Raw genomic sequence first — 72,089 nt, forward strand, 5'->3', positions numbered from 1 at the left:
CATTAGCTGGTTTTAAAATGGCGAGAAGATGTATGAGAAATTTGCCAATTTAAAAAAAATGGCATCGCTTCAGCTGAGAGAGAAGCCCGGATGATTCTTTTGCAAGGTCATCTGATGCATTATCATCATTGGCAACCTTAAAAAGAAATATCCACCACACATTTTGTGACTTCATAATGACTTGTCCAGCGGATTTCCAACAATCTTTTGAGATAGGGGCAATTGTATCTCTGAGAGACTAAATGATGCCTGAAAAAAGAGTGCAGGGAGCCTGACAAGTCAAAGAATCTTTTAGCACAAGGTTCAGCTATGCAATCTTCCTCACTGTCACGTTTCACAATCCCCACGTAGTGGAAGCTCATTGACTGCTAAAAACTTCACAACACCTGCCATGCTTTTTATGTAATAGTGATCCTTTTCTATCTGTTGGGGGCCGAGCAAACATGCTACGGTCTCCCCTGACACCGATCGGCGGCAAAACTCTGTCCATGAGGTCAAGGCTTGTAAATGAGCTTGGCTGCACGCATGTTTTTGAAGACCACGGTCAAGTTCTAATGCTGCTTTCCAGTTTCGAAAACCTGTCGAAATGAAGGTGTCATTTTCAGAGAAAGCAAAACCGAACACTCAGCACGGAAAACAAAAGGATGCATCGCGATCTACAGAATATTCAAGCCACGGCCGTGACTGATACCAAGCGACCAAAAAAAATCTCTCTCTCCCTCCAAAAACAGTTCGGGGGTATGATTTCAGAACCGGCTGGTAAGGATTTGCCCTGTTTAAATCATTTGGGACAGAATTGCTGCATTTTTGAGTGGGTGTATTTGTGCTTTTGACACCATCGGAAGCTGCTGATGAACTCGACTCATCCATTTCTCCGACCTCATTGCCGCAAATGGATAAGGAGGGGGTAGCTGTGTCCTGGTGAGCTAAAATTGTTTTCTTTTGTTCTTTCGGAACAAGAAATCTGTACATGTTGTATCTTATTAGGCTACTATAGTGTGCTAATTGAGATCACTAACAGTTCTAATAAAATGAATTGGCTGTTACTGTCGTTTATTGCTTTATAATTCAGCACGTCCGTTTACCTCAAAGGTTGCGAAGTGAATGAGCTAAGTCTGTCTGTCTCGGAGGGAAAAAAAGAGGAGGTTGGGCAGAAATTAGAAAATAACGTATCTGGAGCTGAATTGAATATCGCACTAATTTTGTGTTATGTGGTGTGGGGCCAAGGTGGGCCAAGCCTCTGATTGGGTGGGCCAGGCCCACCTTGGCTCCCCCGTGGAGCCGGGCCTCACACACACACACACACACACACACACACACACACACACACACACACACACACACACACACACACACACACACATATATATATATATATATATGTCATTGATCGTGTTGCAGCTGTAGATGGCGCTGTGATCAGACGATATTCAGGCCGGGAGAAGATCTTCTATTTTTGTGTCCTAGACTCCTCTTCAGCATCCGTCAAATCTTATGGTCATCCTTCATCAGTATATTATCATCTGTGTCATGCATCGTGTGTCATAGCTGATTTGCTGTGTTGTGTGTGAGAGCAGCAGTGTTTGTCGCGTGAAGTGGGCGGGTCAGTGCTGCTGATGATGTCAGTGCTGAGGGTTCAGCTAGACTGACTAACTCACTGACCGCTGGATCTGATCTGCCGGATCACTGCCGGAGCCGCTCTTCCAGCGCGAGGTAAAACTCTTTCTCCTGTTTTCCAGCCTCACGGGTTGATGTTTGTGAAATGTGACTGTGTTTAGTTACAGTAACTCTTTCTCTTGCTTTCATCGTGACTTTCATGCGCTGTAACGCCGTTCTTACAACTTTTCAACAACTTTTAAGTGAACGAAAGTGAATCAATCCAAAACGAGTAGATCGTATGTTTGAGTGTGTCAATCTGATGTGTGATATTATACGGTTCAGTACAGTGATCATCTAAATATTATTATGAAAATCACAACCAAAAACTGCCTAAGTTCCTTTTGTACGATTCAGCTCCATTAAAGTTAAAAATGTATGTATAACGTAAATGCTATATTTGATATTTTACTATTTACTGTTCAGTACAGTGATCTTCTAAATATTATGAATATCACCACTATATATATATATATATATATATATATATATATATATATATATATATATATATATATCCAAAGCGACTTACAATGAGGACAATAGAAGCAATCAAAATCAACAAAAGAGCAATGATATGTGCTATAACAAGTCTCAGTTTGCTTGACCCAGTACATATAGCAAGGACTTTTTAAATAATATAATAAATAAAAATAAAAACAGAAATAATAGAGCAAGTTAATGGTCTTTTTTGCTATTGTTAACTGTATAATATATGAAATAAAATAGGTAGAATATAAAAAGATTAGAAAGGTAGTGTTTTTTGCTATATATATATATATATATATATATATATATATATATATATATATATATATATATATATATATATATATATATATATATGTATGTCACTGTTTTACAAACTGGTCCCTGCTTCAGTCAAACTAATGTTGATTTCTCTCTCAGGAAGTGTTGAGTGTGAAACATTCTGGTCACTCTGAAATATCAGCCACAACTGTTGAGTCCATTAGAAGAGTCACATCTAGAGAAAACCATACGCCTGAACATGAGGAGCGTTATATGTTTCATAGCTGTTTTTCTGTGTCTGAGAACCACAGCTTCAGGTAAGAGGACCACTAATACGCTTGGAGGCCAGCATACAATGTGCTGACCTTTCAGTTCATAGCAAATAAGCTGTACATTTACTAACACGCTAATTTAATTAATGACAATGTGTTCAAATGGAAACAGTTTAAAAACATCTTAAGTGATTATTCAGAAAGAATATGCTTTTTTTTACATTAAAGAGTTATTTCTTACTATAATAATGTGTATTGTTGGTACAAATGAATGTATTTAGGTGATGTTTAATACTATTTTTGCCTTAAAGCCAGTTAATTCAGGTGTTACAATTTCTTTAGTGTGTATGGATTATCTGACAGTGAAAGATATCTGAATTTAATTATGAAGATGATATGCTAGGTTGTCTTCTTCATATTAAGGAGTAATTTACAGTATTGGTGATTTAATGTAGGCCAAAATATGTAGTCAACTGTGTGACAGATTTTTGTTAAAACAAATAGCCATTAGTTCTACATTACCTTTTTATTCTGGCCTATAGTTTAAAGGTCAAATTTTTTAAATGAAATATAAGATGCTCATTGCTCATTTGTCAAATTGAGATTGAGTCAATCTGTTTGCTCTGTTGTTATTCAAGCGCCACATGTGTTTTTGTTTTGGTCACTGATGTCTTGATGTCTGGGAATAAACACGGGATCCTGTTTGCGAGAAGACATTAAGCTTTAGACACACAATCATCTGATTTCTCCTGCGTGTTTGAATGATAGCCGACGGCATTATTCGTACTTCTGCTTCCAGTGTTTACCTTATGCCAGTGGTTTGCTTTGCTTGTACTTTCACTTTGCATTATTCTGGAAATACCAACTCTGCTCTAGGGATGGGACGATAACCGGTTTTATTGATAACCGTGATAAAATGTGCTGAAGGTTAGTAATATCGTTTAAAAATGAATTATCATTAAAACCGTGTTTGATTATCGCGGTTTTAATAACTCGCTATTAAATCATGTCCAGCCAGCAACAGTCTGACGCAAGCGCAGCGCACAATGTTTTTTTTGTTTTTTTTCGAGAAGGAATGGCGAAAGTCAGTGACTTTTCTATGCTTTTCTATGCTTCTACACTTTTCATTGTAAGGAAGGAAATGCCACAGAATTTAATCTTTCTTTAAATTAAGTGCATAGAGTTGCTTGTTTTATTAGTTGTTTGTTGATTATTAAATATAAAACTTGCTGAAATGTTTTCAGTGTGAGCATCAACTATTTTTGAACACTTTCATCTCGTTTCAACAAAACCGTGATAATATTGATAATCGTGATAATTTTAGTCACTATAATCGTGATATTAAATTTTCATACCGTCCCATCCCTACTCTGCTCAGAAGTTTCTCATGCTTTTCTCACTCCTGAGAGGGTCAGTCGGTTTGTCTGTTTGTCAGAGAGGAAGACAGCAGCTCTTTAGTGTTTTTTAGGCGCAGGACAGAGCCTGCGATTGCATGTGCGGTGTTCAGCTGCTTTAATCCACAGAAAGCAGTGGATCTGACATCCTCAGGAAGAGGGACATGCAGGAGCCGTTATGTAACTACCTGATATTCCTAACGCAACACCTTCATTACTGTACCGCACAGACAGCATGAGAGAGAGAGAGAGAGACATACGGTTCCTCAGTGAATAAGCACAATGATGGTAACAGGAAAAAATCCCCATGTTAAATATGGCGTGTAGTGTTTAAATGAGGCACTTCCGCCCGCTGAAGGACCGCCGGCTGGTCTGGGTGGCAGTGAGACCCGTTGACGCGACCACATGGAGACCGATTTCTATCTCGCACTCCCAATAAACAATCTGTTTTTTTCCTCTTCTGACTGCGAGCTTTTTTTTTTTTTTCTCTCATTCTTGCTTTTTTGAGTTCTTGTTGTTCTATTTTGGCTGAGATTTGCTGGATAAATTGAATTTGCATCTCTATATATCGAATGATCAGATGACATCAATGGAAAAACGAAAGTCTGTGAAAGACAATGAAAACAAACATTGGATTTATAAAAATACACTACCGTTCAAAAGTTCAGATGTTTTTAAAAAAACTCTCTTCTGTTTACAGAGATCAGCTAAGTTACAGTAAAAATGTGAAATATTATTAGAATATAAAATAGCTGTTTTTTACTCTGAATACAGAGTAAAATGTAATTTTTTCCTGTGATCAAAGATGAATTTTCAGCATCATTACTCCAGATTTTAGTTTCAAATGATCCTTCAGAAATCATTCTAATGTGCTGATTTGTTTCCCTGGACCATAAGGGTAATTTTTTTGATAATTTATGTTTATACATCATCAGAAATCTGAATAAATAAGCTTTCCATTGATGTATGGTTTATTAGGATATGACAATATTTGGCCGAGATACAACTACTTGAGGATCTGACGGTGCTAACGCACACACACACACACACACACACACACACACACACACACACACACACACACACACACAGACACACACACACACACACACACACACACACACACACACACACACACACACAAATTTTAATTATTGAGAAAATCATTTGATATATTTACGGTAGGAAATTAAAAATATATATTTTCATGGAACATGGTCTTTACATAATATCGTAATGATTTTAGGCATAAAGGGAAAATCAAGAATTTTTAGCTATTTCTACAAATATGGCCGTGCGACTTGTGACTGGTTTTGTGGTCCAGGGTCACATTTCAGTATTATCAATGTTGAAAACAGTTGGTAAACGTTGTGCTGGTAAACGTTTTTGTGAAAATCATGATATATTTTATTTTTCAGGATTTACACATGAATAAAAAAACATCCATGATCAAATCTTTCGTAACATTATAAATGTCTTTCTTGTCACTTTTCATCAATTTAATGAATTTGTCCTGAATAAAAGCATGAATTTGGTCAGGAATGTGTGTTCAGTTAGCACGTTTTTACACCAACTGGAACGTGGAAGTGTGTGGAAGCCATTGGAAAGCTTCTGCTGTAGGGTGATTTCCCTTGATGTGAAGTGTGAACAAGAAGATCTTATTAAGACGAGACAAAACATCAAAGAAACACTCACACAATCCTCAAATTAAGCCTTACACACATTTCTTCAAGTATTCCCAATGAAACTGGATGAGCTCTGAACATCTGCTGTGCTCATGTTCTCCACATATCCGTCCTGATTTTTTTCTCTCAGACATTAAACTCTACAGATTGATCTGTTCTTGACTCCTCACATCTGAAGAGTGTAAGTTCTGTGCCATTAGCATTAATAAACAGAATCATTATATAATAAATGTTTCCTAGAACTCTCCCTGTTGTCCACTGGTTTGTCCTGGATGAGCTGCTCAAACAAACAAAGACACTTTTTGTGGAATTAGAGTCGACTGAATATTAAACTGTGATATGAGGAAGCCTTTTAACACTAGAAACCGTTTAGTGTCTTATTTTTATGTCTTAATATTTGTGAGGGACTTTAGAGCAGAAATTTCTCTTGATTCTCTTGATTGAGATGCAACAAATATCGCAAGTTATGGAAACCCTCAGAGACTGTTAATGTTTCCTAAACTCTAGGGGTTTGACACAATCCCTGACAAAATTCCCAGACTGCAGTTTGGACTGATTTTGTAGGAAAGTTTCAGATTAATATGTTATAAAAATGTGTTACTGAGAGACACTATTGGTAGGACACTACTTAAAAAAAATAAAAATAAAAATAAAATAAAAAACCTTTCAAAACAAAAAGTGATAAATGTTACTTTGGCAACTAACTGAAATATAAGCTCAAGTCGAAATACTAAAATTACTAGAACTAAAAGTGAATTAAATATAAATTAAAGCAAAATAGATATATTTAATGAAAATGATGAAAGCACATGATAATTAATTTTTTTATTGTTTTATTATTTTATTTTTTACAGAAGCATATAAAGTTCAACAGAACAGCATTTATTTGAAACAAATATCTTTTGTAAGTCTTTACTGACACTTTTGATCAATTCTGTCAGGACCTCTATAGTCAAAGAAGATTGACAGTTAGCATACAGTATGGATTGGCGGAATGGATTAGAGCAGGGAGCGCAGCGATAACCCCCTATAGGGTAAACAGAGCAGAACCAACATAAATATATTGCAGTTAGCATTAATGTTTAATAGAGCCCGACCGATATGGATTTTTGGGGGCCGATGCCGATGCCGATGCCGATGCCGATGCCGATATTTATTCGAAAAGAGCCGATTTATAAGCCGATATTTTGATTTTAAAAATAATCTGGATATTAGACCCATTTCCTATAAACTGCATTTACACAACATTCAATAGCAAAATATCTGCCTGTTCTATGTATGTGGGCTGTATAAACCATTTTCCAGAATGGACTATGTTAAAAAAAAGCCTTAGATTACAGTCTCAATGACTAAACAATTGCACATCAAAAGTATATATTTTTTAATGATCAAAAAACAGTCTGGTTTTAAACATTTAACACTTTTACTTTCTTCCAGTTGAAGCTGGTTTTAACAGTCTGTGTGTTTACTGTAAATAATTTATATTAATAAAGTTAAAGTATTTGCAGAAGTAGTCCCACACTTTGCTGCTACAGCATTCATCTTTTTCAGCCATCTGTAGGCAGAAAGAGATACGGAGAAAGAATAAGCATGTGTATTAATAATATCACCATGTATCATTACTCATGTCATCATTAGAATTATAATAATAATAAACTGGGATCTCCTACATAGGCAAAAATGAGAAATATATATATTTTTTTATTTGTCAAGCAATAGGTATTACCTACTTATATTTAACAATATTATTTCAACATTTTCCTGTTATGTCTGTAAAGCTGCTTTGAAACAATATGTAAAAAAAAAATGCACATTTGTTCAGCTCACATTTATTTACATGTCCCCTCTGGTTTAATCATTTCTGACGCACCTACTGTAGTTACTGTAACTACACTATATTTGCTCTCACAGACACATTCACAACAGACCCGTATATCTTCTCCTCTTCTCATTGTGCAGTCTGAATCAAAACATCGTCTTGTCTACTATTACCGGAATATTACGGAATCAATTTGAAGTTGAATGGTTAACGTTAGTGTCATGAACACACCGCTGTCAATTTTGAGAAGAACCACCTTCAAACAAGTTAATAGCAAGCATTGAAGGGGCCTGCTAAAAAGGAAGCTATTAGCGTTAGAGTAACGTAACCAGCCTGAATTCACCAAATTGTTCTCTGGACCTGAGGGTAGCCTCTTCTTCCTTGCTTCTCTCTTAATTCTCATCAGCAGGACTAGCGCTATCGCTCGCTTCTTACAACGAGACAGATACATGTTTGCTGCTGACCGAAAGGAGGAGGAACAGACTATGAAAGAGCTCCCGCTAAACGTTTTTAAAACTCCGCCTATGCCATAGCGCAGCGCAAATCGTGTTGTATCTGAAGGGCAACGCTGAGCCCAGCGGCAAGCGCCGTGCATACCGCGTACTGTGTGAAAGGCCCAATTACGCGGTCATTATGTGGGAAACACACCGCAATAGAATAAGAATAAGTTAAACGCTAACGTTATAGTTTGACCTCCTATTAACGTTCGTGCTCTTCCACTGATAAACATGGTATTAGCTTTGTGGCTAATCTAATATAACAAAGCAATGCATTAGCGGCTGTAAGTGATGTTACAGAATATTTAGAAGTAATAATGATAGGACCGTTAGCTAGAACTACCACACAGTTTTTATATACAGGGTATGAACTAAATCTACAATCATTTCACATGACGAACGACAGACTCACCGTCAAAACAGTTGATCGCTTTCTTCTGTAGTGGACTTCTGGCGCTGTTGTTAACTCTGGAGCTGCAGAGCTCCCTCTGGTGGGCACACTATGCAACACTCATAACATGAGTGAAGCATGAGACTCTGTTTCTCATGTTTCATTGGCCGTTATAAATGCCGATGCCGATTTAAATGCAATTAGCTTATATCGGCCGATAATATCGGCCGGCCGATATATCGGTCGGGCTCTAATGTTTAATAAGTTAATGTACACATTTAAAAAAATAGTCTGATTCAAAAAAGAATCAGAATGCCAGGAGGAGCTGGGGATGGAGGAGGGTAATTAGCTATTGAGCAACGCAGAATACTGAAGGGACTTTCTATATGAATGCTGAGATGGGCATAATATTCCTATAGGTAGATGTAGATCAGCTGAGAGTCAGCTGATGCAAGCTTGTAATGTGACCTTCCAGAACTAACACTACGCTTGATTTTATCGAGTCCTTGATGAATTCAATTTCTTAAAAAAAAAAAATCTTACTACCTCCAAACATTTGAACTGAACATTTTAAGAAAATAAATGATATCAGTTTTGATATTGATGTTGATTTTATGTTCCTTCTAACATTGTAATCTGTGACTCCATCTCTTATCAGGGCTGTAAGCTTTGAAGTGCTACAAATAAACTGGTCTAGAACACAGAAGACACTTTGTGGAAGGCTGTTGCTCCCCTCCCAGTGTCTCTGTGATTGTCTGTGTCTCTGTCTGTCCCGAGTCCCTTAGGATGCGTCCTGTCTCTGGAGCGTCAGGTTTCTCGAGCCAGCCGGCCATAGACGGACTCATGAATGGCTCATTAGCATCAGACAGAGATAAACTACAACTCGCTGAAACCCATAACTGCCAATCTGCCAGCGGCCGCCGCGCCGTCACTGATAAGAGCTGCGTTATGAACGCTTATCACAGCCGTCTGACCACCAAACTGATCTAGAATCAGCTGCTAAACTTAGCCACAGTAAACTAGCCACGAACCTCTGGCCTTAAAGGCAGCATTCAATCAAATGTGAAGATTCAATCATTCTCTATTCCTCCTAAAGAGAAACAAAAAAGTAGAAATTCTGAAGAATTTTTGGTAGCACTTTACTAAAGGGTTCCAAACATTAACTATATTTAATACATTAACTCAAATGAATTAACAATGTATTATACATTGTTACTGTGGTTATTAATCTTTGTTAACATTAGTTAATAAAACTACAGCTGTTGTTAGTCCATGTTAGCTCAGGTCCATTAAAAAGCATTAATAGATACAACTTTTGATTTTAATAATCTATTAGTAAATGTTGGAATCACTATTAACTAAGACTGATGAATCCTTTAGAAGTATTTTTCATTGTTAGTTTATGTTTACTAAGGTAAACCTTATTGCAAAAGATTACCAACAAGTTGTAATCTAAACATGAGCTTTTATCTGATATCGTCGTGCTGTGCTTATTAAACTTTTTCTTACAGAAGGACCAAAACAAACACTCAAACATCAGTTATCGTACCTCGCATTTTTCACATTCCCTGCTAATTATCTTATCATTTACTGCCAAGATAGCTGGCAGTGATGCTAACGGTGCAGTGACGCGACCAGTAAGCCGGTCCATGAATCTGATTCAGGTCAGAGTCATTAGCACTTCTGCAGGAGTGCTGGAGGGAGATGTCTGCTCTCTGCCGATGCTTCGGGAAGCATATGTTGTGTGAAGCTACATCAGATTTGAGTGATTAGAAGCCCCTCCTGTGCACTGAGACCCAGTCGCTTCCATCTGCTTAGAGGAACCAGCTAACTGCCTCCACTAAATGAGTCCTTCCTCCCCGAGTCACCACACTAATTATGGCAGAGGAGATAGATTGGCTCTCTGTGAGGTGCATCAGAAATATCTCATTATTTGCTTATTGATGTGTGTGTCATTTGCATGATGTTAGCATGGAAAACAGCCGCTAGAAACATTGTGATAAATGTGTTTTGCGTTGTGCTAGTGCATCGCTGGATCATATAATATCTTTTTGCTGCGAACCTGAATAAGAGAAAGCATGAAACTTGCTTTCAAAAAGAAAATTGCTAGCAAATTCAGCAAAATCTGCAAGCAATTACAAGTATTTAAATAGCATTTAGAGAGGGCTGAGACAACTTTTATTTTTCAAGAGAGAAAGAAATCACATGTGATTTTGCTATTGTGCTGCATGCCACACTGAGAATATATGACTACCGGTAACTAGAAAAGAAAAGGTTCACTTGTCTGTGTCAAGAAACAACTTTCTTGACACAGATTTGCCTGGAAGTTTAAAATACTTTGAAGGTTCGTTTGAAGGTCTGTCGTTTGAATACTTGAGCGGGCTGAAAAGAGACTTGAAATCTGAAGGTTGTTTAGGCCCTTGGATAGTTTGAAGACAGATTTCAGGTTTGATGTGGCAATCTGAAGAAAAAATCCTCTAAAGCAACAGAAAGCAGTGAAGTGAAGCAGTTTGGCAAAAAACAAAACAAAAAACACAACAGACCATGTTGTCAAACTTCAATGTAGTTCTGTATTTATGTAAAAACATGGATCACTTGGGATCCCTCTGGAAGCATATAGAAACCTATATTCAGGAAAACAGAAACAGAAAAACATTTGTGTTTTTGATGTATTTTTTTTTATTTAAACACACACACACACACACACACACACACACACACACACACACACACACACACACACACACACACACACATTTTTACAGATATCTATTAATTTAATTTAATTTAATTTAATTTAATTTAATTTAATTTAATTTAATTTAATTTAATTTAATTTAATTTAATTTAATTTAATTTAATTTAATTTAATTTAATTTAATTTAATTTAGTCCCCTTGGATGCATGTACTGTATTCTTTGAAATGTTTAGATACTTTCTTTTTGAAATGCATATATTTACGTATGATTTATAAGTTCAACATCCTTCCAGACTTCCAGAAGTTACTTACAGTTGTTACAATGTCTGAAGTTGACTAGCAAAATAAAATTGTGTTTTACTTTGTGTAACTTAACACACTGTGAAGCCGCTTTAAATGGGATTGATGAGTTGTTTCCATTAGTACAGTATTTAATTCATTACCACATGATTATTTATGATGTAAAATAGCTATATAAGTGTGTATATATAATTATATATTAATATACACACTTATATATAAATATATATAAATATATATGACAGGCTAAAATGACTCTGGCACTGTCGTCCTCCTCTAGTTTGAGTTTAGCTTGTTCACAGTCTTCCTCACACTCAGTTTGTTGTCCTGTTTATTTCTGACGCGATGAGACGGCCAACAGTCGGCTCCTGGAGGCTTAAACAGACCTATACAAAGACAGTCCGTCTCCACAGGTCCCAGCTATGGCGTCTGTGTGAAGCGGCTCCTTGGCGGGCTTCTGACCGCCACGGCAACCCGTACATGATGACCCGTGCTGCAGATGATGCGCATGTGAATCTGGGGGGATTGGTGATGTGGCACGGGGGTGCAAGGGTTAGAGGCCAGGGGACACCACAGGGCTCTGTGCGCCACTGATAAGAGTTTGTTTGTCTTCCTGTGGATGGTTAGACCTCAGTCTGCAGCCGAGGAAACGCTGGGACAATAGGTGTGCAGAGCAGCCTGTGACCTCCCTCTCTCTCGCTCTTCCTCTCCTTGTCTCTCCCCCCGTCTCCACTTCACCGCTTCTCTTCCGTCCTCGCCTACAAAACACTAGTCTTAAGTAGACTGACGGCTGAAGATCTGGAATCCATGGCAGCTTTCATTGGCCAAGGCCCGCCCATGAGGCCATTTGACTGACATGTCAAACAACCAATCACAGTTCGTTTCATTCAGCGACACGATTCGGGGTGTGGAAATTTTGCCACAATAACAGACTGGTGTGTAAAACTCTCGGACATATTTTAAGAAATATATGTTTTCTATAATCTAAATCTATAAATCTATCTACTAATAATTCATTAGACCAATATATTTTTTTTCTTGAATTGTTGTGCCTTTTGGAAAGTATGTTAATTTATTCTACATGTACTTAATACTTGGTAGGGGCTCCTTTTGCTTTAATTACTGCCTCAATTCAGCGTGGCATGGAGGTGATCAGTTTGTGGCACTGCTGAGGTAGTATGGAAGCCCAGTCTTCTTTGACAGTGGCCTTCAGCTCATCTGCATATTTTGGTCTCTTGTTTCTCATTTTCCTCTTGACAATAGCCCATAGATTCTCTATAGGGTTCGGGTCTGGTGAGTTTGCTGGCCAGTCAAGCACACCATGCTCATTGAACCAACTTTTGGTGCTTTTGGCAGTTAGGGCAGGTGCCAAATCCTACTGGAAAATGAAATCATCATCTTCAAAAAGCTGGTCAGCAGAAAAAAACATGAAGTGCCCCAAAATGTCTTGGTAAATGGGTGCAGTGACTTTGGTTTTCAAAGAACACATCCCAATACCAGCAGATGACATTGCTCCCCAAATCATCACAGACTGTGGAAACATAACACTGGACTTCAATCAACTCGGGCTATGTGCTTCTCCACCCTTCCTCCAGACTCTAGTACCTTGGTTTCCAAAGGAAATACAAAACTTGCTCTCATCTGAAACCTTTGGACCACTTTGGACCACTGGAAAACAGTCTAGTTCTTCTTCTTTTTAGCCCAGGTATGACGCTTCTGACATTGTCTGTAGTTCAGTAAATTCTTTGACACGTCTGTGTGTGGTGGCTCTTGATGCCTTGACCCCAGCCTCAGTCCATTCCTTGTAAAGTTCACTCAAATTCTTGAATTGATTTTGCTTGACAATCCTCATAAGGCTGCGGTTCTCTCGGTTGGTTGTGCACCTTTTTCTTCCAAACTTTTTTCTTCCACTCAACTTTCTGTTAACATGCTTGGATACAGCACTCTGTGAACAGCCAGCTTCTTTGGCAATGAATGTTTGTGGTTTACCCTCCTTGTAAACAGTGTCAATGATTGTCTTCTGGACAACTGTCAGATCAGCAGTCTTCCCCATGATTGTGTAGTCTAGTGAACCAAACTGAGAGTCCATTTTGAAGGCTCAGGAAACCTTTGCAGGTGTTTTGAGTTGATTAGCTGATTGGCATATCACCATATTCTAATTTGTTGAGATAGTGAATTGGTGGGTTTTTGTTAAATGTGAGACAAAATCATCACAATTAAAAGAACCAAAGACTTTAACTACTTCAGTCTTTGTGCACTGAATTTATTCAATACACATGTTGCACAATTTGATTTGAATTACTGAAACAAATTATTTTTTTCCACAACATTTTAATTTATTGAGATGCACCTGTATACATAAAAAAGAAGACAGAAACACACAACAAATTTAATTTATTTCATCTAGTTGGCATAGGAAATAACTAGACCTAAATAAAGTAAAATGTAATTTAAAAATAAATAAATAATAAATAAATTAAAATGACAAACAAAAGTATTTTATTTCAGGTAATTGGAAAGGCAATATTTCTCATCTTATTTACATTTAAGTACTAAAATAAATAAAACTAAATAAATTAGTTTATTATATAGACATACTTAAAATTACAAAAATCAACAACATTTTATTTAAGTGAGTTGCCAAGGCAACATGTTTCATTTTCATTTAGATTAAATATTAAAAGTAATAAAACTAAAACTTCATAAATGAATGAATGAATGGAAATAATTTTTGTTAAGTTGAAGTACATAAATAAAATAATAAAAAATGAATCAAATATAAACATATAAATATAAATATAGCATAATTACTAAAACTTAACATATAATTTTAATATAAAATATTTAATAAAATATAAAAATACAAATATAAATATAGCACAATTACTAAAACTTAACATATAATTTTAATATAAAATATTTAACAAAAATATACAAGTTTTGAAATTATAAAATGATAAAATTTTAAAGCATATTGATAATAAATTATAATAAAATAACACTGTTCAACTTAACTACTTCCTGTTAATTGGCCTGGATGCAGTGATTCAGAGTCAATAGTGTCGACTGACTTTCTGTTTCTGAATGAACTGTTTGACTGACAAACGAACAAGAGATCGCCTCTCATTCACACATGCGGTATGTTTAGCTCCAGATCTGCCTAAAATTTGTTCATTTTTAGAAAAACTATGAGCTCTATTTGTTGTCTGAGTATATAAACTGCAAACTGCTTGAGTCTGCTGAGGAAACCAATCAAGAGTGGAACACACTTCCTGTAGATCTATTTTTGTACTGGAAATGCCAGATAAGGTGTTTCCACAAAATCCTTAGCATATTTTCTGTTTCACCGTAACCTTAACCGAACTCAAGCCGCTATCACACATAACAGTGCGTCTTTGTTCGCATCACTGCAGCTTCTCAGACAGACCTCCCAGACAGTCCTTCCAGTTTTTTATGTTCTTTAAAAAAAAAAAAACAGAAAAAAAAACAGACAGGCTTATTGTAAAAAGAGTTTTTCAGAAGACGGAAACTGGCTGCAAGTTAAAGAGGATTCTGGCGCCTTTGACCTGTCAAAGGACACTGAGCCGGACATGGGCGTTTCGAGGATGCCAGTTCATAACTCTTTCTTAAAAACATCAGCTTTTCTGAGATGCTCTTGCAGTGACTCAGTGCTTTAGTACAATGTCTGCTGTTCTTATGACCTTTAAAAACAAGAAATTGTTATGTGAGTAATAGTTGACGCACAGACTTGGGCAAGATCAGCTTTAAAATTCCCTGTTAGTCATCGATTTTGTTGCTCTTTGATTTGGAGGTGAAGCGTGTCATTTATTTGCCATGAGCAGCAGTAAATGGAATTGTAAAGTAGTGTTCTCAAATCTCCCCCAAATTTTCCCAACTTCTCAAATGAGAGGTCTACTGTATATGACTAGACGAAATCAATCCCACCGAAGTACATTTGAAATCTGCCATCATCAAGTTACTAATAGCAAGTCTTCTAATTTATTTTATTGTTTTTTATTTTATTAATTTTTTTTTATTCCATAAAACTCTTTTCATGACCCAAGAGGTTTGAGACCCGCCAGTCAGAGAAGTTGGTATTACCGTATGGGAATTTCCCAGATTTCTCTTTACATTATCATATGTTTTACTAATAGGGTGGTAAATAAATAGTGATAAAAAATAAGTCCACAATATTGATGATAAACCTTTGAGTATTTTTTGATAGGGATGCACCGATACCACTTTTTCCTGAACTAATCCGATACCGATACTTTTATTTTTGGTACTTGCTAATAGCGATACCTGTACTTGCATTGCATTTGTAATTTTAAAATATTGGGTACAAAAACCAGTTTGGTGCAGAAAAAAAGAAAGAAAAAATTAATCATGTTACCTAGCTTCATTTATCAAACAGATATTTCCTTCTGTTATTTTCACATTTATGCCCATCAATATGTACTGTACAAGCTTTTGTTACTTTCATTGTTTATTTTATTTCTCTACTCTCTAATCTTTAATTGTCCGTAATAATGCAGGTAAAGGGAACGACTCATAATAAATAAATGTTTACAATCTATAAATATACACACATCTTTTTCCTGAACTAGTCCGATACGATACTTTTATTTTTGTTACTTGCCGATACTGACACCTGTACTTTTACTGCATTTGTAATTGACTGAAACAAACAAACAAAAAAACAAACAAACAAGCAAAATAACAAAAAACAAAACAAAACAAAATTATGAATCATATTAGCTGGCTTCATTTATCAAACAGATATTTCTTTCCGTTATTTTCACACTTACCGTATTTTTCGGACTATAAGTCGCACCTGAGTATAAGTCGCATCAGTCCAAAAATACGTCATGATGAGGAAAAAACATATATAAGTCGCACTGGACTATAAGTCGCATTTATTTAGAACCAAGAGAAAACATACAGTCACGAGAGGGCGCTCTATGTCTTGAGTGTAGACTACAGGAAAATGAGCAGCATAGAGCGCCCTCTCGCGGCTGTAAACGGAAATGTTTTCTCTTGGTTCATGTCAAATTAATTTTGATAAATAAGTCGCACCTGACTATAAGTCGCAGGAACAGCCAAACTATGAAAAAAAGTGCGACTTATAGTCTGGAAAATACGGTAATTATGCTCATTAAAATGTACTATACAAGTTTTAGTTATGTTCACAGTTGATTTTAATACTCTATAGTATTTATTTTTTTATTTTCTTATAATGCAGGGAAAGGGAACCACTCGTAATAAACAAAGAGATCCTTTATCTTTAATACTTTTATTTTGCTCTTTTTTTTATTTTTGTCCATATGGCCCAGTACCTGCATTGTATCCTGTGGCCAGCAATTTCCCATCTTCACCTGATTTGAGGAAATAAATTATTGTGGTTTCTCAGTATGATGGTGCTCTTCACTGATGTCTGGACAAGCATCCTGACAGATACTTTGATTGATTTGAAGCATTTCCCAAAAATGGAAAATGTGAAGCCTTCATTGGAAACTAATGAGCATGTTTGAGCGCTGCGTGACCGTATAATACTAGAAATGGAACTCATCTGTTGGTGCCTTACTGCTGCGTATGTTTCTCAGTCTGAAGCAATTCCTCTGTGAGTCGCTCTGATTTTCACCCAGTCGGCTGAGACACGCTTGTGTTTTTAAGGCCCAGGGGTCAAAATATTAAATGAAGACTCTCTCGCACATACAACGGCAGGGAAAATAACAAACGAGCTGCCTTGAAAGCACTGTGATGGATGGCAGGGCATTATTTGAGTCTTGACTCAGAGTAATTGGCCCGATTGGATGTCCGCAGACTTAAACATTTGGTTGCATGGGAAAGAGCCATAGATGAAACGAGATAAATCTGCGGCTTATAGCTCATTTAACACAGAAACGCTTAGTGAAACCTTTGGCATTTCCGGGTCATCTCTGCGGCTCAGAATTTCCGTCCCATGAGTCTGATGTAAGGCTGCCGGGAGAAATTATTCATCTGCTGCTCATCATAATGAATGTCAGCGCTGGCGTCTCTCTGACATCCCATCAGAACAATATAATGAAGATGTATGAAGAGAAATGTGTGTGTTTCGTTAACAGATTTTAGTGCTAAAAGCTAGTATTCTTTGATAAGCATTTGGTTTATATGGCATAGATTAAAGGGATAGTTCACCCAAAAATGTAGTGCTGTCAACATTTACTCACCCACATGCGTTCCAAACTTGTATGAGTTTTTTTCTTGTGTTGAGCACAAAAGAAAATATTTTGATGAAGAATGATGAGCAATCAGTAGAGGGCAGCCATTGACTTCCATATTATGAGATAAAAGTGCTATCAATGTGTCAAATCAACTGTATGCAGTTAGCAGGTTCATGTGTTTGTTTCAAATATGTTTAGATATTTTTACTGGAAATCAAGACAAAGATGCTCATTAAGAATATGCAGTGTGTTTACAGCGTTTCTCTATTCAGACAGTGCTTACATGCTTGATAAGCCTCGACTTGCTAAGACAAAGCCTGGACTGCCGTCACCCTCAGCTTGACGTCTAAACATGGCATTTCCTGTTGTCCTTACAGCTGTCGTAGCTTCCTGTATTTCCTCCCACTCTGTCTGTCCTTTGTGAACGAGCTGAAAGTGTCTGCAGTGTTTTGTTTACCTGGAGCACTAGATACAGATTAGGGTTGTGCGATATGGACAACAAAAACCTATCACAATTTTTTGATAAATTTTGTGATTTCGATTTTAATCACAATTTTGACACACACAGGCATACTTTACAGTCATAAATGCATTCAGTATAAATTTTAAACATATTTCCAAAAGAAAACCAATGAGAGCTTTATCAAAAAGTTGTAAGATGTCTCTAGAACAGACTTAAGTCAAAATAATCACTAAGTAAAGATGTCAAACAAAATCTAGACATATGGCAAAAAATTATAATAAAAAAATAAAATAAAACCTGTGTTCAGGGATGTTTTTTTTTTTTTTTTGACATGCATTGGTCATAAAGCTCACTGTAGCGGTGCCTCAGGCGTTATATGTTTTGCTCAATATATTTTATTGCGCAAGGTTCACACGTACTCCATCTCCATCAGTGCGTATACAGTAAGTTACGTGTACGCGGTTAAGAAGCAGCAACGAGAGTGCATTATTGTAATGCGAAAGCACATTAAAATAATGCACGAGCGCGAATCTCTCCGCTTGCACGCAGATTTCCTTTGCTCTGTTAACAAAACCAGATGCGCGTGCTCAGATCATAGACTATAAGGCTCAGATATATGCTGCCTTACAACGTGTCTCCTCTCGCTAAACCTGTGTCCTCTCTCTCTGTGCTCATGCGCAAGATATTAAATCTTTTCGCACCTTTCTATTTATAACCTTTTCTGTTCTCATCTTTTACTGCGTGAAGTGTGAACATTCTGATCCATTTACATGGGCTCGAAAAAAAAGGTTACACATCACAGACAGAGTGTGTGAACCTGGAGTTAGGCATATGCCCAGTCTGCTCTGAATCGCACAGTCCTAATACAGATATATACTACTGTTCAAATGTTTGGGATGTTTTAAATTGTTTAAAATGTAAGTGGTGCACTTATTTGACCAAAAATACATAAAAAATTGTGAAATATTATTATAATTTAAAAATAGTTTTCAATGTGGATATATTTTAAAATGTAATTTATTGCTGTGATCAAAGCTGCATTTTCAGCATCATCACTCCAGTGTCACATGGTCCTTCAGAAATCATTCTAATGCGCTGATTTGCTGCTGAAGAAACATTTATAATTATTACCTTAAATCTATGTGAACTTTTACGTCAATATTTTATGCATTAGAGTACAAAAGTAATCATTTACTGGAGTCATTAGGTGGAATCTGAATCAAAATCTTCAGATTCACCTCATTTGTCATCCTTCCATCAAATGGTGAAAGCCATGACTTCAATAGAGCAAGACGATAGCCAAGTTTCAGCATCCTACTGTGTGTATGTGTAACAGCCGATGATATTAGTGCTGATTTGAGATCAGGAGATGGCTCTGATGCTTCAGTACTCTCTGCTTCTAACATTCTGCTGCTCAGGAAGTGACACCTGACCTGTGGCTTCCAGAGGAAGGAGGTGCTTTATTCTGGACATGATTTATGAGCTGCTGGCAAGATATTATTATTCTCCAGGGCTGCAGATGAAGAACATAAATGATTTCAATAAATCACTGGCTTTATTCTTTACTCTCTAGATTCCAGTGCGATCTGTGAGCTGGAGAATGTTCCCGGAAACCGCAATGATTGGATCGTCCTGCAGGAAATGTCTCTGGGATGCTGGACGGATTTCACCAGCCAGGACGGGAAAGAAGTCCACATCCTCAAGCTGCTATCCTCACCTGTAAGTCAGCTTGAGCAGTATTGTGCAGCTTCATCAATTTTTTGCTTTGGTTCTATGAATCTATGAAATGTTTAGTTTTTATTATAATTTTTTTCTGTATATATATATATATATATATATATTTATATATAGAATAGGAATAAGAATTTTTTTTAATTTTAACTACATTTTAATTACATTTTAAGACCTCCTTATTAAAACCATAAAAAAAAGAAAAAAAAAAAAGAAAAAAAAAACCCCAAAACAACAACAACAACAAAAACGAAATAGTTTTTTCCAGTTTAATTTTTTCTGGATTGTTTAAGAGTGTGGTTTCTACTTCAAAAGTTAATTTAAATTGTAGCAAGACGCATGTCTAAAAAGTGAAATTTAGTTTATATTTATTATTTATTAGACTATAAGATAGTCTTGTTGGCGATAGAGAAGCTTTGTTGAAACTGTAATATACTGTCAAGTCATTTAATCTTAGCTTGCGTTAGTCTACCAGCACAATGAGTAGCAGATGACTTTCACTCCGGGATTTTTCCATGTTACAATCATTCCATCTGATTTGATCAGAAACACGTCAGTTGGCTGGAGGTCAGTTTGGTTTCTCCACATCTTGTTGAGAAAGACCAACACAGACCATTAGTGATGACGCAACACTGTCCCGTCCCAGCCAAAGCAGAGCGGGTTTGTGCATCAACGTCAGGTTTTTTGTGCTTGTTTACTCTCTAAAGGCACTCGTGTCGATTAGATGATTAATTATCAGCATCTGGCAGCTTGAGAGCTTCACAGCGTAAGGATGCTGAGAGTGATTTTAGGGGGATTACACTGGAGATGTGGATGTTTCTTCATCTGTGCTGGATAAGTGAATGAATCACAGGCCGTGAAAGCTGTGAAAATGTCCTGTCCTTTCACTTCAGCGGGGAATTCAACATGTTGTGTTTTCACATGGTTTGCAGGAGAAAGACAAACATCTCTTCTGTTCGGCAGTGCTGACTGGAGATGCAGCTATAGACTCATTTGGGTCCATTATTTTTCCTCTAGAGGATTTTAGCAGAAAGCTGGTTCAGGTCACAGGTAAATTGTTTGACGCTTTGGTGTTTTCATTGATGAAGGCAGCCAATTTTATAAAATAAATTGCTTGGTTCAAACATGCTGCATTACAAACCAGCTGATAATGGATCTGCAAACCAGCAAAAGCTAAAACTGACTGAAACAGTTTTATGAGTTAAAGTAGCCAAAACCGTGTGAAAAAGAAGTATGCTTAGTGTACTTCAGAATCTAAAGGTGTGTATATATATATAAATATATTAAAACTGTGCTCCAACAGTATTGGTCAAAAGGTTGGATTTCTGAAGCATCATGTGACAGACACTGAAGACTGAAGTAATGATGCTGATAAAATAAATACAAAAATAAATAATAAATTACATTTAACATGTAGTCACATAGAGAACAGCTATTTTAAAATTGTAATAATATTTCACTTTTTTTTTTTTTACTGTATTTATGATAAAAAATGTAACCTTGGTAAACAGAATAGACTTCTTTCAGAAACATTTAAAAATCGGAATGTTTCCAAACTATTTACAAGTAGGTTGGTATAGAAACCGTTTTCACTCAGAAAAAAAAGACAAAGAAACGAAGTAACACTGAAAAACTGTGAAACTTAAAGTTTTTATTGTAATTTTATTGTAAAACACACTCCAATATTCTTTAAATAAATAAATTCCTTCCTTTAAAAAAGTGCACTTTATAACTTTGTCAATTTAAGTTTTAAAGTACATTTAAGTAAATGTTTTATTAATATTTTGTCCTGCTTCAAAGAAGTACGCTTATTGCATAACCAGATTTCAAGATAATAGAAGTTTTTATTAAATTAAAGATTTACTTAAGTCATGTTTGGTTCAGCTAATTGCATTTAGTAAATTAACTATAATACATTTTTATTTAATTCCAATACATTTTTATTTAATTGTCTGAAAAGATTTAACTCAGTTCACACTTAAGTATATTCTTTTCAAGTTTATTATTTCCAGCTTTTTTACAAGCACATATCAGCTTCTCTTTCCGCCCGGCTCCTCTCTGGTTCTCTTCTTACAGGCAGATGTGTTCCATCAAAATAAACACAGTTTAATGTCCAAAATGTGTCACTACTGACATCATAGTCCTCAGTTTATAGGCCAACAATCATTTACTCTCTCCATAATGTTCTTAGTAAATTGAGTTACTTGAAAACCCAAATGAGTTAGTAAATTGTGACAGAATTGTCATTTTTGTATCCCATTAACTACTAACCTTTTAAAGCACAAACACACACACACACACACACACACACACGCACACACACACACACACACACACACACACACACACACACACACACACACACACACAGACACTGAAACAGGGGGTGGAGCTTCAGGCTTCCTTGATGTCACTGTCTGGCAGCGCTCCAGTCACGCTGGCCGAGAGCCGAGTCTGGGATCCTGGAGCCGACCCGGGTCGAGAGCAGAGCCGAAGAATAACGGGAAGCTGTTATGCATCAGCAAAGCCCTGAAAAAAGTGCTCTTGAGAAAAAAAATGAGCAAAAGGAAAACAATTGTATCTTGAAAGCACAGGAACAAAAATAGCAGGGGCGAATGATCAGGCACCACGGTGGACATTGTTTGACCCAAACGGAGTGAGGTGGACAGCGATGGATTATGGGAGGTCTGCGTTTCTGTAAACACCATTGAGGATTGCTGCAAATTATTAACATGACTGGATTGTTTCCTTTAGCACACAGTTTCCATATTAAATATAGAAGGTGCGTCAGCAGATCCCAACACGAGACACGGAAATCAAAATAAAGCCGTTTGCACAGATTCACAATCATGATTTATATGCGAGTTTTTACTATATTGAGCATGCAAATGCAGCCTTGGTGAAAGAAGACTAGTTTATGCATTTGTATTTAATATACATTTATACTGAGAAAACTTTTAATTTAATTGAACTTTTTCACGGACCACCTATCGTCTAGTGAAATCTGTCTAGGAGCTATTAAGAGTGATGGAGATCATAATTGGTTATCATACGGGCATTTACCCAAACAAAGTGTGATTCTCACTCCTCTTCTGAAAGCCTACAGACGCTCACACACACTGGTCTCTGATCAGCAGAGGAAATGAAAGACGCCTCTAACAGCCATTCTTTTGTATTTGCTTCTTTGTGCTCGTGGATGTCTGACAACTCTCTTCCAGGGAGACTAATTAATGTTTGTCCATCTCACACTCACTGATGATGTTTCGCAGACTCACTCCACATACAGCAGATAAAACCTGGCTAGGAAAAACCGGGATCTTCTGGGAGCATTTGGACAGAAATCTTGTGTTAAACTGAAGCGATCACTGCATGCTTTATTCTGAAGAGACTTTGAAGCATTATACACATTTGTAATATTTAACATATTCCACAAAAGTGTCAATTCCCAAACAATTTGTTGAGTTTTTGTATTAATATGCTGTAAAATTCTGGTTTAAAAAAGGCCAGCTGTTCTTGCCAGAATAGAACGATACGGCAGCAATATTTTAAGTTTTACAGATCAAACTTAAATTGAAATTAAAACCTTTTTTTTTTAAAGTGAAATTGACGTGACATTCAGCCAAGTATGGTGACCCATACTCAGAATTCGTGCTCTGCATTTAACCCATCCAAAGTGCACACACACACGGATCAGTGGGCAGCCATTAAATGCTGCGGCGCCCGGGGGGAGCAGTTGGGGGTTCAATGCCTTGCTCAAGGACACCTAAGTCGTGGTATTGAGAGTGGAGAGAGCACTGTACATGCACTCCCCCCACCCACAATTCCTGCCGGCCCAAGACTCGAACTCACAACCCTTCGATTGCGAGTCCAACTCTCTAACCATTAGGCCACGACTTCCCCCTAATTAACTGATATAATACACCAACCTACTGAATTAATAAAATATGTTTTGTACCTTTATAATATAATAACAATAATAAAAAAAGATTATAGTTAGAAAAACATATGATGAACATTACTAATGGATTTCTTTACAAAATATTTGCGCTCTCTTACAAAACAATTCCATGTTTTTTTACTTTTAAGTTTCTTTAAAAAAATAAACTTGTAAACAAAACATTTGCTTCGTTCACAGAAATATTGCATAAGTTCACACAATATATATATAACATAAGGTTCACATCTGTGAAATATATTCCGAACGTTGTTTAAATGAAATTTTTAATGACATGTTTGCCAAATAAGGCAGGCTTATTTCAGTCAGTCAGACTTAATTTGAACCAAATCAACTGAAAATGAGTCAGACTAACTGAAATAAACATGTCTTGTATGGTAAACTTTTTTTTTTTTTATGAAACAGGCCCCAGGACGAAACCATGGAAACCAACACAACATAAGAGACCACAAACAGAACATAACCAATAACAGTTAATTCTAAAAGTAATGCATGAAAAATATTGTGTTGTGGCATAAAAAGTAACTTATTGCATTACTTGGTTACTTTTTATAGAAAGTATTCCATTTGTTACTTTTACATTTCGTTTTGTCGTCTGCACTGGGTTGTTTATTGCTGCTTATTTAAATAACAAAAAACAAAACAAACAAAAAAACGACAGTTATATTTACGGCAGTGGTGGACGAAGTACACAAATCAAGTACTTGAGTAAAAGTACAGATACGTATAATAAAATATTACTCCAGTAAAAGTAAAAGTACTGCTTTTTCAATTTTACTCAAGTGAAAGTACAAAAGTACTCAATTTTTTATGTACTTAAGTAAAAAAGTACTGAAAGATAGATGTTTGCAATTTTATATAGGCTACTTAATTTAATTTTATATTAGCACATATTTTTTTTATAATCCTACTGCTCAAAATACTTGGGATTTTTTCCAAAATAACCACTATATGGAGTCAAGATATATTTTTGTTGTTGATATGGACTACGTTGACGAGAGTAATGTTCACTGTGAAGCTTACACTGTGATGTACCTGAGAGAAAGCAGAGTTGACCATCTGATTTTCACCAGTAAGAAAAAGGTATTTTAAAGTTTGTTGTTTTACAGAACATCAGAGTTATATATGACAAGATACTAAGGCCTGAAGTTAGGAAGAACATTTTAAGGAAAATATAATTATATTTTCATAATGATTTTTTCCTTCTCAAACCTTGTCTGTTGTGTAAAAACACCCCTGGCCAAATGGGGTGCATCTCTTCCCACTTAGATAATTACTGTAGTTACCATGTTCTGAACATCATATCCTTTCTTTTCTACCCAGATATAATCTATATATATAGGTGGTTGAATAAAAATATTTGGACATTATTTATAAAAATTACCTCAAGTTAGCACCAGCAAGCTTGTTAGCTAGACAGTTAGCATCAGCTAACAATATTTACTTATTTTCAGTACGGTTATGAATAACCATTCATGTCTGTCTACTCGTCTAGTTAATCCAAACAATATAACGTTACTGTTGATAAACAATATAAAAACAGATGTCACATCGGACATGGTAGCATTTTAATAAAACTGTTAATATTACGGCAGCGGGGAATTTGAACATGCATTAGTTATTATATTTAATCTGTGTTAGTTTAATGGTTATTTTTTTCACGCTTCTGTGTGGTGGAGCACGTGATATATTATAGGGAGTAACGATATGTTGTATGAAATGTAGTGAAGTTAAAAGTACGATCTTATGCTTTGGAATGTAGTGAAGTAAAAGTAAAAGTTACTCAAAATAAAACTACTCCAGTAAAGTACAGATACTTGAAAAATTTACTTAAGTACAGTAACGAAGTAAATCTACTCCGTTACTGTCCACCACTGATTTTCGGCAACTGTTAAGGCCCTTTCACACAAAAGTGAAAGTAATAAGCTTACATGTGATTTTTTCCCCCCTAGCATTACTTATTTGAAAAAGCAACTCAGATATTTTGTTGTAAATTTAAAAGTAACACATTCATTTAGTAGTTACGTCGAAAGGTTATCATGTTTATGTAACTTGCACTACTTGTAATGTGTTACCCCCAACACTGGCCATTACACATGTATCTCTTATATCAGTTTGGTACCAGCATGGCATTTCACCCACACAGAATTTGTCCTTCATTACCCACCTGCTGTCGCCTCCCTAACGGTGGCCACCGTATTTAACAGCGTGTGTCGAGTCGAGCACAGCGGAGTGTGTGTGTTGAACATAAAACACCACTGGACTGACTGCCGAGAGCCTTGATTAGCTCAGCGGTCGGGCGGTGTGGTGCTGAGCTCTTTCTGAACCTCTATGACCAGCAGGGGGTAAATCCTTGTGGAAACCCTGCAGGCAAACATGGCACGCCAGTGACTGATCGATTGAATAAAAGCCATGAAGAAACAATGTGTGTCTGTGCTTCGCTCTTGGTGGCTGCTTCAAGCAGAGCACTGAGATGCTGAAAGTCCAGATGACAGGCAGGTCAACATATTATGATCTGAAAGCTTGACTTTTAATTGCCCATCCGTCTTCATTATGCTTTGAGACAAGTGGGGTCTCTCTGAAGTATTAGACGATCAATAGAATCCAGCATGAGCCTCCTATAAACAATTGCGGTTGTCACAGGAATACACACTTCTTTTTCTTTTATGATTAGTTTTGTTGGTCTCTTTTCTTACTTGAGGTACTACAGAGCTCCTAAAAGAGACCTTGTGATGGAGAGAAAAAATTAGATGGGAGGATAATAGTAAAAATTATAGCTTTCCACCAAGCGTTCTCTCACAGAAGTGTTTAAATTTCTAGCAAAACATTTGTATTCTCCTGCAAAACTATTACGTTTGTTCACAAAACATTTGCGTTTTTTTTGCAGTATTGCAAAAGTATTGTGTTCGCTCACAAAACATTTACATTCTCTCACAAAAGTGTATTATTAGTATTATTAGTATATTATTAGTATATTATTAGTATATATATATATATATATATATATATATATATATATATATATATATATATATATATATATATATATTATTTTTTATTTATTTATTTATTTATTTTTGCAAAACATCTGAATTCTCTTGCAACAAATATGTTCCTTCACAAAACATTTCTGTTCTCTCAGAGAAGTATTGTTTTTTTTTTGTGCAAATTGTGTTCTCTTGCCAAACTATTGCATTCATTCACAAAATATTTGTGCTCCCTCACAGAAGTATTTTTTTTTTTTTACAAAACATTTGTTCTCTTGCATAAGGATTGCATTTGCAAAACATTTGCATTCGTTCAAGAAATGTTTTATTTTTTAATGCATATTTTAATGCATTTGCATTGCATTACTTTATATTTAATGCATACAGATAGTATTCAGGCACTTAATGCAACATCTTAATGCATTAATTCAACCCATCAAATACTTGACAAATACACATAAAACTTCAAAAAACTTTACTCAGTAAAGTAAGGAAATAAAAAAGAATTGCTATACTAACAATAGTGTAATAATTGCCCATGCACCATTAAATTGGATGTGGACCACTGAACAGTCATTTTCAAATCAATATCCAGGATGTTCATTGATTATGGTCTCTGTTTCTGTTCTGAATGAAATACTAGCATACTGCTTACTGCATGCAAACATACCTTTCAATGGTAGTATGTTGCATCAGTGTAACATGAGCTCATTATGTTGCATTGTTTATTCAGACAGTGACGTCTGGTTATCATCTCACAAATAAGCAAGTTCTTTGGCATTTTATTTTTGTAAAAATGTCAGTATGACTCGTATGCTGTTCTGAGCCAGCTTAGGTTTGATTGCAGGTCATTTTTGTTGACCAGTCTCTTGTGTTTCAGGTCAGTGGCCTGTTGGAAGTGATTTTGTGCATTGCATCATATTTTGCTGCAGGGTTTAGCTGTAGTTAGCCCATCTATTCCTGTGCTCTTGAATCTCCAGAGCTTGATTCTCTCATCATGCTCCACTGGACTAAGTCCACTAAGGATGGTCCTCAGCACTCAGAGTGTTTGATCTGCAACACAAACCTGACATGCTGTACTTGGGGTTTAGTGGGGGTCTTATCAATCCTCTTCTGTTGGGTCTCATGTGGTCACTGTGTCCAGCTTGCTGTTGGGAAACTCCAGCTGAAATATGTGTCAGATTTATGAAGTGTGAGTGTGTGTGTGCTGCTGATGTCTCACACAGCTTCTCAATCTCTGTCACTGAGGACTGCAGGTCTTGCTGAGGTCTTGTACTGTGGATCTTGTTGAATGGAGCTGAAGTTCTGGGCATAATTTTCTACGTTTCAGATTGTCCCTTGTGAAAAGTAAGTGCACTTAATTGTAATCAGTGTGCACTTGTAGTGTACTTGGAAAAAAAAGTATATATATTTAAAAATGGTTCTTTTATGTAATGTTCAATTACTGAAATAAAAGGCAACTAAAGAGAAAACCACTTAAGTACACATTTAAAAAGTGCACTGTGAAAATATCAAAATATGTTTTTTTTTTACTTAAAAGATTACTCAAACATAATTAATTAAAATCTACTTAAATACACTTATTTTGAGGTGTTGACTAACATACTAAAAACACATGCAAAGTATTTGATTATTATTTAAACTATATGTGTTGCTCGATATTAAAATTGTGATACTAAGTCATTACAAATGTCTATTTTCAAATATATTTAAATAATACATGATATACAGATTTTTGTAGAAATTACATTAAAGTAGTTTATCATAAAGGCTTGTCAGTACATTCATCAGTACACTTTAATGCATAATGCATAGATTTATTTTCTTAAATGGGTCAAACAAATTACTCCAAGATTCCGCTAATTGCATTTAATACAAATTAAAACTATTATAAACTTTCAGGTAACACTTTATTTTAAGGTATAATCACAATCAATTATGCTTAATTACGTCTAAATAGCTCTAACCTAACCTAACCTAACCTAACCCTAATCCCACCCTAATCATATAATAAGTACATGTTGTTAATTAATATTACTCAGTTCTTAAATGTATAATTACACTGTATCAAGGACATAAAATAAAGTATAACTCACTTTCATTTAATTGCAATTAACATGCAATTAAATGTCCAAAAGTATTGCATTCAGTATGCACTTAAAATAGTCTTAAAAAGTGTATGATGTCTGTGATAATCACTCCTTTAAAAAGTATACTAAAGTGTACTTATTTTTATGGCTGATTCAGCTGGAGTGTTTTTTTTCCCCAACAGAGGCTTTTCTTGTGCTGCCCTTTCAAACAGGTCAGATTTATGAAGCGTATATATTATTGATACACAGTTTCTCCATCTCTGTCAGGAGACTGGAGCTCTTTAACACTGCCGTAGGTTTCATGGTGAGGACTCTCAGTTGCTCTTAGTTTTGGAGCAGTTCTGGGCAAATTCACAGTATTTCTCAAACTCTGCACTTGGAGGAAGACTTGGACAGTTTCCTTTATGTTTGAAATGCTTCTTGGTGTTATGCACAGATGGTGTTTATTATTGCATGTTCTCTGAACACATGTTGATGCTAATCTACTAATGATGGTAAAGAAGGTGGTCCAAAGCAGCAAGGTCATTACGAGCATTGCTGTTCTTCTTTGTAAACGACTTTTAGAAATGTCTGGCTTGTTTTAACTTTGACGTTTTAGATTAACTTGCCTGCTCTGGGGAGCAGTTACTGTAGTAGTTCTCATTTACTCAGACTTTGATCCAGCTCTGCTCTGGTCTAATGATGGATACTGAAGGATACAGGTGGGAATGTAGACGTTGTGTGAGATTACGAGTGGATTTGCTCCCAGTACGAGCTTGTCTGGGTTTGGCTCGTCCCTCTGATTTACTCCAGATGCAAGCTATTTCTCTAGATTCACACAGTAGTTGCTCTGAAAACCCCAGGACACAGATTTCAACATCTAAGTATTGCTCAATTCAAAGTATATTGTTTCGAGGATGCATTAATATAATCTGATTGATCAAAGGTTTGCTGTAATTCTTGCTGGACAGCATGTCTATGTAGCGTGTACATACATTAAAGGAATATTTCACCCTCGGGCCATCCAAGATTAATTTTTTTCTTCATCAGATTTGGAGAAATTTAGCATTCCATCATTTACTTGCCAATGGACCCTCTGCAGTGAATGGGTGCTGTCAGAATGAGAGTGCAAACAGCTGATAAAGAAATCACAATAACCACATTTCTCCAAATCAGAAACAAACTCATCTACATCTTGGATGACCTGAGGGTTAGCAGATTTTCATTTTTCTGAAGATTTTTTTGCCTCACACCTTCACTGAATTGGAAAATTGCCACGGCACTGAAAAAAAATGATATGATATTGATTAAAACTACATTACATTGGTTATGTGTTCCAAATCATTACCTTTTAATTCTAATTAATTTAATTCTTATTATAACATACATTTTCCATCCTGTTTGCCAATTTAAAGAGTATTCTCAATCCAGTCCTGAATGACGCACCAGATACAGGGTACAAAATAATAAAAACGTGTCCAACACATAAAGAAAGTATTGCTGCATTTTTCTTCTTCTAGAAACATTGTTTATGTGTCATTAATACCATGCAATATATATTTTTATCATGATTTTGTTAGTAGTGTGCATTATTATTTTTTAGATTTCTACATCATCTGAAAGCTGAATGAGTAATCTTTCCATTGATGTATGGTTTATTAGGATTGGACAATATTTGAAAATCTAGTATCTTAGGGTGGAAAATTGCTTTTGAAATTGTTCGAATGAATTAGCAATGCATATTACTAATCAACAATTAAGTTTTGATATATTTACGGTAGGAAATCTACCAAATATGTTCATAGAACGTAATCCTAATATCCTAAGGATTTTTGGCATAAAAAAAAGCTATAATTTTGACCCATACAATGTTTTTTTTGGTTATTGCTAAAAATATACCCAAGCAACTTAAGACTGGTTTGGTGCTCCAGGGTCACATTTATCAAATATAATACAGTAGCTAGGGTTAATTGACAGGTCTAAGTCTTAATGTGCATTTCAACTTGCAGCTTTACTGTTAAACTTTATTTTAAGGTACAGTTCTCACCATTAACATACCATTAACTACAACTTTTGTCTCAATTAACTCCTAATTTGCTTCTTATAAGAGGTTAGTGAGGTTAAGCTTAGGCATTGGGTAGGATTAGGGATGTGTGTGATTTGTGCACAATTTTAGTTGAGTTGTAAACTGTGTTAGGGCAGTAAAGCAGGAAGCATGAGGTAAACCACAGGCATGACCAGCCGCTGGACTTCAACACCACGCTCCAGCGCGTCTGTATGTCTGCAAAACAACAGTGGCACTGCCAGAACAGCACAAATGTTTAGGGTGCGTGATTTCTGCGCTTCCTAATCACAGGAAAAGTGCCTGTGGGAATTTCTGCCTTTTGGATCAGATTGTCTCATTTACTCCAGCTATATACTGCTTTACTCCAGCAGATCTCAAACCCACCGCTCTGCGCATTCTCTATGTCTTCATTATTTACCTGGTTGCTACACACCCAATCCTGATCATCTGCTTGTTTAGAAAGAGCTGCATGAACTGAAACGGATAAAAAAACGTATGAAATGTGCATGGACTGAATTGCTGAACTGTGCTTTTCTCTGTGGCTGTAGTCTGGGTGATGCTCTTTCCTATTCACAATCACCCAGCACACTCAAGATTAGTGTAGTATACTAGCATTTTCTGAAGTGTGTTGTTTGTCCATCCAGAAGTCATCCTTACAGTGATATAGTGTTGTGAGTTTGTTGCTAGGGCATTAATAGTGGGTTGCTAATGTGTATGAAAATTGATGCATAATGTATACATTTATTGTTTATGATTATATACAATATTTTAACACATAAGCAAGCTTATAAATCATAGAGAATATTTAATGAATACAAAAGTTTTTTGAAATTCGAAAAATGCAGAAAGATTACTTGAAGAGTTAGGGTTAGGTGTAGGGTGATAATGCCTGTGGAATGTCCCCACAAGGAAAGCAAACCAGCACGTGTGTTTGTGTGTTTAGAAACCACATTTCAGCAAGAAAAAAAAAATGTTTTTTTAGTCAATATATTGTTTGTCTGTGCATCAGCAATACATTTTCATTTATTTATTTTAAATATGAAGAGTTAATTTGCAAAAAACAGATAACTCAGTTTTTAACAATATTCAAAAATCATGTTTTTTCATTGTGCATTCCAGTTAATCTCAATCAAACTGGAGTTGGGTTATCTTGATTAGGTTAAAAAGTAACTAAATAATACAGCTAACTAACACAATAAAACTATAAAACGTGACAACATAATAAAAAACATGATAAAAAAAAGTTATCTGTTTTTGCAAGCTCTCCATGTCACGATCATTAGATGGAGTGCCCATGAACTTCAGTAGAGGGCACTCCACTCAGGACCATTCCACCCATCAACCACCAGATGTCACTTGGACACTAGCACCTCTCATACTGTTGCACCACACCCGAACTACATTCCCCATGAGTCACTGCATCACAATCACCTTACCACACCGGCACCTCATTCATCTGCCAATTTCCTTGCCACACCTGCACCTCATTTACACACACATAAAAGCTGCACAATCACTCTCACTCACTGCGAAGTCTTGTTTAGCCTGTCTAGCATTTCCGAGTGTATTCCCTTGTGTTTGTTCTTCTCGTGTATTATCTTTGTTTAAACTGACTCTGATTCTCTGCTGCCTGTCCTGATCTCTGCTTGTTACCATTAATGATTATGGATATCCCTAACACACCTGACGCCATTCCTGATTTCTGCCTGTATGACCATTCTCTTAATATAATTCTGCACATGGATCCGAACGCCTCTGACTCCTTGTTACACTCCATATATTAATTGTTACTTGTTTCTATGAATGTAATTTTTTTTTACCATTTTGTGGAATACACACACACAAAGTCAAACACTACATAAACACTCACTACTTTTCAGCAAGAACAAAAATTGTTATATAATGACAACTCTCAGAAGATTTTAGCAATATGTAATGGATATGACAGTGTTAATAAATTTTATTCTTGGCGGAATAGATCTGCTGCACTGCTGCTGCTGCTGCTGCAAGCAAGTAAGGAAATTGTTACTGCCAATACATATGCTGATACAGTGCTTTGAGTATTTAAGACATACTGCTGCACAAATACCATATAAAATAACCTGTAGCAGATCTATAAAGGTGGAGCTGGGGAAGGTGGCTAAAGTGCTAAAGTGTGGATGCTAACCAGCCATTTAAATCTAAAGCAGCAAGCTCATTGGCTGCATATGCAACATGAACCAATCAGCTTGTGCCAAGTCGCTTAACGCTGTGAATATCATCAGTTACGTTAAGAACCCATCAGTCATTTAGAGTTTAATTTTTATTTTTCCACTGACATACATTTTATGTTTATTTATTATATATTTAAAACTATAAACATATATATGATATTTTATTTAGTTATATTGTGAAGATATACTGTGCTGATTACAACAGAAAGACTATTGGCAATTGATAATAAAATGTTTTGTCAGAAAGAAAAAAATTTTGTAGCAAATGGGCTCAAACATTAAATTAAAAACTTTCATTCATGTATTTTCACAGGGAACATTTTTACAACTCTTCTTAACTGCAGCAAACCCATCGGTGGTTATCATCACCTCCAGAAGCAAACTAACCATCGTGCTTAATGACAATCCCGAAGTGAACATCTACGTAAGTACCAGTGCATTTAGTGTTTTCATTTGTAAATCCCACCAGAGTTTGGTAAAAATAACACATGTTGCACATGCAAAGGATTCATCCAGATCTACATTTGTTGATGAGCTGCCAGCAAAATGCCTCTTGCATCCACATCTTTATATTTAACAGTGGAACAAATAGTGTGTCGCATGGGAGCCGTTGGCAGGTGTCTGACAATAAAAGCAGCTACAGCTGCACACTTTCAGCTCTGTTTTGAGAGGCAATTAACCTTGTTTGTTTAGCCCATGTCCCCATGAGAATTTGCAAACAGACTTAACTAGTGTCGAATATGGATGTGCCAGAGCTCTTGAAACAAAACAGCCCAGTTTGACACAAGCAGCGCTGCTCCACGATTTGTTTTCTTCAATTTGTTCTTTCCACCGCTGAACCTGGTTAACCTTTATTAGATTGCTGTGGAACAATGCGCAATGGAATTGCAGTGCAAACTGAAAGGGAGCTTTCTATTTCCTTGCAAGGAGGGGAAATTCAGCTCCGCCCCAATCCAGGACATAATATAAAAAATGCAGTGTGTTATGATGGGAGAATCTGATGGCCTGGAGAAGACATGCAATGTCTTGAGTTTGGAGAAACAGCACGTGTTGTTCTTATTCTTATCAATAGATGTGGGCAGGCCAGGCAGAAAAACACTCCCGACCATTTCCAACACCAGCCTGAATCCATCACAACCTGTTGGCTCGGCATCTGAAACAACTCGACTGGCAGAGAACAAAGTCTGCCTTTTGGAGTAGATTGTACTATTTACATTCATAGAATATCAACACTGCTTTTAAATGTTTAATTAAAGGGATACTTCACCCAAAAAAGAAAATTCTGTCATTTATTACTCACTCTCATGTCCAGGGCCTAAAATTAGAACTCGCCAAGTGCCAAATGCGAGTAAAAATCATCGTTGGCGAGTATATGTAACAGTGTCAGTTGCCAGTTGGCGGGTAAAACTTTTACAAATTATAACATTGCAATGTTTTAAGAACAACAGCCAGTTTTAAAGAGATTCACTGTTGCTGATATAATAGAATAAAATAATCTTTTCCCGAATACAAGATCAACATGACTGGTCAGCTGTTCGACTAGAGCGAATCAAATAATAGCATACAAATTTCCTGATAAGTTAAGAGCAGTGTGATGGCTAGCTTGTCCCTCAACATGGTTCTAATAACTTTTACCTCAGAAGATATTGCTGCTTTATTAACTTTTCCATTCTTTATTCTTCATAACCTGGCACTGTGTCTACACCGTCCGCGACCGGCTGCGACGCGACAAAGAAATAGCACCCACTAAAATCAGTGATACTGCCTACACTGGATGCAGCACTGCATGACATAACATGACAAATCCCTGACAGTACACTGCTGCTGTTATATTTATGATATACTGACCCATAATTCACAAATGATTTTTAACGGTTTTTTTTGTCGCGTTCGGTGTAAGAATGTGGTGACACATACCTAAGGTTACGCCGGAACGGAAACATAATGAGCAAACATCAGAACGTCATGACAGTTTTCTGTGTTTTAGTGAGAGATTATGGTGTTTCACAATAGTAACTGGCTTGTATTTGATACTCATTCTTTTTCTATTGATTTGTGGGTAAAGTGTGACCTTATGGTCTATTCTGGAGATCCATCATCACATCACACATTTCTGATTGTTTCATTGGAGTCATTTCTTCATTTTGGTTGCTCGCGGTCAAGCTGCTTCCTGAAGTTTTGATGCCTCACATCACTCATCCAATCCAAGACAAATGACCAAAAATCTACAGACCATCCTTATTGTACTTTAGATGAACTCATGTCTACATGCCTTCCTGTCTCTTGGGCTGCACATAGTCAAATGATATTCATGTATACTGTATACTGATGTATACTGAAACTTTCATTTCTGACATAAATTGACCAGTTAGCTTGTCTATTTTTACCTGTCTACAATAATAACTGCAGTTTTTACTGAGGCTGTTTTCCCACTGATTCAAGACTTGTCATCAAAAAGACCCATTACCACATTTAAGTTGCTATATAAAGCTTGAATTTCCATTAAAATAACTGATGATATAAAATCACTCATTGCCTGGTATGATATTTTGATCAGTGCTCAGCATTTCTGCACACTTTGAAGGTGACCTTTTTCTTGCACGGAAGGTGCATTATAATTACGATTTGAAAAGCTGTGATCAATGGTAAAGGTACAGCTGTCCTAGAATTTGTATCTGTATAATATAGAGCTCTGGTTATAAATCATTCTTCATAAATATAGCAAGGTTGTTGCCTTTGCGTCATATATGTGTGTTTGTTTATATTCTGATTTCCATATCAGCTATTCTTATTCCATTGTTTTACTGTACTGTGCACATATTATGCTACACACACACACACACACACACACACACACACACACACACACACACACACACACACACACACACACACACACACACACACAAAGAAAGACGTCTCTTCTGCCCACTAGGACTGTATTTATTTGATAAAAAATTAAACAATTTAAATTATTTGTTTTCTGTGTAAATATATGTAATTTATTGTTGTGTTTAAAACTGACTTCAACATTACAGTCTTCAGTGTCACATGATCCTTCAGGAATCATTCTAAATTATGCTGATTTGCTGCTTACGGATCATTTCTAAATGCTATTTATGTTAAAAGCTGTTGTGCTTACAAATATTTTAGTTGAAACGGTGATCCATTTTATTTTTCAGGATTCTTTGATGAATAGAACAGCATTTATTTGAAATATAAATCTTTTTAACATTATACATTTCTTTACTGTCCCTTTTGATTAATTTGATGAAACCTGTATGAATAAAAGTATTACATTCTTTAATAAAAATAAATAAATAAATAAATAAATAGACCCCAAATATTGGAACGGTATATAGTCACAATAGATATTTTGAAATCTTTTTACCAGCAATTTTTCTTTCGTCAAAAGTCAGACACTGCCATCTAGGATCTCTGCAAGAAATTGCCTGATTGTAAATAACAGGCTTTAAACACTAGTGCAGATATTGCTTTTCTGTGCTGTCTGCAAACAGAATTGTCCTTCTAGTTCCAGGCCTGCATGTGAAGACTGAAGTTGATTCTCCTGATGTGCTTTTATAATGTCTCTTATTCTAAAATCAAACTAATTTCCATCCATCTTACAGGTAACAAACGACACTTCAATACGTTATTTACGTTCAGTTGGAGGACCTCCACAAACACACATTGCCTCGTTCCCAGACAGCGATTCTGAAGTTCTGAAATGGGCAGTAGAGACTTTTGGTGGAGTGACGTCCTTCACCACAGCACGAGATCCCGAGAGCATCACTTTCACCGGGATAAGAGGTAAGATCACACTCCGTATCATTCTAGTTGCCCCTTAAGATGAGTACATTATCAGTGATCTGGTCATTTGTGAAACACTCTTTCAGCTGCACAGCGACCATCAACGTGTGCCCTGCAGCTGGAAACACCAGCAGATAAACAGTTCATTGATCTGAAGCTGACCTCTCAATCTGATGAGCTCAAATCATGTTACAAAAAGCCTTCTGAGGAACCACTGCACGTGATCAATATTCCTGATGACGTCAAAATACGGTAAATGGAACCTTGCAACTGTACAATAGAAATGGGATACAGAAACCATTTATTTCTGTATCACCCATGATTGGTCCAAAATGCAGCTTGTACTCTGACTGGGACAGTGTTTCACTTCTTCTGGCATCTTACTCATTATCTGTACAGTACAGAATTGAAGTTGAGGTTTTTATTTGTTTGTTTTTAAAGATGTTTTATTTTTTTTAATCTCTCCTCTGTTGTCATTGCTTCCCTCACATCTTCTAATTATATTCTCTTCTGTCTGAAGTTTAAGATTGAAATGTGATCACCCCATTTTTTTTTTAAACTATGGTCATGAATTAACATTGCATTAATGTGCCTTTTTTTCTTTTCAGGAATGTTTCTTTGCATATATCATCCAAGTCCAAATTGTTCCTGAGAGGTCCAACAGGCACTGAGTGGATCATCAACGACGCTAAAGTGATCAAACTTCTGGTGAGATGACATGCCTATTTCCACCCCAGAATACAAATATAAAAAGGGACTTTTTATCTGACTTTAAAAAAAAACAATCTTGCTATTGCAATCCATAGAGTATTCTGACACAAGTCATAAGTGGGAAACTCAATAGTGCAAGTTAACTCGGAACAATAACTTTACATAACTCGCATTTATAAGTTACATAATGAAATTCTGACTTTTACATCTCACAATTCTGAAAACGTTCTCATCCCAATTCTGAGTTCACATCATGCAGTTAATACTTAGCTTTTTTTTTTTTTTTTACAAATCCTGAATAAATATCCAAACTGAGAATTTATAACTTGCAATTACACGTTTACATCTAGCAATTAATACTTTGCAGTTGCGAAACATAAACTTACAATTCTGAGAAAATAAAGACCCAAATTGTCAGTTTATAGCCCACAATTATGATTTTATATCTTGGAACTCTGGCTTTTTTTGGCATCTGGTTTTTTACATCTCACAATTCTGACTTTTTTTTCTCATAAGTCTGAGTTGTGTATGTAAACTTACAATTTCTAGAAAAAAGTAAGAATTGAGAGATAATGACTTTATATTTTTATTCCATTGCGTAAATAAGCTTCCACATTTTCACGACCTTAAATCATCATCAAAATAAGTGCTTTTTACTAACAAATTAAATAACAAGGATTCTGTATAACTAGGTTTTTTTTGTCTCTCTCTTACAGACGAACAATCATATAATCTTATATGGGATGAGTGTGCCTGTGATGTTGACGATCTCTGATGACCCTAGAGAAATCAGGAAGGAGGTGTTGTTACGCTACAACAGCACCATTACCAGCTACTCTGAGATCCGTCTGAATGTGACACACATCCAGCTGTGGATCATGGACAGCACTAGCTCCTCAGGTAATATGTTGCAGACCTTCTTTCTCTCTCATTAGCCTGGAAATTAGGTTTGGTCAGGAATCAGATATACGTGTGTTTCATGTTATTATCAACTTTTTTTTTTTTTTTTTTTTGAAGAAATCAAAACAGACACAAGTTGATTGTTTTCCTGCAGTATAGAGCTATGAAATTAATGTGGAGGGCAACTCAGTTCATGTGATCTGGGAATGTCTCAGTTCATGTGATCTGGGAATGTTCATTTTGAGTCTTTTTCTCTGGAGAACATCAAAGGCAAAGCAACTAAAGCAAAAGACTCCATTTTGCTCTCTGCTTAATCTAATTTCTATCTAAAAGAGAAACAGCTGAGATATTACATATTTAATCTCATTTGAGGTTCTTCTTTCAAAAGGATTCTCTACTCTTCCAGTAAAACCAGTGCCTGAGTTTCCTCATGGGATGCTCAAAAGCATTTACAGTCAATCTGTTGAATTCTTATTAACATGCATGAAAACATATGCTTGTTGATTTGTTCCGGTCGTCTATAAGACCTGGCAGACAAAACACGTGCCGCTCAAGTGTTCCTGATGTGCACTGATTCCATAAAAATTAGTTTACACCGTTCGTAGCCTCAAGTTGTGTTGTGAACATTTATTAAATGTATTATTGTTTGTCTGTTGTCCAGTTGTTGCACCTGTAGTATCAGCAGAAGTGGAGCACACCACACCAGCACCCAGTCCTTTTTCGGTTCCTCTTCAGATGCAGCTGTTCTCATCTCCAGACTACAGGTTGCCTCTGGATCCCAGCAGCAGAGATCAGAGTGACAAGGGGTTCTATGCAGAGGTATATGATTCTCAGGGCCCATATAGTCTACATTTATTGTAATTATTCTGTGGAGATTTCTGGACCCATATTTGCAGCTTTCAGTAACAGGCATGTAATCAGCTACGAACAAAATAATATTTTATAATAGTTTTCAAATTGACATTATAAACAACCCAAACTCGCGTTTGCAGAGATGATATCATTAATGAAATCATACTTTTGTTTAACTGATGAGTCACTTTTATATTGAAATCCTATTTTTTTTTACTTCTTCATCTGCGTAGTAGGATTTGCTGAATCAAGAAGTGCTTTCAAAAGTATAAATCTGTTTATTGCCTATCAAGATCATTTTTATATTATTTATTTCTAATTTAATAATAAAAATTACAAAAATCATATTACTTACTGTCTTTATACCAAATACAGTGAAATAATGTATATCAGCTTTATATCAACAACTGCAACCAAAAAACACATATCAGTCAATGATTAACTGGCCACATAATGGCATTAAATGAGCTGTCCACAGAATTTCCGAAACATATTAATTATTAGGAAATCTATTTCTTATCATATTCACTCAAAATAGTCTAAAACAGCTATCAACCAATCACAATAATATCAAATGGGCAAATATTGTCCAGATAACCTTATATTTATACAAATTCATGTGGCTCACACATACTTCAGAAGTACTGAATTACAGAAAAATCCTGCATATCCAATTTATTGTGCTGAGTGGTATCATTGCAAACACCATACAAAATGATTGAGGTTCTGATATGCCACAATACAAATGCAAACACCTGCAAAAACCTAAAACATTCATTTTTTCTCTATACCAGATCTCAATTGAGAGCCTCGGAGAGATTTTCCCCATCATTAAGGTCAGTAGCTGTTGGGTTCGCTCCATGCCAGTGGTGAGGAAAATATCGTTCGAAGAGGAGGCATGCAACATCAAGAACTGTCCTAAGAGACTCTCCTTCAAGATGCTTCAGGACCTGCCATCCAGTTCGTGGGACCTCGAATGTGCAGTAAAACTTTGTACAGAAAGTAAAAATGTTAGTGGAGTTCTGTTTTTCAGACACTTTAAAACACTCATTGCAAAGCCCATATTACACAATCATCTCGTGTTTTTTTTTCTTTTGTGATTTTAGTTCTGTACACCCGAAACTCAAGTCAAGAGGAGCTTGCAGGTCAAGCCATATATCCCATACCAAAGTGAGTACAAGCTAATTTCAAGCTCCCTATCAACAAATTATTTTTAATTTAGTAAAAATAAAAAATAAATCATTGCAGTATGGTACTTACTATCTTTTAATCAAATACAATGATATCATACATACAGTATCAGCTTTATATTAACATCTGCTAAAAAAAAAACATATCAGTCAACCACTAAATGGTCACACAATGGCAGAAAATTAGCTGTCTACAGAATTTCTGAAAGGTATTAACTGATATGAAATTTGTAAGTAATCATTACTCAAAATAGTCTGAAAGCAGCTATCAACCAATGACAATGTAATGTAATGACAATAACAATAATGAAAAAAATACAATTCTCAAGTATTGTCCAGATAATCATTGCTTATTGTGCTAATTACAGCAATAAACCATTAAAAAGGTTCAACATCCTTAACACACTTTCATAAAGCTGTTATGAGTTTTCCCCTGTGTGCTCCCACAATGTGTGCAAAATGCCAATGATAAATTTACAAACGTGGATGAGATGGCCAGAAACATTTATCTCGTTGGGTCATCTTTGTGCGTCAGCTGCCACAAATTGATATATCAGATATTCAGGAAACTTGTGATACCCTTTAACCTTGAACCCTGTAATGCTGGATAACATTTTAGTCCTAGTTTGGAAACACACAGGAAATAAATCCTCCCATTCGAAACACCATTCAGCAGTGTTCATTTCAGAGCACAACAATGGGATGACACGCCATTGTCCCAGATTCCAAGTACTCCCATTTTGCCTCAGCATATTTGTGCTATTCTGGTGATGCTGGAGCCTGTGTCACCCGCCCCCACCTCCGGCTGATGTCATCAGTCACCATGTAGATGAGGTCAGGATATGAGGACGAGGACGACGGGAAAGGGGTGTTTATAGGAAGGACTGCTTGTTGACCTTGTGGCCGCAATCAGAAATAATGAGCCAGTGGGGGATTTATTGTGTCCGAGGTCTGGTATGCTCAGCCTTTCTGAACATGGGGCCTGGGTCTCCATTGTCAGCCGCACACAAAGAATGGAAGATGTTGTTCTTTAAGGAAAGAGGGTCCCTGGGAAGATGATTCAAGAACAAAGTCTTGCATTCCTCACTCCCAGCCCCAGTGAAGGCCTACTGCACTCTGCACAAACACTGACACGGGGTCATGTTTCTGCAGGATGCTACGTGCTTCGATCAGTCTCCATCCATGTTGTTTTTTTCCTCCACTGTTGTCCCTTTGGGACAATAGACAAGGGCTTCTGCAGTTTGGTGTGATTCTTGATGTTGACTTTTCTTTGGATGTGTTTTTCCTGCAAGGCATATCTGAAAGTCCAGAGATCAGCACTGAGACATGGTCAGTTTGAAAACTCTAAGTAGAAAACAGGTCATAGGATCTGTTAACATACGCTTGTGTTGTAAAGTATGCAGGCCCTTGGGCTGTCCTTCCTTTTTGAGGGGATGAAGTTCATCCCCTCCTGACCACCTTCTTGGCTGTTTCCTGCCTCTGTTTGCTCAGCTTAGATTTTCTGATCAAACATACATATAAAAGCCGATATTTTGTGGAAACTCTGCTGTTGACTTGGAGAATGGACATAAAACAGACCCTTCCCTCAAGCCTCTTGGGAACCATTATTTGTGCAGCCAAGGTGTTTTTGGTAAACACGCATGTCTTTGCAAAGCTGCTCTGCCTTTAGCAAACACTTCGCTATCAAAGCGTGCGATTACACAGACATGCACAACTTGAGGAAAAACAAGCAGCTGCCATTGACCTTTCTGCTTCCCGTCATTGTCATGGAGAGGAAGATGAGTGTGTGTGTGTAGAGCGGCATATATGAATACCAGGACATGGAGGTCATATGGTGGATATGTAAACAGAGAGGATGCAGAATGGACGCGTCAGGAGACAAATGATTAGCCTTTGACCCACTCGCAGACACTCTTGTCTCACCGATGCTCTTGAGGACTGCTATTGTGTCTGTGTTTGCTCCAATTTTGACATGAGCATCCTGAGCTTTATGTTAAATAACCCTTAAAGTTATGCCCTTGATTTCATCCAGTGTTGACGAGTAACTAAGTAGTGATGCTACTAGCTCAGCTACATCTGTTAGTAGTGTGAAGAATTAGTGCTGAAAAGGTGTGGACAGTTTTGCACCTGACCTTAATGAATATGCATTTGAAGGAATTTCACTTTCAGATGCAAAATGAATGGGGGTAGAGTATTAAAAATAGGGCTTTGAATCTTTGAGTAACAAATGTCAAATACAATAATTTTATGTATGTATTATTATTATTATTATTATTTTCTTATCTTTTACTTTGAATTTGCTATAAGTTATTAAATACACAGCTGGACCATAGCTGCAGATATAGCCTGGCATGTTTTAAGTTCTTTGAGCATGAGATCAGTTCTCTTTCATTGCTAAAACTTCTTTACCTCATTTTCATAAAATAAAATGCTACAGTATTTCACTTTTCCTCCCATCGGCGAATGATGATTCTGAAAGAAAATGCGCCCCATGTTGGTTTGCTTTGGCAACAATGCTACTTTCATGCATCTGATTATCAGATGAGCCTCATGCTCTTATTTCAAGGTTGTTGTTAATGCAATGGTTATTTTAACAGTTTCCTTCATACATCCATTTGAACGACATTGTTAAAACACATTTATCATTCAATGATGAAACATTTTGGTTACATATGGTAACCCTCGTTCCCTGAAGGAGGGAACGGAAACGCCACGTGACTGACGAAAATGGGATTTCGTTTCGATAGACCAATCAACTTCGACTGTAAACTAAACGAGCCAATGCACATAGGCATGCAATTATTGCATCCAGCTGCCGTTAATCACAGCGTGAGTATAAGAAGGCAGCAGGTGCAATGCATACCAGGTTTTCGCTGAGGAGCCGAGCTGGAGGCCCGGCAGCTCAGCGGCGGTACAGCAACCATGGCAATGGGACATGACGTCTCCATTCCCTCCTTCAGGGAACGAGGGTTAACATACGTAACAGAGATGTTCCCTTTCATTGACCGTAGAGATCAGTAGATCCATCCTCAGAGGAATCGGCCAAGGAGGGGCTGTCGCGAGGAGCACTAGTTTGGGGAACCAGGTCCGAGTGGGCCAATACGGCACCACTAGCAAGACTTGCTCCTCATCCTCCTGGACTTTGCACAGTGTCTGTGCAAGAAGGGTCACTGGGGGAAACACATATTTGCATAGGTCCTGCAGCCAGCTGTGTGCCAGTGCGTCCATGCCGAGTGTTCCAGAACAACTGGCAGTGAGAGATCTCTGGAGAAGCAAACAGGCCTACCTGAGCGGTTCCGAACCATCTCCAAATCAGCTGGACCATCAGGGGATGGAGTCGCCATTCTCCCAGAAGCATTCCTCGTAGGCTCTACGGTTGAGCAGGCCCGGAACATGAATGGCACGAAGTGACCTCAGAACCTTCCGACTCCAAAGGAGAAGGTGGCGAGCGAGTTGCAACATGCGACGGGAGCGCAAACCACCTAGTCGATTGAAATACGCAACGGTCGCTGTGTTGTATGTTCGGACTAGCACATGCTTGCCTCGTAAGCGACCTTTGAGACAGTTCAAAGGCAAGGTGCGCTGCTAACAACTCTAGGTAATTGATGTGCCACTGCAGCTGCGGGCCCGTCCGAACCCCTGAGACTGCATGCCTATTGTATGTGGCCCCCCAGCCGGTGGTGGAGGCATCCGTGTAAACCACAGCATGCCTGGAGATCTGCTCTAGGGGCACCCATAACTTGGACCCAGTGAGTGCCGTGCTTCCACGCCCACCTCAGGACTCGGCCATAAAGCCAGTGCTGGAGCAGTCTCATATATAACAGGCTAAGCGGTGTACGTGCCGCTGCGGCAGCCATATGCCGCAGGAGCCTCTGAAAAAGTTTCAGTGGGACTGCTGTTCTGCCCTTGAACGTATTCAAGTGGGATAGCACTGACCGCGCACGTTCCTCTGTGAGGCGTGCTGTCTGTTCGACCAAATCCAACTCTATACCGAGAAAAGAGATCCTCTGTGTTGGCGAGAGTTTGGTCTTTTTCCAGTTGACTCGAAAGCCCAACAGGCTCAGGTGCCGGAGCATCAAATTCCTGTGCTCGCACAACTAATCCCAAGATTGTGCCAGTATCAGCCAATCATCTAGATAGTTGAGAATGTGAACAGTAGTGCAGCCTGAAGTGCGTAACCCACTCGTCACAGGAACGACCACCACTGAAGCAACCAACACACAAAGCTTCTGAGAGCGTGCTGAACTCATAGCTCACTGCAGACACTGTTGAGTAGAACGATACTAACGCTCGGCTCTGAATCGAAAAGCTGGTATGAATTGCACCTGCGCCTTCTTATACTTGCGCTGTGATCAGCTGCAGCTGGATGCAATAATTGCATGCCAATGTGCATTGGCTCATTTAGTTTATACTCGAAGTAGATTGGTCTATTGACGCAGTATCCCATTTTTGTCGGTCACCGACGTGGCGTCGAGAGTGACCGACTGAAAGGGAACCGTGCATATGCTTTAGACACTTACATTTTTGCTCTGTCCATGCAATAAATGTGCAGCTTTCGACTGCCCTGGTAACTTCGTCGGTATGACTGAGAGCCATTGAAAAACTACAGAAAAGTAAAATACTTCACTTTACATATCAGGTGCTTAAAAAATGTGTTGGTGAGACAAACGAAGTGCATGCGCAATCCTGTGACAGTCACAGGCGGTAAATAGTGAAGTGCATGAAGGAGAGATGCGAGCCACGAACACTGTTCAATGTCTCCATTAATTTGTGCTAGTATTAATTTAATGTGTATATATTTTGAAAGCACTGAATCACTATAGAAATTCTTAGTGTTTTAAATCGATTACTGTCTGAAATCAGCGATTCACGATTCAAAAATCTGTATGAATACATTGCATCGTCAGGGTTTGTTATCGATGAATCGAGAAAATGAGTGAATCTTTACACCCTTTATTAAAATAAATCACACTATGAGATTTTCTATCGTTTTTGCTCGTCAAATTACTGGTATCTGGCCATTATTTAATAGCCAAAAAGCATATGTTTAACGATTTTGCACTTGAAATGCCTACAATTATTGTTGCTAAAGGAGGCACTGCAGAGAGCAGAGAGCGTATTAATTCACATTAATTTATTTGGAATGCCGGAAGAACACATTATCCTAACATATTGCCAAGCCATTCTATTTTTACTTTGCTTCAGGAAATAAAAGACGACCTGGAACTCTCAACTAGGAGTCACGCAATACCAGGTCTACCAAAACTTCTTGCAACCCTTCATATTTTTGGCCTCTGGTTCTTTTAAATGTACTATGGCTTCTTCATTTGTGACTACACTAATTTGCGCGGCACTTGGTATATTGTGTTGGTCAATATGTAAATGAGATGTTGCAGCTGTGTTCTTTAATTTGCGCGTTATTAGTAAATAACCCACATATATTTCCATGCCCATCTGTTCTGTTTTGGAATTGCGATCTTGCGCTAATTTTCCTTGTTTAGTAAAACTGGCCCTAAATGTGTCTTTACACAGCCAAGTTAAGACTGCTCAAAATTCTGTGTAAAGACTCAATGATGCGTAAAAGCCAGGCTAAATTGTATGCTCTAAAGCACATCAGTCCCTAGTATCAAAGTAATTTATATATAAAGGTCCAGTTGCTGTGTATTTTAAGTACATTTGTGCCACCTCTGAGCATCATTAAACAGTCTGTGCAAAGAGACCTAAAGGTACTTACATGCAACTTTTAGGGTGCTAGTTAGAGTACAGAGAGTATTGCTTATAAAAGCATTTTTTTTCTGACAGTGAAAAGAGTTGTGTAATGTGTTATGATAGTTTTATGAGATCTCTTTCATCCCTCTTGCAGAATATATTTCACTAGTTGAGCTAAGATGAAATAAAAATTTCACCATAATAAGAACACTTTAATTTTAAGCATCCTATAAGGGTTTGATTTATAAATAAATTATCAGTAACAAATGTCTTTTGCTGAGAAACATGCAAATGACTAATCTTCAGTGTGTGCAGCTTTGATCTGCTCAGAATGTTCAGATCAATTTTTCAATAGAATGTAATGTAAATGCATTAAAATGTTTATTACATTTATATTAATAAACATATTTAACTGCATGGGTTTAAGGATTTTGACAGGCTTGAGATATACTGTAAACCCGGGCAATTCAACTTCAGTGCTGGAGGGCTGGTGTCTTGCTGAGTTTAACTCTAATCTTAACCAAACACACCTACACAAGCTAATAAAGATGTTCAGAGTTGCTTGAAAATCACAAAAATCTTGGCAAGTTAAATTGGGATTAGAACCTCAGTCTGCAGAACACGGTCAATTAGGACTTGAGTTAAGGAGCGCTGCTCTAGGGGATGGTTTTCTGTAAAGTGTGTATTGGGAAAAGTACTATATTAAAACAGTTGACTTAACCTGATGATCTTGATAACTTTCTTGTAGTTAGCTGGAAGCCTTTAGTGTAGTTAGCTACTTTTAAGGTAGCTTCTTTCAGAGTAATTTCTACTCTTTGTAATGACTAGCTTGTAGCTTGACAAACTACAGATACACACTACCTTCCCCAACACTGATGTCATCTAATGCTAACTGGCATACTGTGCCAATGGAATACTGATGTCAAAATTAAGTAGAACTAAGTCTGGGGGTATAATTCTCACTTTCACACCCAAGTCCCGGACGAGCCCCCAATTTCTTACTGCTGCAGTCTGACCTAGTTATCACTTTCAACTGAACCATGGGGAAACTCACTTGACAAAGGCATGTTAACAATTGTCTTTCACTGAATGAGGGAAAGCAATGGCTTCTGCATTGAATATTTGCTGTGTTTCAGATCCGTGTTTTGAGTTCGGACTCTTGGCTGTTCTGGGAATCGCATTCGGAGGATTTCTGATTGGAGTTCTCCTCACCGGTGCTTTATGGTTCATTAAGATACGAACAGGTGAGTTATAGGCATTTGGAATGCGTTATGGTTAGCGGAGCTTATGATTTATTTAAATACTCAAGCATGAGAAGATGTGTTTGGTAGAGTTTTCTCTGCTTCTTTAGCTTATGAGGGAAGAGGTGGAGAGAGCAGCTCTAACAAGCCTCGTGATGATTTCCCACTAGAAATAAGATGAAGCAGTTAAGTAAGGCCGCTGCCGCAGTACCTCCAGACTGATGAACTGTTCTTGCCTTGAAGGGACTTTTCGGCATGTTCTGAATATAAGTGATCCATTTATGAGATTATGATATATGATAACGTCCTGATCTCATGTGTGCATGTGTTTCAGGGCATCCTGTGGCTCTGGGAATGAGATCAACGGCAGCTGAGCTCTCAGGTAAACTGAACTCTAAACGAGTCAATCTTTTCCTCAGCACACATCCCCTACTCCTTTCCTGTCACATTTCCTTTTCACGGTCGATCGCCTCACTCGATAGTTGCCATGGAAATCTGTTTTCGTTTATTACACTCAATATTCCCTGTGTCTTTTGTCCAGTCTTCTCTATATCCGGATGCCCTTGTGGTTTGACCAAACGGCAGCCAGTGCCCACCCACCCGTCTCCCTCCGAGGACAGCAGTGCCAACGCCAGCATTGGCAGCACCCAGAGCACACCCACCAGCAGCATGGCATAATGCCATCGCCACGAGTCCCTCTGCACCTAACGCTCTCTTTCTCTTGAAACCATCTCGCTCCATATGTCCTATCATCCAGAGCGAAAGAAAAAGAGAGTCAGTAGCAATCCTGAAACGTTCCCTGTACCTCACAATACTCCATTTGTATTCCCGGCTACGGGAAGTCAGTGGGGACGAAGAACAAAAAAAGAAAAAAGCTTGGCTCCCAGAGACAGGAAAAACAATGCATAACCCCCAGGAACTAACAGGAAATTCGTCGCATTCTTGCGCCGGTGCCTCTCTGATTTCACAGACAAACAGTGGTCTGACGCATCAGTTCGCTTTCAGACACAGCTAAATGTGGCTCAGAGGCGACCGAACAAACGTCAGACCACCCCATATCCAAACACTCATCTGTGGACTGAACTGATGAAATATTCCAACAAATCAAACTATTGGACATGAATATAAAAGGAATACCTTGTTTAGTTTTAGAGTTCTTACTGAAAAGGCTGTCTCAAATGGGACAGATTGGGAAATGGCTACCTCTGAGTCTCTGTGGATATAGATTTGTTTAATATTTGTTTGACCATAACTAGAAACAGTTGCTGAATCTCATGAAATCTGCCAAAACGTATCCTATTTAACCACTAATCAATAGAAATGCAGAAGCAGTACCTTTTTTTTTTTTTTTTTTAGCAAAGTGACATTTTCTGATGCAGTCAGAAATCAGAAGTGTAATTCTACAATGAGAATTTTTAGCAGACTTCTATATTTGCGTTCAGTTATTTCACTTTAATTGTAAAGAAAAGGACCTATGCATTACCATTAGAGTAAAATGACTAAATCTAAGCAGAGGAGCCTGATAAAAAAAATGCTTATTTTAGATGAACATTTCAGACGGCACTTTCGAGTCTGAACTCTTCATATATATATATATATATATATATAGTGCTGTCACCAAATCTTAAAAAAAGATATATTTATGCATGTATGAAGACACATACATACAGTATATATTATAAAAAATATTTACATGTATTTACATGTCTATATTTATATTAATATAATTTATATTATAAATAGATAAAAAATTTAAATATAATATATTTTTATGAAATATATACATGCATGTGTATGTAGATATACATAATAAATATGCACAGCACACATACATAAACAAAAACTTTTACTTTGAATGCGATTAATCGTTTGACAGCACTATATATATATGTATATATGTATGTATGTATATATATATATATATATACAGTACAGACCAAAAGTTTGGAAACATTACTATTTTTTATGTTTTTGAAAGAAGTTTCTTCTGCTCATCAAGCCTGCATTTATTTGATCAAAAATACAGAAAAAACAGTAATATTGTGAAATATTATTACAACTTAAAATAAAATCATTCTAATATTCTGATTTATTATGAGTGTTGGAAACAGTTCTGCTGTCTAATATATTTGATGAATAAAAGGTTAAAAGGAACTGCATTTATTCAACATAAAAAAAAATTCTAATAATATATATTCTAATAATATATTTTCTTTGCTATCACTTTTTATCAATTTAACACATCCTTGCTGAATAAAAGTATTGATTTTATTTAAAAAAAAAAAAAAATTACTGACCCCAAATTACTGACCAGTAGTGTATATTGTTATTACAAAATATTTATATTTTAAAAACATACCTTCTTTTTTTTTTTTTTTACTTTTTATTCATCAAAGTATCTTAAAAAAGTATCACATGTTCTGAAAAAATATTAAGCAGCAGAACTGTTTCCAACTTTGATAATGAATCATCATATTAGAATTATTTCTAAAGGAACATGTGATATTGATCCTAAAAATTCAGCTTTGCATCACAGAAATAAATGATAATTTAAAGTATAATAAATTTAAAAACAATCATTTTAAATTGTAATAATATATCACAATATTACATTTTTTTCAGTATTTTTGATCAAATGAATGCAGGCTTGATGAGCAGAAGAAACTTCTTTCAAAAACATTAAAAATAGTAATGTTTCCAAACTTTTGGTCTGTACTGTGTGTGTGTATGTATATATATATATATATATATATATATATATATGACTTTTTACTTTGATTACGGTGTGAAATATGACCGAAACTGTTTCCATGAGATTCATATAAATTGATTTTTTTTGTTTTCTTTTTTCCTTTCAAATATATATATATATATATATATATATATATATATATATATATATATATATGTGTGTGTATGTATATATACATATTTGACATTTTGTAACTTTGTCTTTATTGAGTGACAAAATATATTTTATAAATTACTTTAGCAATTAAATGACTTTAAAGATGTTTTGTGTGTGTGTGTTTTCATGACTATAATATGTAGATACTTTAAGCAGTGAAATCAGTATAATGTAGATTCATAACAAGATGTTGGCCTGGATTTTCCTAAATTGAGGACTCATCTTTTCCCCCAATGATTTTAAATATTGCAAGTCAAACAAACACATATCCAGTGAAAATGATCCCAACAGAACCAAAAGTATACTGTATATTACACATTTCATGTGTATTCATTCATGTATTTGTACAGAATATACATTTATTTGTCTGTTTATATAACAAAAGAGCAAGAGAATATATAAATTGGTTTAGAAAATGAAAGGGCTAGTTCAGAAAAATCATTGGTCATCAACCCTCAAGCTTGTATGACATTTTTTCATTTGTGGATCACAAAAGGAGATGTTTAGCACAATGTTCACACCGCTCTTTTTCATACAGTGAAAGCAGACAATGACCAGGAGCTGTCAAACTTCAAAGAGGACAAAAACACCAAAACATATTAATTATGAACACTTCCCAAGTCTTCTGAAGCCATGTTTTGAGAAATCAACCAAATGTAAATATTTTTTAACCCAGGGAGGAAGATTTTCAGTGTGCAACAGCTTCAATCATTGTGTATTGCTAAAGTGTATATGAAGTGTACTGCTGTGAACTGTTCCTTTAACAGTAGGTGGATGTGAAAAGCAGGAAAATGCCACTTGAGCATTTGTGCAATATCTGTGGTATTACTTTTTGTTCATATAATTGTTTGTATGCTATTTTTTATACTGAATTTGTATATTAACTCATACTGCATGTTCTTTTTTCTCTGGAACTTTTCCATTTAAAGCACTTACCGTATGCTCATTATCTGAAGTCATATTTCTTCTGTTCTATCCATTCTGAAGAATCATACTTTAAATTAAATCATTTAAACATTGACTCCTTATGTTTTTACAGTTCAGTTATTGCTTTTCCGGGAATTGCATAACTGCCCAAAGAGGTAGAAGCAGAAACTGCCCCATGCAAAGTTTGGTCCAGCTTCACTCTGTTGTCCCCTCTGACCCCCAATCTTTGTGCTTTTTCTGGCCATGAGGAAAATCATCATTACAAACATTACAGAGATATAAATGTTTCAGTGTTAAATATAGTTATACAAAATAGATTGCTGCGGCATCTCAGTTTGCCTGCTTATACTACTGCCAGAAAGTATGCACTCTTTTTGTCGAGAAAAAGAACATACTTTTAAGTGTGCAGCAGAATAGTAAGCAAATCTTTAAAGCTCTGTTGCATAGTTGCGTGTATCCTGACACCATTTAAACTGCTAATTGTCTTGTCACTGTTAATGTTCTTCACATTTAGTTTTTTACAATTTCCTACTGTATTGGAGATAAATGAAGAGGCACATTAATCTGACAGTCACGGTTCTTTCATGCCAAGAACTTTACTCGTGTTTGCATCATAATGCATTTAAAATATGTATTTTTAAAGTTTAAAATGTTGCAGATTGTTGTCGCATACCCCTTTATCTAAAACTCTCCACATAACTGTCAGCCTAACACAGCCACCATTGTTTGTAGTTTAACATTTTTTATTTGTGTTTGTAGTTCTAATCAAATCTTCATCCGATGGGTTTGTGGGCTATATTAGCTGTTAGCGTGTGCACAGATCTGCACTTTAAAGTTTTACTGGAAAGTAGTAAACCATCTGGGTACCTTTTGGACACACTAATACTTTAATACTAATACTTTTCAATATTTTTTAGGACAGACAATATGCAAATGTATTAATCAGTCCAAACAATTGTGAGGTTAACTATCTACAGGTGTATCTCAATAAATTAGAATGTCGTGGAAAAGTTCATTTATTTCAGTAATTCAACTCAAATTGTGAAACTTGTGTATTAAATAAAATAAATACACACAGACTAAAGTAGTTCAAGTGTTTGGTTCCTTTAATTGTGATGATTTTGGCTCACATTTAACAAAAACCCACCAATTCACAACAAATTAGAATATGGTGACATGACAATCAGTTAATCAACTTATAACACCTGCAAAGGTTTCCTGAGCCTTCAAAATGGACTCTCAGTTTGGTTCACTAGGCTACACAATCATGGGGAAGACTGCTGATCTGACAGTTGTCCAGAAGACAATCATTGACACCCTTCACAAGGAGGGTAAGCCACAAACATTGCCAAAGAAGCTGGCTGTTCACAGAATGCTGTATCCAAGCATCTTCTCAAATCTTTTCACGCAATTTTAAAAACTCACACAGCTAATCTCTGGATCCCAAATGCAAGATAAATCACACAAGCTGTCTCACTGAAAAAAATCTTCATTGCACCTGGAGGGATTTATTCAAAACCGTTCTACCAGAATCTTTAGAATAGATTTTCAGAGAACTCACATGGGACTTCATATGTCTAGATCACAGCATTGACTGATAACTACTGTTAATGCTGTTCTGAACCTAAGCTGACCTTTGAAATGTCACTCTGACAAAACATGCAAGGAAAAGTCCATGCATAGTAAAACACATTTTTTCAAAAGCACAACAAACATTGCATTATTGTTACGCAAGTCAAAGAGCACTAATTTGCCTTTTGATTTCTGCCATTTGATGTCGACTTCCACAAAAATGTTGGTGAGTGAAAATCGGGGCTAAAATTGTGCTGTGTCTGAACATGTTTGGGTTGCACTAGTTCTCTCCGCTTCTCTCAGTTGTCCAGTGTATGATCACATGATAAACTCTGTTATCTCGCAACCTTGTCATTGTTAGAATGCATTGTTTCAAAGCACATGGACCTTCACATTTAAAAATAACAATTTCCTGTTAATTAACTCACCCTGTATTTTTTATTTATTTCAGTGAGCTGGAAGATTCAGTCACTCTGACTGGAAATGAAACCATAGTGGTGTGTCTGATCCTATGATGATTGAAGTCATTCAGCACTCCAGTTCCTTAAACTCGGATGGAAGAGCGATGAGCTGCTAATATGCGCATATGTGAGCAGGGCACTTGATCTGATAAAGACTAGTTTATTCACTTTAAATGCTTTAGACATGTTAAAGATCCACATTTCACATCATTATTTAGTGCTTTAATATAATGGAGTATACATTATATCATTATGTGATTATGTAAACAAACTGGTAAATTGATTATTTGAATAAGTTAATTGAAATGAACTGTCCGAAAGAACCAGTTTGCAGAAAATAATTGTACTTCCCATGTTGTTGCCTGAGGTTTTGGATTAGAGGTAAAAATGTTGTAAATAATATTCAGTTTCTTGCATAGGCTGATCATTTCCCTTCATAAGACCTCCACATATAATCAGGAGCCAAGGATATTGACTGTGTTGCCTTGTATGCTTTTTTTGACTCTCAAAGTAGTAGAAGACCTCTTGGATGGCCCGAAGGTGTGTAAACTGCAAACCTATTTTAAGATTGGAAATGCATTTTCTTGCCCTTGAAATACTGTATATAAAAAAAGAGCTGATTAAAACAAACTTTGTTTTTTCAGCACGATGGACAAGGTGGAATGTTTAATGATGAAACACTATTGATTAAAATCAGATAAGTATGTGTTTTTTTTTTCACATTTTCATTTATTTCACACATATTACCTGATAAAATGCAGAATATACTTTTTAAATATTAATACATCCCTCTTCTGATACAATGTTATCATGATGCTTTTACTGTGAGCATCTTAATCATGAGAACACATTATAACACATGATATCTGGAAATAAATAAATCCTGCTTCTCACAGAGATAAAGAATCAAAGTTTGTTTTGAGAGTTGACATGGAGGAAAGACAGACCGAGATATTAGACACGCTTCCCACTTGAAAGCAGATAGAAATTAAGTTCAGGAGAAGTTCAGGAGTTCTCTCTCTGAGACTTCCATGTGTTTCTTCAAACAAAACATCTATTCCACCATCCTTCTTAAAGCTATCAAGTGCATGATTACAATATTGCACAATATTTGTGTGACAATAATTTACCAAAACACCCAGTTGTAGTATCAGTTCCATACAGCCATCCTAGCCAAAATAAAGTTCAAGGAAATTTAATTATTGAAATTGATAATAACATATTTAGTTTCATCCCTCATATACCGAACTATATTACAACGTGGTTTTTAGAAAATTAAAAATAAATACATAAAATAAAAAAACATCTAATATAACAACAGCTAAGATATAACCAAAAACAAGACTACAAAACTGGCACAGGAAGCAAGAAATCAAGAAAACAAACTAAAAAACTAAAAGACACAGGGCACAACACAAGGCACACAGGATTTATGACAAAAGCAATTATATATATATATATATATATATATGATTTAACTTGATCTGTAAAATGCATTTCCATCATAGAATGTTAGGCTAGGTTACTAATCACTTTGGAAGTTATGGATGAAATTCTTATAAAATTATGATTTAGAAAACGGTCATATTAGATCCTATATCTGCTGCTGGATGTTACAGACAAAAGAACGAATCAAGTGAGAGAGTTAAAGTATGTTTTAACATTTTGTTTTCTGAAAGTCCACAAAAAAGTCGTAATTAAGAAACGCTCACCAAATCATAAGCAGCTTATTTTACCTTTCAGTTTAGTTCTGTAATTGAAATTATTTATTTTCTACATATACATCAGCATAGTGCAGAGAAACAAATAAAGCCCGTTTTCATCAACCCCGTGCTGTGTCTGTGATATTCATAATGCATTATTTCTTATTAATGAACTTCACATGCAAGAGACGGCAGAAGGAAAAGAAATATGATGCTGCAGCAAATCTAGTCCTTTCTTACTCTGGGAATAAAGCAGCATTTACAGAGTTTAGGCAAGAGAGGGAATATTAATCACAGAGCCCGTATAAAGCGCACGCTGTTTAATTAGAGATGAAAAGCTGCTGTTGAACTCGAGGGACGTGGGTGATTTTTTTCTGCCCTCCTGTGGTGGATGAATATATGACTGTTTGTCAGTGTCCACAGTCTCCAAAGCTCTGTAGAGTTAGCTCATTTCATTATTACACCAATCGTTTTCATAATGAACATTGTGGTATAACACGTGTTTAGTAATAATGGAAATCTATCTATCTAATCTATCTATCTATCTATCTATCTATCTATCTATCTATCTATCTATCTATCTATCTATCTATCTATCTATCTATCTATACATATACCGGTATGTATTACTGTAAGTAAAAATATTTAAATGTTTTTAAACATACAATATTTATATAATAATATAAATAATTATATAATATTTTAATGACTTAAAGCTTTTTTATGTGTAATAAATAAACCTAAAAATCAAGTAAATGTTTAACAAAATTACATGGATTATTAATTACGATGAATTCTATTTTACATAATTTCTGGGAATATGAGAATGTGAAACATAAAACAGACATTACAAAAAGTACATGCACTGCTTGCAGTGTTCTGCAGTTTATCACTCGATCTATCAGGATTGTGATTGATAAACATCATTTTATGACTTTAACATGCATCATATACACATTTATTCAGTAGCTTTTGGTATTCCTCAAATATTCCTGTTTGTTCATAAATCTGCTGCAAGTACAGTGTTTGTTTGTAGAACACTGAAGCATTTTCTTTGGAGTTTAGCACAATTGTTTCATATCATTTGAAAAGGTTCATGATTTACTTTCAAGAGGAGGATTCAGATCAGAGGTCAACAGATAGAGATTTTCAATGGCTGATTCTTAAAGGGACAGTTCACCCAAAAATTATCATTCTGTCATCATTTACTCACTCTCACATCGATCCGAACCCCTATGACTGTCGTCTTAGTTTCCGCGACGTGATGATTTTGTTCTCTTGAACACATGGGATGGAAACTCTGGAAATTCTATTTTTCCACAGTTAAATTCAAAACTTTTGATGCATACAGTACATGGCTAATATCACTGTATCAACCAAAACTATTTCACGTAAACGAGGGTCGGAAAGAAAGGAATTTTACTTTTGGACTATTCCTGGGAAAAGGAAACACATGTCACCTGGCTGTCATGTCATTGAACAGTAAACTAGGTCAAAGCCATAGAGAAGATAATAACCTTCCCTTTAGGGAATGTGTGAGCGTATGTATGTTTTGAGTGTGTGTGTGGGTAGCACTGTGTGTATTAATTAGGATTAATCGTTGGCGCCGATACAGGATGGCTGCCTCCGTGACGTGCTCTGCAGTTGTTTTTGTGTTTTTGTTAGTTTATCCTGTCTTTAGTTATATACCTGCAATCAGTTTCACCAGGGACGAATTGCTGGACATTCGGAAACACACATCTCCCGATATATCACCGGTTTTCGACTATTCTGATGTTTTGCTGGACATTCTTGTCGGCGGAGCGGCTGCGCTGATCACACGCTTCAAGAGGACGCGCAGACAGGGAAAAAGAGCTGGCGTGCTTGTGAGACTCAGAAAACGCGGATTTCGAACGCCGTTGCCTAGCATCCATCTGGCAAATCTCCGCTCTCTACCCAACAAAACGGACGAACTGCTTCTGCTCTCTTGGACAAATAAGGATTTCTCACACTCTGCTGCTCTGTGTTTCACGAAAACTTGGCTGAATGACGCCATACCGGACAGCACGCTCCATCTGCCGGACTTTCAGCTATTCAGAGCGGACCGCGAAGCAGAATCAACGGGGAAATCGCGTGGCGGTGGGACATGCTTTTACATCAATGAACGGTGGTGTACAGATGTAACTGTGTTAAAGAAGATGTGCTGCTCAAATCTCTAAACACTCTTCATTAACTGCAAGCCGTTCTATTCGCCGCGGGAGTTTCACTCGTTCATTCTAGTGAGTGTTTACATTCCTCCGCAAGCGCACGTGAGCTCAGCTTTACAGAAACTCGCTGATCAGATCACAGAGACAGAACAACAACACCCGGACTCCATTTTAATCATTCTTGGGGACTTTAATAAAGCCAATCTCTCCTGTGAACTGCCAAAATACAGACAGCATGTTACATGTCCCACAAGAGACAGTAATATATTGGATCACTGTTACACCACAATAAAGGATGCATTTCACTCTGTTCCACGAGCAGCTTTGGGACGTTCTGATCCCTTTCTGGTTCATCTTATACCAACCTACAGGCAGAAACTAAAAGAACCAGACAGACAGCTCCGTCAGGCCAAAGAAGATGCCTACATGAAGGGGGACAATGTCTTGTATAAACAGGCTAAATACACACTGGAAAAGGAGATCAAAGTGGCAAAGAGAAATTATTCTGGAAAAATAAGGACTCAGTTTACTTCGAACAACTCCGCATCAGTGTGGAAAAGTCTAAAGAAGATCACCAATTACAAAGACACCACCCCCAGCACTAAGGAGAATCAACGAATGGCAGACGATCTGAACGAGTTTTACTGCAGGTTTGAAAGAACACCCATCACCTGCACTGAACGCCTCCCCACACAACCATTCACACCATTCACAGCTCCTGCAACCCATCCTGTACACCTCTCCAAACAACCGTTCACACCATTAACAACTCCTGCATGCCCTGAACATATCTCCAATCAAGCGCTCTCACCATTCACACCTCCTGCATCCCCCCCTCTCCCCCACACCTGCAATTCAGATCAGCGAGGATTCGGTGCGCCAGGTCTTCCGGAAGCAGAAAAGGAAAAAAGCACCAGGCCCAGATTGTGTTACACCAGCCTGTCTGAAATCCTGTGCTGACCAGCTGGCCCCCATCTTCACAAAGATCTTAAACAGATCGCTGGAGCTGTGCGAAGTCCCTTCATGCTTCAAACGCTCCACCATCATCCCCATCCCAAAGAAATCCAAAATTACAGGACTAAATGACTACAGGCCTGTGGCTCTAACGTCTGTGGTCATGAAGTCATTTGAAAAACTGGTGCTGGCCCACCTGAAGGACATCACTGGACCCTTGCTGGATCCTCTTCAGTTTGCCTACAGAGCAAACAGGTCTGTGGACGATGCAGTAAACATTGGACTGCATTATGTTCTGCAACACCTAGACAGACCAGGGACTTATGTGAGGATCCTGTTTGTGGACTTCAGCTCGGCCTTTAACACAATCATCCCAAACTTCCTCCTGCCCAAACTAACTCAGCTCTCCGTGTCCACCTCCGTCTGTCAGTGGATCAACAGCTTCCTGACAGACAGGCAGCAGCTAGTGAGGCTGGGAAAATACACATTCAGCACCCGTACAATCAGCACCGGAGCTCCCCAGGGCTGTGTTCTCTCCCCACTGCTCTTCTCCCTGTACACCAACGATTGCACATCTAAGGACCCCTCTGTCAAGCTCCTGAAGTTTGCAGACGACACCACACTCATCGGCCTCATTCAGGATGGTGACGAGTCTGCTTACAGACAGGAGGTTAAAGAGCTGGCTGTCTGGTGCAGTCTCAACAACCTGGAGCTTAACACACTCAAAACAGTGGAGATGATCATGGACTTCAGGAAAAACCCCCCTGCACTCCCCCCACTCACCATCATGAACAGCACTGTGACTGCAGTGGAGTCATTCAGGTTCCTGGGCGCCACTATCTCTCAGAACCTGAAGTGGGACATTCACATTGACTCCATTGTAAGAAGGAAGTTTAACCTGCCACAGGAGCTGCTGAAACAGTTCTACTCCACCATCATTGAATCCATCCTCTGCACTTCAGTAACTGTCTGGTTCAGCTCAGCTTCTAAATCTGACCTCAGAAGACTACAGAGGGTAGTCCGGACTGCTGAGCGAATCATCGGTTCAACCCTCCCATCTATTCAAGAACTGTACTTATCCAGAGTGAGCAAAAGGGCTGGCAAAATCACTCTGGACCCCTCACGTCCAGCACACTCCCTCTTTTAACTGTTGCCATCTGGTCGACGCTACAGAGCACTGAGCACCAGAACGACCAGACACAGGAAAACTTTCTTCCCTCAGGCAATCCATCTAATGAACAATTGATAAAAACTGTGGAACACACTACACTTAATATTTATATATACATACACTTATTTATCTAACACCATTATTAGCTTACATTTAAATTTAAACTTTTTGCACATAATATACCTGTACATACATAATGCTCATTTGTAATATACCTGCCATACATTGTCAATTTTTATATTTTCGTTCCTTACCTACCTATTTGTATTTTTAAATTTTTTTTTTACTCCATTTTGTGTTTTTGTTCTGTCACTGTCATTATGTTGCACTGCGGAGCTTCCGTCATGAAAACAAATTCCTCGTATGTGTGAACATACCTGGCAATACAGCTCATTCTGATTCTGATCTGATTTGACTATGCTAATTGTGTATTACAGTGTTTTCAGCCTGAAGTGGTGCATAATGATGTTCTTCTATGCATCTGATCAGCCTACAAACAACCTTCACATGGTCTGTTTTCAGCATACAGCCGCAAGCGAATATAAAAACAGATATGCTGTGAAAGTGCTTGAGTCAAAAAGTAAACCTTTATGATTACATTTGTGTTTTGATTTTTATGGCAAAGCAACAAGACCATCCAAATATTGCAATGTTGTCCTCAAAGGATCATCTAGGTCAGTGGATGTTTAAACCCTGGGTCTTGACCCTTGGGTGGGTTGCCAGGATGATTTAAGGTATACATGTATGTAACAAAATTCAAGACTTGGGCAAGAAGGAAGTGGGAACTGGGAAATATAACTTTAATAACAAAATAAGCATTAACAAAACAACCAAAGTAAGTGGCAGCTGCCTCATGGCAAGACTCCAATGGGCAGGGCTAACTGCTAACAGAGGAGAGCACAAATTCAGCATGAAGCAGCAGTTTATTGTAGAAATAGAGTGAGCTTATGATAGAAATGTTTAATGACTGACAGCTATATACAGTGATGCAAAATACAATACTTTTTCAATACTTCTACAATACTGCTTTAACTCTGGAACATCACCAAAGACCGTGTTTCCTCCTTTGTGATGCTTTGCCAGGTTTTTACTGCAAATCAATTCAGTGATTGTTTGTTTCTGGGACTTTCTGCCTCTAAGTTTGTCTTCAGCGAGGGAAATGCATGCTCAATTGGATTGAAATCCGGAGATTGACTTGGCCATTGCAGAATAATCCACATTTTACCTCCAAAAACTCTAGCTTTCTATTTTTTTTTTTTTTTTTTTTTTGCTACAGTCTAATCAGGCCTTGTTTGCATCTTGTGGTGATCCTTATTTATTTGCTCCGGTAAAGTCTTCTCTTGATAGTAGACTCTAACAGTGACACGCTTACCTCTTGGAGAGTGTTCTTCTCTTGGCTGGATTTTGTGAAAGTGCTTTTCTTTATCATGGAGAGGATTCTCCGATCATCCACCACTGTTGTCCTCTTTGGATGTCCAGGGCTTTTTATGTTGCTGAGCTCCCCAGTGCATTCTTTTTTCTCAGAATGTATTGTTTTTGAAGCCTACCAATTTTCTGTTTCACTTGTATAGAGAGTTCCTTTGACTGCATGATGTGGATTCACAGCAATAGTTTCTAAATGCAAATGGTAAACTTAGAATCAACTCTAGAACTTTTACCTGCTCAATTGATGTAGAAAAAATAAAGGAATAGCCCACATCTGTCGATGAAATGGCTTTTGAGTCAACTGTCCAATTACTTGGTCCCTTGAAAAAAACAAACGAACAAACAAACAAACTAAAAAAAGGGTGGGGAGGGGTAGGGTACATATTAAAGAGCTGTAATTTCATAACATTTTCTCCAACTGTGAGGGGATACCGTCAAATTAAAGCTCAGAGTGTGCACTTTAAGCCTATATTCATTATATAACTGTAATGTGAATATGTTTTGGTCAACAGCTAAAATAATAAAAATTGGGTCCAAATATGTATGGACCTAACTGTATATATACATATGGTTTTAGGAATGACTTTCCATATTAATTTGGGATTCACTCTCAAAATTGCAATGACTGACATTTCTATGGACTGGACAAATAGATCTCAAAATCACCCTCAGTGATTTGATTAAGGAACAAAGCCTGATCGTTCCAGAGCTCCTTTGTGGGAATCAATACTGTAGCAGTACTGCGCAGTTGTAACTAAATAATATTTACACCCTACATGCCTCTATCCATCCATCCATCCATGCATCTATCTATCTGTGTGTACTTGATAAGATCCATGGTACATACAACAAATGGCTCACCACAACAAATGGCTCAAATTGAGTATGAGGCCATTTCAGAAATAGCCTCTATGTTGACTAAACTTATTACTGGTCATATTTTTGGAACCAATAACCACATGTAGAGAAGGTTTTGGTTAATTAACAGAGAGTTCAGGTTATGTGACGGTTCAACCAATTGTTGTTAAATATTCAGTAAGCTCAAAGGAAGTTGTTCTGACGAGCTGAGCCAATCAGAAGTTGCTGAAGCTCTTTGAGATTCCCAATGTTAGTTTACCAACACTACAGAAATATAAGAATAGATGATGATGGAGGAACTGTTGAACTTTTAGCTTTTATTTAGAAAACTCAATACCACAGTGCACAGTTCTCATGTTAAATGAATAAATCACTCGCATAGGGGCTTTTTAAAAAAAGTAAATTTGATCTTGTGAGTAATCTTGGTGTGCTGGTGAGTAAATCACTCATGTGTTATGGGTGCCAGTCAGTACTGTCTGAAATGTAGGAGAGGAATCTACATTTACATTTGTATCCCAATTTATTAGTTCATGCATTCCCTGGGAAATTAACCAGTGACCTTGCAGATGCTAATGACAACCTTTATCAACCAACTGAGCCGAACAAACAGATATCTGACATTTGGTCAGGTGCACCACACTGCCGGCCATGTTCTTCAGGTGGACACTAACACATGGACTTGCACACCGCTTACAGAAGATCTATATTTCACCACTAAACAAAACAGAATAAAGAAAAAAACATTTAAATCCAAATAGCATATATCTTCCCTTCTCCAAAATGAGAACAGTCAAGTATCGATGTACTGTCTTCACCTCTGACATGTGTAGACAGCTGTGCAGTCCGTCAAATGCTAGATTGGTGTCTGGGGTGGATTTGATTGACTGAGATGGAGACAGTCTGAATTAATAGTTACAGATGACATCTTTCAAAATAATTTCAAACTGGACGCTCAGCATATGACAGACAACGCTTTATTAATAGCATCAATCCAATAAGTTTGAACAGAATGGCATTCCAGCAGTGCAGTGGAGCACGTTGTATTTTTATTCTGCTCAGTCTTACTGGTAAATTACTTCTTAAGCCTCTGTTAGGCTCGATGGAGGGCAGGAATGTGTCAATAGCAACAGCAAAATCTGAAGAAAATCCATCCTAAAGGAATGAAAGGGTAAATGAACTTGAGGGAGACTTCTGGAACCAAAGTGATTGCTTTTGCCATTGCTTCAGACGGGTTGGTCACACTTCGTGTTTCATTCAATTCTATTCTCATGCATGAGCGTGGGAACACAAATATGTTGCACAGATGTTTTTGTTTATGTGCACCATGGTTTTAGTTGAACTCTGACCTACGAGTCTATGAAGTGAAAAGACATGCATTTCCATTTAAAGACCTGTTTTGACCCAAACTTTGGTTGCTTCATGGATTGATTGTCGGCCATATTTGTTGTGCAGTCTTAAGATTGTATATGTGCCATTGCATCTGCCACTGAGATGAGGGAGAATACACACTCTGCCCTGTTATATGTAAACTGGTTCTTGCATTTCTCTTCATCTTATATGCAGTGGATCTAAATGTTGAATTGGCACAGCAGTTCTGCTGAAGTGGCTTGTTTTGTCTCTCGAGTCTGCAATTGCATCAGCAGATCCATCATATAGTTTTCTCCACAACCCATCCAACCCAAACCTTTTTATTTGGTCCAGAGAAGCAAAAATGTTCTGTTGCATCAACGACTCATTATTCATAGAAAACAGCCGTTCTGCCCACTGACACACTGTACGTTTTCCCTCTGTCTGTGAGTTTCCAGCTGTATCAGAGACACATCTGAAAATAAAAGACATCCATATTCAGGATTTGCTCAGAGCGAGGAATATATATTTCATATGCCCTTTAGCAAAGATTAAAATGAAACAGGAGCAATGCATTTACCTCAATGCCAACGTATTGCTGTAAATATTCACTTTTTCAGCATGTTCTCTCCTAGTCTAATCCTAGTTTGAACTTGATGGAAGATGCAACAGTTATTCTTATTATAATGACAATTAGTAGGTGTTCTTTGTCTACATACTAAATTGTAACACCACATAACCAATAGTATAAAATAAATGTATTAGTGTGGAATGCATTTAAAAATCAAGGATACAAATTTTAATAAAACCAGAAAATTGCATTGCATGATTTCCATTGCATTTATAAAAGAATGAAGGTCAGTTTATACAATTAAATTAAATTAAATTAAATTAAATTAAATTAAATTAAATTAAATTAAATTAAATTAAATTAAATTAAATTAAATTAAATTAAATTAAATTAAATTAAATTAAATTAAATTAATGCATTTAGCAGACGCTTTTATCCAAAGTGATTTACAATGCATTCAGGCTATCAATTTTTACATATCATGTGTTCCCGGGGCAATGCTCTACCAGAAACACAATAATAATCACAGACACTTGAAATATTCACTGTCCCTCTATATTAGCATTTACATTATAACCAATGTTTTTTTTCCCACTCAGGTTGTCACATTTATTTAGATAGCTCTTTATAAAAAACAGTTTGAGTGTACTTGGCTTATTTGGTTACTAAAGTGACTATAGTGTCAGCTGAAGAGCTTGAGGAGAAACATGAAGCTTGTGAAAGCATAAAATTCATGCTTAACACTTCATTAAAACACATATATTTATAATTCATGATTTCCAAGCTGTGATTTTTCTGAAAGTATGCAAAGAAGTGAAAATACTATTTATTTATTATTTTTTTTTTTCAAAAATTAAATTTCACCTCCACTGCCGAACAAATTTGTAACTATTTTAAATTTCGCCAAATTGGTGGCTAATTATGGAAGCCTGTCTCTACTACTCACTTGAAAAATAAATAAATAAATTCAAAATAAAATAAAAATAAATAAATATATAAAAAAGGTAAATTTTTCTGCAGTTGTGAGTTTACATTTCACAATTCTGACTTGCAGTTTGCGAGAAATAAAGTCAGACATATAAACTCGCTGTTTTGAGAAAAAAAAATATTGTAAGATTAAAAGCTGCAATTAAGTGTTTTTTTTTTTTATTTAATATTTTTTATTCAGTAGGCCTACTACTTTGTGTATTTCCTTGTAATCTGCTTGGGTCATTGATCAGCAAATTACAAGGAAACATACATAGACCATCGGAGGTCAGTTTTAAGGATATATATATATATATATATATATATATATATATATATATATATCAAATCATACATTTATGTACGAATCTTGTCCTACAAATTCATACAAATTTGACTTCATAAGATAGATAAGCTTTCTCAGGTTAAGCTTCAGGTTGTTTTAATGATCATATACGTACATGTTAGACATTGTTCAGAGACAAACTACTGAAAGTATGAGATGTGCATCTTTAGTTCACTTTCCTAAAGTCCACAAGGCCAGAAGCACATAGCTGAAGAAACACTCTTCTACAGACTGAAGACAGTAATGAATACGCCTCTGAACATAAACGCCACGACATGCTGACGAATAATTAGGTTATTCCAGACGCTGCTTGCAGACTCTCCCACATCTCAACTTACTCGGATGATTTCAACGCTTCTATCCATCCTCTCCTACTTTCAGTCGACAAACCTTATTATGGTGAGAGAAAAACATGATTGATGTCCCTCTCACCCCCCCCCCCCCATCTGCACCCCTTGCAGCAGATATGGAAATAACAAGGCAAAACATAAATGTAAATTAGTGGGAGTTGCTTTAGGTAAACCTTGAGCTGTCTGTGAAGATGACTGGTTTCACTCTTAGAATGCTAAGCAGCCACAGCCGCTCGTAAACAAACCGGCCTCTATTCCATTTCAACGGCAGTAATTAGAATGAATGAGACACACGGTTTATGCCGAGAACAGGAGTTCATCAGGAGAAGAGAGCAGCAGAAGGAGGCATGAACAGAGAGATAAAGGCCCTAAAAATGATCTCAACAACTCACACGCACACGATAACGGCCAGCAGAAAAGATTATACAGTGCTTCTTGAAGGACTTTCAGTTGAGTAACTGGATCACAGCATGGAGTTTGTAGATTCACTTGCTGTATGGCTGAGATACTGTTTGCAAACAATGTGACAAATTAATTTGATGTGCCCACATGGAATCACAATCGTGCCCTAAAATGTGATATGCATCATGAATTACAAAAATAATGCATATGAATAATGAAGTGCTGGGAAGATAATATAACCTAATTTGACATTGGTGTAACGCTACTGTACTTGTTGGTGGACAGTAGACTCTATGTGGGTTTGGCTGGTCCAAAAAGAATCATTTTCCACTAATGGCCCTTAAATTTTTTACTAGTAGTCATATTAAATGGCACCAATAATTGTCGTGTTCTTTGTTAAAGGAATAGTTCACCCAAAAATGAAAATGTGCTGAACATGTCTCCACCTTCAGGCCATGCCAAGATGTTGATGAGTTTGTTTCTTCATCAGATTTGGAGAAATGTAGCATTCCATTATTTGCTAGCTAATGGACCCTCTGCAGTGATTGGTTGCTGTCCGAATGAGAGACCAAACAGCTGATAAAGACATCACAATAATCCTAATCCACCATACTCCGGTCCATCAATTAACATCTTGTGAAACCAAAACCTCCACGTTTGTAAAAAAGAAATCCATCAAGGTGTAGTTAACTTTAAAAAATTAATCTAAATCTGTGATTACATTTTCAGCTAATTTTCTTTTTTTGAGTAAACTGTTCTTTCAATCTGTGTTGTCAGTTTTTTTATTGGTTTATATATCATATTTAAAATATTGATATAGCCTATGCAGCTTAATGGCAGCTATGGTGTGAATATTGCAACCTATTAATACGAGTGCCAAAATAAAAATCTGCTTATGTGAGATATGTACAGTAGAAGCAAGTAGAAGCATCATGTTGGCTTGACACAAATGACTTATAATAAATAAAACCTTTGCAGAATCATTTATCTGCTAACAGGAAAACATTGCATCAAAAAGATTTGATGGAGTAACATTATTTGATTGCAACAAGAGGGTCTTGAAGACCAAAGACAATATGAGTTCACAGTCTTTTCTTTCAGTTAATGAATGCCCTCTTGTGGTCTGTTGAGGCATATTTGTTTTCAGGTCTGGAATGAGCTGAACAAACAAACACACAATCATCTCCAAACTCAAGCTTCTGTTTGACATGACAGGCACATCTGATAGGGTTTAACCCAGCTGTAGTTCTGGAGTTAAAATGCAAACGATGATGATGCACATAATTCCTTATGCATTGTTAATTTGGCAGAAGAATGGATGGTGTGTCTAAAGCCCTCTATCTCAGGTGTATTTAAATGTTGGAGAGGCTCATTAGACAGTATTGTAAAATAACACTGAATCCTGATTGTTCTGAAATGCATTATACAGTGTGGATGACTCCTTTGTTGTCAAAGGAGGGTGTAAACTTTCTTTTCTGTTAAAGCAAGGGTGTCAAACTCATTTCAACTTCATAGCTGGACTGGAAAACACTGATCCTTTTACTGGTTAAAACTGGTGCCTGTGCAAAGATACAACCAACACATAATGAGTCACAATCACTTTTTGCTGCTTTTTAAAATATTAATCTGATGGACAGGGAACACATTTAAACCACCCACCTGATACCTTTAGATTACCTATACAGTATAAATCTGGTAGTTTGGGAAAATTTATAGATTTAAAAAAGTTACTTTAGATTTTTCTAATTTATGTAAGTGTGCATTTTTAACATTGTATGTGGTCATATTGTTTTGTGGATGTAAACTGAGTCTGGTGGTAATAGTCTGGTGTGTCATTTCTTTGGCGTTAATTTATGTATGAATTTATTTATTTTAATTTAATATTTTTTTATTTAATCATGTGAAACTGAAGACTTGAGGTATGATGCTAAAAGTTCAGCTTTGATCACAGCTATAAATTACTTTTTAACATATGCACATAGAAAAATGATATTTTAAGCTGAAATATATACTGTATGTTACATGTTTATTTTAAATGCTCCTTACAATATATTTTCCTCCTGCAGAGATGCAGTGGCATCCAACCAATCCCAAATGTTATTGCCGCACAATACAATATCTGCATGTTTTTAATTTGAATCATCCCATATGTCATGGCTTTGACGCCTCTTGTGTATATTCTGTAGTGAAGGATTCACATGTCTTTTGTGTTTTTCTCCAGAGATCTGGACTGACCACAACAAAACCCAAAGCCTTTCCATCACCACACTCTTAGGGCCACCTTTATTTAAAGTGTAAACAAAGAGGTCACCTGACAATACGCTCAAATACCGCTGTGTCTTCCCTATTGACTTAGTGTCAGGCCACCACTTGCCCTTTTGTTTCAGAGGCGAGTATGCCGGTTGAGACATGTGAGACATGAGGACGAGCCGAATCAACCAAAGGTCAATGTGAATGAGAGGCGCTTTTAATGTTGACCACCTCTACACACTCTAAGGGGATATCAAAGCAAACACGAACGGCTGCGGAGAGGAGGAAAAGTCAAGCTTCTGTCTCACGTGCGCCGCTGTTCCTCAGAGAGATCTTCAGAAGCCAGAGATCTGTTGTGCAGCGGTAAAGGAGGCGGTGTTGTTTTTTCACGCTCTCAATGTTTTGAAATCGCCAAAGGCCCGCAATCGCACGTTAAAGACAGAAATATAGCAAAGGATCTGCTGTAAGGGAACACATCATTAGAATTGCTTCAGTGTGCTAGAAGTAGGCCTACTTCTTTTGTAATAGCCTCTTTTAGTGTCATTTCTTGGCAAATTAATTAAATGAAAGTCTAGTTAATTCATATTTAATTCATAAACTGATTATCTAATTTAAGATTTTAAATGCTCATGAAACTGATATTAAAGGCTGTTTACAAAAATGTTACTAAAAACCCGATTCCAAAAAAGTTGGGACGCTGTACAAATTGTGGGTAAAAACGAATGGAATAATTTACAAATCTCATAAACTTATATTTTATTCACAAAAGAATATAGATAACATATCAAATGTTGAAAGTGAGACATTTTGAAATGTCATGCCAAATATGGGCTCATTTTGAAATTCATGTGAGCTACACATTCCAAAAAAGTTGGGACAGGTGGCAATAAGAGGCCAGAAAAGTTAAATGTACATATAAGGAACTCAGAAAAATTGCAAAGAGTTTGAAGTTATCATCATCTAACGTGCATAATATCATCCGAAGATTCAGAGAATCTGGAACAATCTCTTTGCGTAAGGGTCAAGGCCAGAAAACCATACTGGATGCCCGTGATCTTCGGGGCCCTTAGACGGCACTGCATCACATACAGGAATGCTACTGTAATGGAAATCACAACCTGGGCTCAGGAATACTTCCAGTAAACATGGTCGGTGAACATAATCCACCGTGACATTCGTCGTTGTTGGCTAAAACTCTATAGGTCAAAAAAGAAGCCATATCTAAACATGATCCAGAAGCGCAGGCGTTTTCTCTGGGCCAAGGCTCATTTAAAATGGACTGTGGCAAAGTGGAAAACTTTTCTGTGGTCGGACGAATCAAAATTTGAAGTTCTTTTTGAAAAACTGGGACACCAGGTCATCCGGACTAAAGAGGACAAGGAAAACCCAAGTTGTTATCAGTGCTCAGTTCAGAAGCCTGCATCTCTGATGGTATGGGGTTGCATGAGTGCGTGTGGCATGGGCAGCTTACACATCTGGAAAGAGACCATCAATGCTGAAAGGTATATCCAAGTTCTAGAACAACATATGCTCCCATCCAGACGTTGTCTCTTTCAGGGAAGACCTGGCATTTTCCAACATGACAACGCCAGACCACATACTGCATCAATTACAACGTCATGGCTGCATAGAAGAAGGATCCAGGTATTGGAATGGCCAGCGTGCAGTCCAGATCTTTCTCCCATAAAAAACATTTGGCGCATCATAAAGAGGAAGATGTAACAAAGAAGACCTAAGAAAGTTAAACAACAAGAAGCCTGTATTAGACAAGAATGGGATAACATTCCTATTCCTAAACTTGAGCAACTTTTCTCCTCAGTCCCCAGACATTTGCAGACGGTTAGAAAAAGAACCACACAGTGGTAAACATGGCCTTGTCCCAAGTTTTTTTAGATATGTTGTTGCCATGGAATTTAAAATCAACTTATTTTCCCTTAAAATGATACATTTTCTCAGTTTAAACATTTGATATGTCATCTATGTTGTATTCTAAATAAAATATTGAAATTTGAAACTTCCACATCACTGCATTCTGTTTTTATTCACAATTTGTACAGTGTCCCAACTTTTTTGGAATCTGGTTTGTAATTATAACTATTGATTTCTTCTTAAACGCAATGTACAACCCGAATTCCGGAAAAGTTGGGACGTTTTTTAAATTTTAATAAAATGAAAACTAAAGAAATTTCAAATCACATGAGCCAATATTTTATTCACAATAGAACATAGATTACGTAGCAAATGTTTAAACTGAGAAATTTTACACTTTTATCCACTTAATTAGCTCATTTAAAATTTAATGCCTGCTACAGGTCTCAAAAAAGTTGGCACGGGGGCAACAAATGGCTAAAAAAGCAAGCAGTTTTGAAAAGATTCAGCTGGGAGAACATCTAGTGATTAATTAAGTTAATTGATATCAGGTCTGTAACATGATTAGCTTTAAAAGCTTTGTCTTAGAGAAGCAGAGTCTCTCAGAAGTAAAGATGGGCAGAGGCTCTCCAATCTGTGAAAGACTGCGTAAAAAAAATTGTGGAAAACTTTAAAAACAATGTTCCTCAACGTCAAATTGCAAAGGCTTTGCATATCTCATCATCTACAGTGCATAACATCATCAAAAGATTCAGAGAAACTGGAGAAATCTCTGTGCGTAAGGGACAAGGCCGGAGACCTTTATTGGATGCCCGTGGTCTTCGTGCTCTCAGACGACACTGCATCACTCATCGGCATGATTGTGTCAATGACATTACTAAATGGGCCCAGGAATACTTTCAGAAACCACTGTCGGTAAACACAATCCGCCGTGCCATCAGCAGATGCCAACTAAAGCTCTATCATGCAAAAAGGAAGCCATATGTGAACATGGTCCAGAAGCGCCGTCGTGTCCTGTGGGCCAAGGCTCATTCAAAATGGACTATTTCAAAGTGGAATAGTGTTTTATGGTCAGACGAGTCCAAATTTGACATTCTTGTTGGAAATCACGGACGCCGTGTCCTCCGGGCTAAAGAGGAGGGAGACCTTCCAGCATGTTATCAGCGTTCAGTTCAAAAGCCAGCATCTCTGATGGTATGGGGGTGCATAAGTGCATACGGTATGGGCAGCTTGCATGTTTTGGAAGGCTCTGTGAATGCTGAAAGGTATATAAAGGTTTTAGAGCAACATATGCTTCCCTCCAAACAACGTCTATTTCAGGGAAGGCCTTGTTTATTTCAGCAGGACAATGCAAAACCACATACTGCAGCTATAACAACAGCATGGCTTCGTCGTAGAAGAGTCCGGGTGCTAACCTGGCCTGCCTGCAGTCCAGATCTTTCACCTATAGAGAACATTTGGCGCATCATTAAACGAAAAATACGTCAAAGACGACCACAAACTCTTCAGCAGCTGGAAATCTATATAAGGCAAGAATGGGACCAAATTCCAACAGCAAAACTCCAGCAACTCATAGCCTCAATGCCCAGACGTCTTCAAACTTTTTTGAAAAGAAAAGGAGATGCTACACCATGGTAAACATGCCCCGTCCCAACTATTTTGAGACCTGTAGCAGAAATCAAAATTGAAATGAGCTCATTTTGTGCATAAAATTGTAAACTTTCTCAGTTTAAACATTTGCTATGTTATCTATGTTCTATTGTGAATAAAATATTGGCTCATGTGATTTGAAAGTCTTTTAGTTTTCATTTTATTAAAATTAAAAAAACGTCCCAACTTTTCCGGAATTCGGGTTGTATCTGATGTCTATACAAATATAAGCTGTTTAACAGTGTTGAAAGTCCTGCTCCATTATATTATTTGCAATGCTTGATTGGACAATGAGCTCTTTTGATGCAGTTCTTGTTTCCATGGTAACAGCAATTTCTCTGATTGGTGAATCCAAAGAACTGGCCTCTTCAGGATTACGACAAATTCTTCACTAGCTACTAAAGAATTAAAAATTGAAATAACTCAGAGTTGCGGTTTCTACAGAAGCATCTGTCATCACTAAACAGCCCCAGAGCTTATGGTATGTCTGTCTTAAAAGGTTTATATGTTATTGTGTATCAGTTTCTTTGTGGAGAAAATTAATGGAATTTTGACTCCTGGAGCCCAACTGTTGTGCACTATTGACCCACTGCTATGGCCTGTCATTTATAA

The 72,089-nt window shown here is 36.9% G+C and overlaps 1 protein-coding gene across 1 annotated transcript; it reads left to right on the top strand.

Annotated features, from left to right (window-relative positions):
- Window positions 1-1,555: 1,555 nt before the first annotated feature.
- LOC132140171 (endoglin-like) lies at window positions 1,556-49,017 on the top strand. Its single transcript, XM_059548983.1, has 15 exons — window positions 1,556-1,713; window positions 2,566-2,723; window positions 19,702-19,896; window positions 32,914-32,948; window positions 33,462-33,572; window positions 36,778-36,958; window positions 37,045-37,210; window positions 37,567-37,666; window positions 38,386-38,569; window positions 39,231-39,388; window positions 40,216-40,431; window positions 40,528-40,591; window positions 47,457-47,564; window positions 47,896-47,943; window positions 48,103-49,017. The coding sequence occupies exons 2-15, from the start codon at window positions 2,666-2,668 to the stop codon at window positions 48,237-48,239; spliced, it is 1,761 nt and encodes a 586-aa protein (XP_059404966.1). The 5' UTR covers window positions 1,556-1,713; window positions 2,566-2,665; the 3' UTR covers window positions 48,240-49,017.
- The last annotated feature ends 23,072 nt before the right edge of the window (window positions 49,018-72,089 follow it).

This window comes from Carassius carassius, chromosome 5, assembly GCF_963082965.1.
Source record: "Carassius carassius chromosome 5, fCarCar2.1, whole genome shotgun sequence".
Taxonomy (NCBI): Eukaryota; Metazoa; Chordata; class Actinopteri; order Cypriniformes; family Cyprinidae; genus Carassius; species Carassius carassius.

Excerpts from the sequence above, each read along its gene's own strand:
- LOC132140171 (XM_059548983.1), top strand. The coding sequence starts at position 2,666 with ATGAGGAGCGTTATATGTTTCATAGCTGTTTTTCTGTGTCTGAGAACC. Across the intron at positions 40,432-40,527 it reads TTTGTACAGAAAGTAAAAAT|TTCTGTACACCCGAAACTCA; the intron begins GTTAGTGGAGTT and ends TTGTGATTTTAG. Across the intron at positions 40,592-47,456 it reads GCCATATATCCCATACCAAA|ATCCGTGTTTTGAGTTCGGA; the intron begins GTGAGTACAAGC and ends GCTGTGTTTCAG.